Below are 58,958 nucleotides of genomic sequence, written 5' to 3'. Positions count from 1 at the left end.
ACGTAGTTCGGTTATTATATTTACTCAACAGCGAACAATAGAGCGATGATTTCCATTATGATCGAAATACAAGTTACAAAGATACCTGTAGGGTTTCAGTTAATATAGCTCACTGAAAATCCTAATCCCACCGCCTCACTACCTCTCATTCTAATTTCGAAATATACATGGACATCCCTTATATTGATAACCGCCCTAGCAGAAGTCCTGTCTCGTAAACCATCAACACAGATCAGCTCTGCTCCTAAGGCCAACCCCGATTCAAATGTCAGTTATGCTAAATGGGTTCAAAAAATTCTTTCCTGAAGCAGTTTCGTTAGTCGCAAATCGAATTAGTGGTAATTCATTAAGTGGGGGTTATTCGTTCGGAGCTTTCGTGAGATCTTAAGATCTTTGAAGTTTGGTGTTATTGATTTAGACCTTTTTTTAAGATCTTTGGAGATCGGTGTTATTGGTTCAAGTCTTTTTTTAAGAACTTTGAAGTTTAGCGTTATTGGTTTAGACCTTATTTTGGGAACTTCGAAGTTTAGTGTTATTGGTTTGGATTTTTTTTTAAGAACTTTAAAATTCCGCGTTATTCATTTTTTAGAAAAAAATTTAGAACTTTTAGCAAAAGATCCGACCCAAGCACTTTTGGAGACAAATTTATAGTAATTTTGTCAAATCCAAAGTTTCACCAGTTTAGGTGGATCTTTGAAATTCTTTCTATTTGGGTGTACATGAAAATATTGGGTTAAAATAGACAAAAATAAAAAACTTCTTTCTAATAATTTATATAAATAACGAATAGACCATATGAAACCCTACTTTTTCTTCTCCTACGGTTGTATTTCCACCACCTTTTTCCTTCTTGTCTCTCTCCTTGCTAATCTTAAGGTAAGAATTTATTGCTAGAAACTTTTACTATTATTTTTTTTTTGTTGAACTAGAAACTTTTACTATTAAGTAGTTGTACATTGATTTAAAAACAAAGCGCAATATTCAATGTGTATGTACGTGTCAAAGCAAAACAAAGAAGAATGATTAGGGTTTATAGGGTTTATAGGCAAAGACCAATGATTAGGGTTTATAGGCAAAGACCAATGATAGGGTTATAGGGTTATAGGGAATTGATTTGACTAGTAACAACATAATTTTCTAACCCCGTGGCTTAATCCCCATCATCTTATTACGAAAGAAATCAGCTGCTATTAGATCCACAAGTGCCATATATATCAATACCCCACCTGTTAATATCCCTTCCATTATCAATGAATTAGGGTTTCCATCATCATACCCAGTCACTGAGTATACTATCATCCCTATTTCTTTCATAATAGGGTTATAGGGAATTGATTTGAGCAAAGATGAATCATGTATCGATGATGTCATCAGCTACTAACTATGGTTTTATGGATTTTTTTATAAGACTACGAGGGTGTAACCCGTGCCCGTGGGGCACGGACAGTTCTTTCAAATGCATTAAACAACTAAACACAGTCTTCGGTGCCTTGCACTGCCCTGGAGTCCCAAGAGTCGGGAAACCCCACGCTGAAATGTATGTATAGCTTTCCCCTCATGAATGTCCTCTGGTACATCGACAATCCTCATCATACACCGCCTTGAATGAATCTACACATTCATATTGATATTAATTTTAACAATACCACCACAATATATCATGATCGCAGTTAATTTCACGGTCGTTCTATCAACGAAAAACTCCATCTTACCACGCTTCACAACTTTCCCAAGTTGGCCTTGATGGGTACATGCCTACTGCCCAAATAAGACAACACAAACTGAAACCCACGGAAGGCTTCGGTCCGAGTCAATGTGTGCTCGACAAATAGGTATTCACCTTGTATTTTGAACTTGGGGTGATCCTTGTGTGACAGCACAAATACTATTGTGTCAAGCTGCAAACAAACAAAAAAAAGTCCAGACTATTGCTATAACCGACATTCATAGAAGATAATAGTGTTTGTTTCTTATTCTAGATTCATATCTGAAATTCAAGTGTAAATCTAAATTGACTCGAAGAATCTGAATTAAGAGCCCCTTCTGTACGTACGGTAACCTGACTCATAGTCTCAAACTCTAACAACAAAGGACGAAGATCACCTATAGCTATACCAAAACATGGTGTTTACGTATCAGTGAAAGTGTGAGTCTGTAGACATAACTAATCAAAAAAGTTTAAAATTAATTGCAGTTCATGAAAAAAAAAGGGAGTATACAAAGTTTGGAGTATCAGTTCGGCGTTGTTGTCACATACACCTTCTTCAAACCCTGTCAAAAAAGAAGGAAAAGTGGAAAACAAAATAAATACCTTAAATAAATAAAAAGGAATGTGTTTTAAAATCAGATTCCGGAGCTAACAGACATATGAAACAACAATAAAGAGATTCATACACTTCTCGAAATTTTCTTATCAGAGAGATCAAAGCATTTACATCTTCATCTGAATGCCTAGATGTTCATCTGTTCTTAAAACCATATAAGAAGAAAATTAGATTTTCCGACCAAAGATTCAAAAATTTAGAATAGAGATCAATAGAGAAAAATAAGAAATTACTGTAAATGGAGAGGCCATTTATGTAGATGGAACTTGTTGCGGAACCAAATAACAAAGAAATCATAAAACTCAACCAAGATCTACATGCAAAGAAGAACAAAGAATAAGCATAATAACTCATTATTGAGTCGGTTGAGGAATAATCTAATTGACTCGATATCAAAGTCTCAATTTCGGAAACCGTATGGAAGCCACAAATCTAAACGACTAACACAAAGATCTCATAAACCCTAGGAAGAAGGAGAAAATGAATTACAACAATTAAAGAAAACTAAGATATCTAAGCTACCTTATCACTACTATTTCACGAAGGAAAAAAGAAGTTGATTATCCGGTCGTTCGTCCATTTTATTGCCGATAAAGATTTGGTCGAGATGGACAAACAATTTTAACAACGCCCATTTGGTCAATACTTTGTTATAGTAATGCCTTATTACTTAGAAGATTATGCTACAATCTTTCACTACTAAGCCTAAAACGAAACCATACTTGAACACAGTAAAAAAGAGAAGTAAATAAAGGAAGCATATAAGAGTAGGAGCGAACTATGCTAAATCACCTGAGTTTTGGAACAACTCAAGGAGATACTTGAAGTCTAAAGAGAAGAAAGTTGAGATATAACATTAACTTTTCAAGCTCGGTCAGACATTATGAGTTGAGTTTCCAATGGCGCTTCAAGCAGAAAATAGAGGCATGTATCTAAAAAAACAATTATGAATTTAAAACTGCTACTAACATAAGCACAACCAATGCGGACATAACCATATTAGGTTAGTTCCTGGAGTACTGAAGCCAAAGTTGAATGAATATTACCCTATTTTGCTGAAATAATGAAGCCAAAGTACTGGATTAGCTTCAGAGTTCATATTAACATGCGATTTAGATGCTTCAGTAAGCTTTGTTCCTGAAGTAATGATGCCATATCCTACCTGCATAAAGAGTTCTTTGGATATAAAAATTAGGCACCACTCAAAATCTCGATATAACATCAACTCAAAGATCAATTAAAAACACAATGATGTACAAAAACAAATTTAATAAAACTCAAAACTCTGAACCGATTTGATAACCCTAAGAAGAAGAATCTTTAGATATAAAAATTAGGCACCACTAAGAAGAATCTTTTCTATTCAATAACCTAAATAAAAATTTTGAACCGGTTTGATGTGAAAGTGAAGAGCGAGAGAGAGAAGCAGAGGTTCGTTCTATTTTGTAGCCCTAAACCTATTTTCTGTTTGAGAGAGGTTGAGATAGTGTAAGTGGGAGATGAAAAGTAATATACCTAGGTTAAGCACTTGATTTTTCTCATAAACCCTAAACACAAAATGAGTTGGTACAAAATAGAGAACCCTAAATCAGGGAACCCTAAATGAGTTAAAAATGACCCTGTTTACTTAGAAATCAAAACCCTAGATACAAATCGATGCAGTAAGATTGAAGGAGAGGTTTCTAACCTTGGGAGAGAAAGTTGTATGGAGTGAAGAGGATGAGGAGAGAGAATGGGAGGGAGAGAAATCTGCGTGCAGGAGAAATGAGAGAGAAAGGGTTTTGGGAAGATGGGTGTTTTAAAAAAAAAGAATCTTTTGCAAGATGCTTTGTTTCTTTCCTTTCTCATTTTAAACCGTTGGATGGTTTATACTCCACATCACAACCATCTAATCTCGGGAAAACGTATGTAGGCCGTCTGATATAAATGTCCAAGCATAAATCTTAGCCGTTGGGAGGAGGGGGAAAGATACCCTCCTCCCTTATTATATAGATTGTTGTTAGGCTTGTAGGGTTAGAAAATTATGATGGTTATCTTTAATGTAGTAAGTCTCTTCACTGCATGTATACTTAATCAATTAATATTTTTTTTTGTGCCAAAACAAAAAACTACTAGGCTTCCTCAACAGATTCAACAGTTTAGGTTGGTAACTATTAGGCTTCCTCAACAAAAAAACTATTAGGCTAGGTTTTTGTGCCAAAATAAAACTACTAGACTAGCATAGTTAAATAAATCAGAACCCAAGGAAAAAGTAAGATTTAATCATGGAAACTTCAAGTATAGATCATCCTGAGATTTGGTTGAAAAAATAAGTTAAAAAAAAAAAATATGTAAATCATTATTTGAATTGTAGTATTATCTAGTATTTCGTTGAGTAAGATAATTTAGTTTAAATTATTATTTATTTTTGTTAGATGAGTTCACAGACAACAAAAAAGTATATGAAATGGACTCCAACTGAAAATGAAGTGTTACTTCAACTTATTGTTGAAGCCATGAATAGCGGTAAATACGGAAAAGATGGTGCACTTTCAAAGACGTACTATGACCAAGTAATTATTCCAGCTCTAAATCAAAAGTGTAATGGTAATAAAACATCAGAACACTTCAACTTAGTAGTTATTATCACGTTTTACGGACAAAAAAACTCAAAATATTTCATTTTTTTCTATTACATTTCGTTTTGCGTAACAATAATGAGAAAGAAATAAGTATATCGAATAATATCTTTTGTTTTAATGTTAACCATTTGTTTGAAAGACTTAGATTTAAAATTGATCCTCCAAAATTCTAACAAAATAGGTCTTAGAACTTAAAGTTCTAATAAAAATGTTCCAGAACTTAATGATCCAGGAATTTCAATGTCCCAGATAAAAATGTTATAAAAATTTTTTCACAACTTAAAAGTTCCTGGACCTTCAAAATTTTAATAAATTTTTGTCCCGAAACTTTTGAGATCTTCGAAGATCCGGACTTTAAGTTTCTAGTAAAAAGATCTTAACGAATAACGGGCCCTAATATCCCAATAATGATCCTTGGCAAGGGCGACCCCGTCCCAACCGGCAAAGGGGTCATCCCCTGTCAAGATCCAACCGTACAAATAGAAGCACATCTGACGGTTGTAATGTAACTAGGTTTGGGGTTTATGTCTGTACTTACAAATACTTGTATTAATCCATACTGAAATACCTTTTGTTCAACTCATTTTTGTGCCTCTATAATTTTGTCGATCCATCAAGTTTTCACATGGTAGCAGAGTCAGATTCCTTCTCTCGTCACCTAAACTTGCGGTCTTAGCTGTCTCTGGAGTCTGGTCCTTCCAGTACCAAACTTCCTCGCCCTTATCTTGAGAATTCTAAGATGCATGGCCATTCACTGGATCGATTCAACAAGTTGGCCATCTGTGATCACTGTAAGAAGCCTGGTTACACCAGCGCTCCTTGTTTTCAATTGAACGGTGGACCCGCAAGAAAGAGACTCAGAGTCGCACTTTGGCCATTTCTTCTTCATCCGGTGCTTCGACAGCTCCCACTTTATCCTTTGACGAGTACAACAAGATCCTCTCTTTGATCAAGTCTTCTGATGCGGGTTCTACAGCTCAGACACTTCTCACAGGTAATTTTCTTTCCTCTCATCTGTGTTCTTGGATTGTTGACAATGGTGCATCTAACCACGTTTATTTTTCCCTTGATTCTTTTACATCTTATCACTCTACCCCGCCATCTTGTTATGTCATAATTCCGGATGGTAATACCAAGGAATGAAACTTCGGTTTCGGTGGAAACTTCGGTGAGTCCAAAAGTGAAAACATTTCGTGGAAACGTTTCGGTCTATGTAGAAACTTTACAAATTTATGGAAATGCTAGTAACCTTATTAACGTCTCTTTAATATGAAAGGTTAGTATCTTAGAAGCCTAATATGCATTAAAGTAGTTAATTTAGAGGCTAAATGTAATTATTCACCTCTGATAAACCTAAAACACTTATATTAGGGGATAATCTGCAATAAAATAGTTAATTTAGGGGGTAAATCTAATTGTTTTTAACCTATTCTGTTAGACTGGGGGGCTATATTCACTTAAGAAATTGTTTAGGGGTTAAATAAAAAAGATGATTTTAAGTATATATCAGGTTCTTTAAGGCGCCCTCAAAATAGTTTCTAGCACCCCTTCAAGACATTGGCACAGTGAAAGAACGGGTGCTAGATAACTTTTAAAGGGTGCTTTTAACTTTATAACTTTTTAAAACCCAAAACCCTAATTTTTTTTCCAACAGTTGCGCCTCTCTCTCCTTCTTCTTCTTCTACGAAACCCTAATCTCTTTCTTTTCTTCTTCTTCACTCTAAAACCACCCATAAAATCTGAAACATGAAGCTATGAAGAAGAAATGAAGAAGATTTGATGAAGAAATCAAGAAAAAATCGATGAAGAAAGCGAAATTTCGTGAGATTTCGGTCGAAATCTTACACGAAAAGTTTGTGAGTGTGTTTTTGTTTCCATGATCTGGAAAAATCGAAAAATTTCGGTCATTTCGACTGAAATTTTTCGACATTTGATTCCTTGCGTAGTACTTTTCTTGTACGACACATTGGCAAGTTTGTTTTTTCTGATAATTTTTTTGTCAAGAATGTTTTTAAATTCCCAGTTTTAAATGAATCTTTTATCGGTGAATAAGATTACTAAGTCTTCGCACTGTCTCACAATTTTCTCCTCTTCTGAATGTATTTTTCAGGACTCGTTGACGATCCAATCGATTAGCCAGGCTGATGAATCAGACGGTCTTTATGTTCTCTGTAGCTCTACTTTAGTACTTTCAGTTAATAAGCCCCCAATCTATGGCATCGACGTTTGGGGAACCCTAGCTTAGCTCGTCTATGACACTTATCTAGTGATTTTAACTTCACTAATTTTGATTCCACGAACGATGGTTTTATTTGTCCTCTGGCAAAACATTCGAACTTCGATTTAAAAACAATATCAGTTCTAGTTCTTATGTTTTTCAACTTGTGCATGCTGACATGTGGAGACCCTTTCCGGTCTCATCTTTTTTAATTGTCGTTTTTAACCATGTTATTAACAAAGTGCCCGCTCCCATTCTTCTCTCCTCATGAGATGCTTTTAAGACGACCTCATGACTATTCTCACTTGCGGGTCTTCGGTTATTTGTGTTTTACTCACAATACCGCTATTTCTCATAAGTTCGATCGTCGTGCCAAGCTGGGTATCTTCGTAGGATATCCGTTCCGTAAAAAAGATACAGTATTTTTTACGGTGAATCATGATAATCTACCAATCTCGTGATGTCACATTCTTTGAGGGTTATTTTCCATACGTTTCTGCTGACTTTTCTCCTTTCCCTTCAGACTCGACTCCGCTTTCTCCTTTTAATCACTCACCTTTGGATGACAATGACTTCCCTTTTCCTCATCCACCATCTTCTTCTTCTCCGGTAGGTGCTTCTCATGGGACGCCTCTTCATATGGATGTTTCCAGTCCAATTCCCTTGCCTCCCACGAGTCCCTCTTTTGGGATGACTATGCCTGTGGACTCTCTTACTCCTGCTTCAACCTCTGACCGAATACCTCCGGCTATGGACTTACCATCTTCTGCTTCATGCATTGAGGACCCTTATCCTTCCCCGCGAGCTCGTTGTCTGCCCTCTTACTAAAAGATCACATTTGCTCAAGCTCGACTCCTCCTTATCCCTATCCTCTAACATACTATAGCTTGCAATCCGCCGTTTGGTGTGATGACATGTCTAAGGAAAACTCCGCTCTTGAGTTGAACAAGACTTGGACTTTACAACCACTTTCCCTGGCAAGAAACCCATAGGTCTACTAAATTAAGTATTGGTCTGACGGTTCGTAGATATGTGTTTGTGAACATTGGTGGATATTTATTATTTTAATAATATTATTATTATTATTATTGTCTTATCATATGAACATTTTTTACAAAAATAATCCTTTGACATTTGTAGACATCCAAGGATATTATGTGCACATTGATGGACAATTTAGAAATATTTATTATTGGCCGCGGCTTTGGGGAATAAAGAAAATTTTCCGGGGAATAAAGACTTTTCGTAAAACTAGTCAAATAAGATTGACTTTTATGTTTCTTTTTTTATTGCTAAGGGGCTTCTAATTTTAGAATATGCTATAGAAAAAGGCTCCTTCATCTCATCACCTCTCTCTACCACCTCATCTTCTTCTCCGACGAAGGTCGTCGGCCGGCGACCTTCAAACATAAAAAAAAAAAAAAAAAATTCTCTCTTCCTCTCTCTTTCTCTAACACTCCAGCGAAGGGAAACCTTCGCCGGAGGTCTGGTCTGTTCATGGACAGACTAGATCCGGTCTGTCCGCGAACAGACCTTGGAGGTATGGATCAAATGTCTTGAAATGTCTATAAAGACATTTTTGTCTACAAACTCAATGTCTTGAAAATGTCTATGAAGACATGTTGTCTATAAAAAATCATCTGAAATGTCTTGAAATGTCTACGGAACATTTTGTCTATGAAAGTCTCAATCCATTATCCCTTAATTAGAGTTGGGGATGTCATTTAATCCATTTGTAAGTGATTAGAAAGATGGTTTGGCAGGGTAAATGAGGAAGATAGAACTTCTGAAAACATGTTGTAGATAATCAAAATCCATTGGTAATAATGATTGCTACATACCTTCCCTATTCTCTATTCTCTATTCCGCCGTCGTTGCAGTATATCAACTTGTAAAACTAAGTAGTACTACTATATTCTCATCAAAAAAAAAAAAAGTAGTACTACTATATTTTACTAGTATTTAATTATTTCCATCTTCTCTCTCTCTCTCTCTCTCTCTCTCTCTCTCTCTCTATGCACTCTTTCTCTCTCCCGTCCCATCTTTCATATTTATTATTCTTGCAGCTGCAAGTACACATATCCAAAAGGTCTTCCACTCTTTTGCTTCCAGTCAACAACAACAACAAGTACCTACTACCTCTTCACATTTTTCTTCTTCTCTCTTTGGACTACCCATTTCATCTTATGTCTTCATCATCATCATCATCTTCAGAAGATGAAGACGTAAGAGTAAGATCAGAAGTACTGTTGCATATAGGAGGACCTTCATCATCACGTCCAAGATCTACTACTCATAATGAAGTTTGGCCTCAACCATTCTTGGACTCACTTGCTTACCAAGTTGCTGTTAATGCTTCTCGTACTTCTTCTATTGGTAGACTTGCTGCTGCTCCTTCTCTCTCTAACCTCTTTCAGGTCATCACACTCACTTTTCCCTTTCTCTCTCTCTCTCTCTCTCTCTCTCTCTATACTATGAATTCATTTCATTTACTTTGTTGTTGCATGAGGCATCAAAGAATTCCATTTCTAGGGTTTTTGTGATAAGAACCGTTTTGTTCTTCCATCCAGAAGGTGTTGTTATTTTAGTAGTAAGTACGATTAGGGTTAAAAAGAGTTTCTTTAGGGGAGACATGTTGGTTCCCTCAAATGGTTTTTATTGGTAAAAATGGTACATCATCAACTAGGGTTTGTTTGTTCTTTCCTTCATCCTAGGTAAAATGGATCCAATGGTGAGGGAGTGTTGGACCACAAACCAGGAAAGTAAGAAGAAACGCCAATTTAGTAGTACAAATTTCAGTACAACTTTATATTGGGTAGAAATGTTTCTTGTTTTGTTGGTAATATAATGGGGTTAATTCGGGTTTGTCCCCTCATTGCATGAATCGATATGTATTCCAAAATCTTAGAGATCTCACGATGGATTTTCAGAATAAGTGCGCTTTAGACTCTATACTGTCGAGTTTTCTGTCTTTCAGAATAAGTGCGCTTTAGACTCTATACTGTCGAGTTTTTTGTCTTTTTAATTATTGATTTAATTTCGACGGTTATCGTGTTTATCACATTTTGATGATGTAATGTCTTGTAATGACTAACTTACATCATATTCTATTTCTCAAAAAAAAAAAAATCGTTTTGTCCCTGAATTGTGACCAATCAGCATTTAGCCATAAGTGTCCCGCTATTTGTTTTCAAATAGGTTATTTTCAAAAATTATTTTGTTTTTTGCTTAAGGAAGTAATACAGTATCTTATATCTATGTCCGGAATCAGAGAGATGGAACGCCGAAACTAAATTACTAACCACTCCGACCAAAAATTGTTTTGACACATTTTTTTTTCATGGTAAACTCCATTACTAAACTGTGAGAAAAATAAGAATTCCTACCGGTTCAAGTGGGAGTCGTAGAAGGCGGACTGAGTATACTTAAAAATATATATATATATATATATATATATATATATATATAATTTTTTTGTTTTTTGAGAATGTGAAAAGACTAAAACATTTCCGGGAGTCTACGGGTAGTCAGTCCCCTATGGGCGTTGTTTACCAAAAAAAAAAAAAGTAGAGAGAGATAGAGAGGAGGAGTTTAGTTAGCAGAGCTTTTAATCTTGTAGCTGTCTGACATGGAATTGTCTTTTCTACCTTGCCACTAGGAAAGGAAGGTGCCTTTTCAACCTGTTTATTGTCTGACTTCCTTCTTTTTCTTGGAAGTGTCTCTCTGACTTCTTACTCATATTTTTCACTTTTGCTTTCATTACCTCCTTATCTTATCGACTATCGTGTCTAACCCCTTAGGGCATGTTTGGCACGCGGGAATCACGTGGGAATGGAATGTGATTCTTGGGAATCACATTCCCGACTACTGTTTGGCTCGCGGGAATACAGGGAGAATTCTATTCTCGGAGGAATGGGATTCCCCCCAAATGGGGTAATAGCAAACCCAGGGAGGGGGGTGGGTTTGTGATTCCATTCCTGGGAATGATTTGATTTAATATTTCTGGACAAAATAATCTTTGATTAAATATTAGAATGACTAGTATTAAAATCGTCATACTCATAATATTATTACTAAAAAATTAAAAACCTAGGGTTTCAACCACCACCATAGCAACACACACACACTCTCTCCCTCTCTCTCCCACCCTCTCTCTCGTTGGAACGTAACTCTCCCTCTCTCTCTCCATATCTCTAATTTTTGTGCTTCTTTCTTGCTCTATGTTCATTAAAAATCGATTTCATAACGTTTAAAAAAATTTAGTCGAGACCTTATGTATTTAAATAAATCTTTAAATACAACTTAAATTATTGTATTACGTTACTATTTCATATCTATAAATTTGAATAGACAATACTAATTAAAATATATATAACAAAGTTGACCTATAATTTATGTAGTTTATGTAAAAAGATAAAACATGACTTTCGTAAAACTTACATTCCTATTCTTACACAAACCAAACAACAAGTTAGGAATTCATCGGATGAATTCCTATTCCTGGTCGAACCAAACATTAAACCAAAATAATCTGATTCCCGGGAATCGCATTACGGGAATGTGATTCCCGGGAATGACATTCCATTCTCGCACGCCAAACATGGCCTTAAGGTAATAGTTCTCCAAACGCCCCTTACTATTACTACAGGCGCCTTCACACGTAAAAGAAGTCTAGGACATTTATGTGGACTACATTTTTTTTTTTTTTTTTTTGAACTAATTTATGTGGACTACATGGCTCACCTTTACAACTTCCCTCCACTCCTCACAAATGAAATATACTAACGTATTGGGACTATGTAGAGTGGTGCTAGATTGCCTAGTACAAAGCTACATAATCAATACAAACCCCGATTGGATTACCCATATTAACGAATTTTAGTAAAAATATGTCTCAAGTATATATCTGTATTTTCTTTTTGTACGTCGAATGTCCTACGTTGCTAATATGATAAGAGAGTAAGGGTGTTTTTTTTCACTTTCTGAAAGAGTGAGAAGGTAATAGTGTCCCTTGTCTCATTTGAGGCTGTGCACGAAAGAGTACACGCAAGTATATTTCTACTTGTGTCGTTTTAGTACGGCGACAACAGGTAGTTTAAAGTTTTTTGGAGATTATCAGAAAAACCAAAAATATAAATAACTATTATTTTCTGCATGAAGAACGAGAAACATATAAAATACTGTAAGATTTTATATTAAAATTAAGTCTAAGAACTTAATTTAAAATATAAAATTATATAGTATCTTGATTTTAATTACTCATGATCTATTCCTAAAACTTTGGAAATCATTAATTAAAAGTTGAGACTTTCAGTTTGAATAATATAGTTAGATGGGTGTTAGGCTATAAGCATAGTTGGACACAGTGGTACCTTCCAAGTCCGAAAGGTATGTGACTGTCTGGAATAGATCCCTACTCGCCCGACCGAAAGAGCTTAAGCGGACGGATGCGGGCACAGGTCCATACCTCGGTGATCCAAACGAGTCCGCTCGCTTATATAGTCCGACCTATCGAACCCGTCCATACCCGTTATACACGCCCGCCTATACGATTAATTTTAAATCTTTACATCTGTAGGGTTAAACCGTTAGATTTCAAGAGTAAAAATATATAACCTTAAAAATCTTTTTTCTTAATCTTATTTCCGCCTCTATATTTCTCTAGTCTCCAAAATCTCAATATCTAATCAGTAACCCTAGAATCCACAATACACCGATCGTAATTCATGAGAAGAAAAATAAAAATGATCGTAACCCATGAGAAATCTCAATTATTATCTTTTAGTTTTTATTCATTTACTTTTTGGAATCATAAAGTGGGAGTTTAAGAAGTTGTATTTGGCTACTAAATAGTTTTAATTTCGAATACAAATTTCTTTATTTGTTCATTAGTGACCGGCGCCGACCGACCGATGCTCGGTTTGACCGACTATCAAATGGTCACGGACGAACACTTTTATTGAAAAAAAATCTCAAATGTCCGTCCGTTTTATCCGGATGTTCGAGTGGACAGTTAGGACTTGTATGTGTTCCGCCCGGACTGATTAAGTTAGCGTCTGTTGTACGTCCGTCCGCACCGATTTCCTTCCCTAGTTGGACAAGACTTTAAGCCAGTTGTTTAGTTGAGGGATTTGGACCCATTTATTTCAAAATTTAAATTCGATAGTTAGGGCATTTATCATGTACTATTGATGTATCATACCGTTTGTATAGCTATCATTGTCAATTTTCATGAAAATGAAATAAAAACACTTCTTTTCACATTTACTTTGGGATGTGCAGGTATGTTCTACGTGGCGAGCTATCTCTCGGTCAGATCAACTATGGCAGAATCTCACTCGACAGATCTGGGGTATAAGCAATTTACTACACCACACATGGTACGAGGAGTATGTACACCGTCATCGTACGGCGTACAACTTCCGTATATCGAGAAGCTTACACAGGACAGTCAACTTCAACGATTTCCATGCCCTAGCTTGTCGTTGTCTCGCTTTATCAGATCGCCACTTGGCATGTGGTTTCCACGATGGCTCTATCCGCCTCTTTGACCTATCCACAAATCTCCACGTAAGCACCTATAACCCTCATCATAGAGACCAACTCGGCCGATTCTCACGTGCTGTTTCAGGAATCGTTCTCACGGATTCCAAACTAGTTTTTGCTTCACTTGATGGGGATATCCACGTTGTGATAATCGATGGCCCTGGTCCACGTAGGGCCCATCTTGGAAACGTGATGGAAGATGGTGTGTTAGTAGATTTTGATGGATGTGGACGGTGGTGGGTCGGACTATACGCCGGTGTTCCGGGTCGGTCCTTTCACGTGTGGAGTGGTGAGTCGGAACAACTCGTTTTTGTGGGAGGTACATTGACCGATCCAGATTCGTTGATGGGTTGGCACATGTTAACTGATTTAACAGAGCCATTTGGACGAGTTAGGGTTTCAAGTCAACAAAATATAGTAATTGCTTGTACTAAAGATAGAATTATGTCCTTCGATCTCGAAAATCTAGGGTTAGTATTGATTGAAGAAGAAGCAGAGAGGGGGGTAATAGTCACCTCAGTCGACGTCTGTCAAGATTCGTATGTTGTCGTAGATAACGGCGTTAGAGTTGGTGCTAGTGTAAGGAGGGTCAATAATTTCGAAGAAATATGTAGATTTAGAGTGAGGGGTGTTAGTAGCCGTGGGGCAATAAGTATGTTTGGGAGTATGAATAGTGGATGTGTGTTTTTATGCGTTGGAGGCATAATAAGAGTGTGGGATACGAGGCTTGGAGAATACTTATACAGTGTAAGAGAAAGAATAGTAGGTGAGACGATCGCGTTAATGTCCAATGAGAGATATATTGTAGCATGTACAAGTGACGCGACTATAAATATTTGGGATTTTGGTTCTCTTTAATGGGTTGTAAGGATTCTTTACTCGACAAAGTATCCGTGAGTCGATCCCTCTTGTTAAGATTGTCGTTTCTTAAGTTAGCTGATCATTTATTTTCGTAATGTGATTGTTCATTCACTTCACTCTTGGCAACTTTTTGTTTTTCTTAATTTTGTACTATCTTTTTGTTGTCAATTTTTCTACTTTTGCTCTTTATATCACTCAATTCATTCTTTCTCTTATTTTCAATTGATCGCGGTTAATAAACAGAGCCAGTGCCAGTTTTTGGAATGCCTAAAGCGAAATAAACTTACACGCTTTGTACACCGACACAAAGCTTTCTGCATGCTTATCTATAGACAAGGGGGTTCAGTTTGGTGGCATTGGAATATCAGACCATGGAGTTCCCAATACACATAGTCGATAGAATCATATAGAATAAGCAGGAGTTGAATGGTTTAGCTGGATCAAATGGTAATCCAGAAAATACATAGTTGATCAACTCCAGGAAGTCGACATTGACTGATGGGGAAGATAAACGCGACGGAGGGGCTAAAAGCGCCCGCCCAAAGTGTTGTTGCCTCCCGGATTGCACATGGGACACCTCCCCAGTTTGTGCTTGGGTCGGGTGCCAACTACAGTTTGGGCGGGTGCTTTTAGCCGCACCCTAACCGAAACTAAAGTTAAGTCCAAGGTAGATATGAAGAAAGAGAATATGGATATGTGGGACTATTCTCACATGCCCTCACGTATGGGGTATTTCAGCCTAACACGAGCACGTGTGGTTTTTAAAGCAATCACGTGCGGACCTAGTTCTGGTACATTGTTAAGTTTATAGTCATATAACAAAAAACCAATTGACAATGAATGGAGAGAACCTATACTTTATTATATTTGGTTGCTAGTACCCATTTTTCCATGTGAGACTATTCTCACACATCAGACTATATTGCAATTAATGCCAGTCTCAGGGATAGCTGCTTCTGTCTTGGTAGCACCTAACCCGCCTCGCGGAGTAATCTATAATGCATTTTTACGGTACTATATTGAACCATATATATATTATGTATGTAATGTTTGAAATGAATCAACTCCTTGTATTATCTCAAACAAACTTGATTCAAGATTTGAGATTTATGGCTTCCCTTTTTCATCCAAAGATATGGTCATAACTAAGAAAACTAGGTCAGCTAAAGGGATTGCAAAAGGAGCCATTGATGATTGTATCTGTGAGGTAGGTATATTACCTTCCCTTCCCTTGCTTTCTCTTGTTTTAGTTCACTGTTTTTATTGACTTCTATACAGAGTTGCGTGTAGGATTCACTTGCAAGTAAAAAGATGATACCCTAACTACACTAATGCTATCACATTCAACCATTTATCATTATATACTTCATCCCCATTTTAGAAGCATTCTTACATCAAAGTGTCAATCCCTATTCTCTCTCTCAGGACGTCTACCGTACTGGTGCCGAAAGACTACACTTTGATGATCGATGACCGATTGCTACTGCTAACTGATTATCATATTTACTTTACAATGTCACTCGAAAAAAATGTACCGCCTTCCTATATGTACTTTTCTTTGCATGAGTAATTTTTGACATTTACTGTTCATATATAGGTTAAGTAATGTAATTGAATAAAAGAGAAGAAGAATCAAAGTCTTAACCATTCTTCTCCATTGATGAAATTCATATCGAGAAATGGTCTTGCTTCGTCATAGCTAAATGTCTTCGCCCACGAAACCCGTCTTTTAGAATGTGCTCCTCTACCATGACATTGGTATTCTCCGAAAAACGCAGTCCTGTATTAACCACAGTTTAAATATCCCAAACTATTTAAACTATAGCATGAAAGAGAGAGAGAGAGAGAGAGAGAGAGAGAGAGGGAGGGAGAGATATGTCCTTTTACCTTCTTCTCGACCGATCTCCCCAATCGTGCCATCCAGAAGGATTTATAATCCCATCAAAATTGCAGAAAGAATAAATTACTCGCGAAAATCTACCCCAAGCTCTTCCTAAGTAGATATTACCAGTTCCGTTCACAGTACAATTAACGAACGAAAAACCCGTATTTTCTGTCATAGTATCTCTATGAGAAGCCGCAATTGCTCCTGTGCTTCCAGCCGTCGAATGAAGAACACACTCCTGGTTCAAAACACCCAACATTTTCTATCAAAATCAGTAAATAAAACTTTCTATGACCCATTTTAGTTTTAGATAACTTCATATAGGATTTTTATGTTCTTCGAAAAATAAAATGTTCACCTTGTATAGTGATCTAGCGTTACCGAAAATGAAATCAACTGCTCCTTGAATATAACATTGGTAGAAGTAATGTGATCCACTTAAATCTAACAACGTATCCTGTGAACCTAAAATCCGTACATGGGAGAACACCGATTTGTCTCCTGTGATTTTAAGTGCAACTGCTTGCATCCCTAAACCTCCTTCTTCGGCAACAACCGTATTCTGAAACGACACAATTTCCTCGCTTATGAATCAGAATTAGTCCTTAATATGTTTGGGAAAAGTAAACTTTTTCTTTTATTACCTCAAAAGTGATTCCTGTTGCACAGAAGTAATCAGATTCTATATCAACAGTTGCTGTATTGAATGTTCCGGTTTCGTTTCCGCTCGAATCTTTATCAGAAGCTTTAGAATTCCAAGATATTACAGTTTCAGAATTTTGATTTGCTATGAAAGATATTTGAGGTTTTGATCTCGGAACAAATACCCTTTCCCTAACAATTTAAAAAACATTTGAACATCAAGACACAAAAAATGAAGATAATAATAATCAAGAAATGAGGAAGAACTCATGACTAACCTGTAAATCCCAGGAAGAATCAAAATCTTTGTCCTCTGAGAATTAAAATCCGGAACCAAATCGACTGCTCCTTGAACAGTAATGGAATCTCCTGTTCCGTCTTTAGACACGACGATAACTCGACTTGTATTCTGTTTATCAGTCAATTTCAATCTCCCCAAGTAATCATCAACTCTCAAATCCTGCCAAGTTATATAATTCCCATCCGGAAAAGTTTTTTCATCACAAAATCCCAATTGGGTAGTACTTAAAGAAACAAACAAAACCAACCATGAAATAATGCAAATTAAGGAAGAAGCCATGGGTGAGAAAAAATTCTCTCTGTTTTTTTTTTTGTTTAATGTGTAATTTTGGGTTTGTGGGTGTTTGAGAATTTGGAAGTTACTAAATGGGGAGGAGGTGAAAAGATGAGAAAGTGATGAAGATAATAAATGAAGGAGCTGATGTATAACGGTAGGGAGAAGAAGAGAGAGAGAGGGAGAGGGAATGAAGGTTGTTTTAGGAGTAATGGAGGGAAAGAGGTTTAGTCATGAGATCAATACAAATTGAAAGAAAATTGAGAGAGAGGGTTCATTTAGAATTTCTTTGGAACGTGGGAGGATTAGTTGTTGATAAGTAGTTAGCTATTAAAACACTCAAAAATAACGGTTATCTTTTTTGTTTTATCTAAAAACTGAAATGTCTCACCACCTAAACATTTAAATTCCCATGTAACTAGTGAATTTTTTTTTTCATCTTCATTGTAAGGTTGTGATATATCAGCCTGATTTTCTTAATTTTATTTGGGTATAGCCCTTGTCGGTAGGGCAGCGATTGTTTTATAAGCATGTTAAGCGAGGTTATAACCATAAATTTCGGTCATTTGAAGATCGTCAAGTAGTAAAAATACAGTAACAATGATAATTTCGATATTGTATTGCGTTGTTTGGAGAGAGAGGGAATCGTGTGAAAATTCTTAATTCTTTGTCTGAGTGTCCCACTGAAGACGTAGTTATTTTGATTTTTTTTTTTAAAAGTTAAGATTTACCTAAAATAATTCAACGACATTGTGATTTATGATAGGCAAGTTATGACATGACAAAAAGCCTATGTGATTTGTTATATTGGTCTCAATAAATATTGATAATGAACAATTAAATGATGCTACCAAGTGAAAAGGAGTAGGGTGCTAAGACAAAAACACTTAATTTTTGTCTCACATTTCTCCAGTTTCGAGATCTCCTTAAACATAATTGAACGGATAAAACAACGAGTTTTGGTTCAAATGGTTGTGGAGTCAAAATATCCAGAGACATTTAGAGTTATCTTCTTTAGTAGGGGTTCCTGCAAGGAACTGAGATCTTTTTCTGGCATTGAATATCCCGTTTATGAAGGCTTTTTGGAGGAACACCTACACTTCGACGGTTCGACCCCAGAGAAGGAGAACTCAACTGCAAATTACAAGGTGAAATACTGAAATTGATACAAACAATTTAGTTTCGGCCTCAAGAGCCTCACCGAGAAATGATCGTTTTCGACATCCAAGTAAAAGGGCAGCCAAACACATGGCACTAGAACCAGTATTAACAAGGTCATAACTACCTCAAAGCCGATGGAAGAATGAAATACATCTATCTGTTAACTACTCTGATGCCAACGTTATTCACTCTACTATATAAGACACCCACTCTATTTCACCGTGGGATCTGTTTTGTGTGTATGGACCCCCAAGGATTCAAGATCATGAATATTTCTGGAACAATTTACTAACTAAATTTTCCTCTATTACTAATCATTTTTGCGGCATAGGTGATATGATTGCAATAGGTTTGCAGCCAGAGAAATGGGGAGGTTCAAATTATATTCCCTTTATGACTTGAATTTAGAATTTTATCCAACATGGAGGACTAATAGATCTCGGATTCAATGGTCCCAATTTAAAATCTCTTTCAACATATATTTATCTCTGAATGATCACAATCTAAAATCTCTTTCAATTTTTTTTTAAATTTCACTATAGGTTGAATTCTCGTTTGGCCCCCCAAGCACTTGGGCAGGTCTTCAACAAAAAAAAAACACTTGGGCAGGCTCATTTGATTGTTACCTTAAAAACATTACACATCTACAAGTAATTTCGCTTTGAAGATAAAGTAGGAAATTAGTAAGTAATGAACTATAATTGATATTGACATAGTCGAGATTTACATTTGGAATTGGTCCCTTCACAACTAATAGGAAAAGAAATGTGAGATTTCGTGAGAGAGAGGTAAAGAAGTTTTAGAGGTGTTAGAGTTGATTTTGAATAGTTGATATTCAAAATTGCAGAGCTATATATTATCCAGCGACGTAATTGAGGAAACCTTCTCCAGTTCTATCACCGAACCCATCCGGTGGAATTCGGTTAAATAAGACATTGACGACCAGGAAGGCAGCTGTAGATATGAACAGAGGCCAGAAGTAGGCTAGGATGGTCAAAAACCTGGGTGCCATAAAAATGAGAGAAAGTAAGAAAAGTGAAACAATGGCTCCAATTACTATTTGAGATCTGAAATGTATTAGATTTTCTTGTATCATTTCCATCGTCATGATTTTGACTGTGGAGGTCGATCTCTATTAATAGTGGTCATACTATATATACAGAGAGAGTGAGAGAAAAAAGAGATGGGGGAGAAAGATAGAGAGAATTGAGGATTTGGGAAAGCATAAGTTCTTATTGTCCCTTGATGAATTGGGTTTTAGTTTTAATTAGTCTCTAACTTGGTTACTTGGTTTTGTTTTGTTCTTAACTTTCTTCTTTACACCTAATATATTCCTCAAATTCCTTTCTTGATCTTATGAATCGGGGTAAATGATAGACTATTGGAGAATTCAGCCTACCATTTGAGGATGTTTCTAGGATCTAAAATCGAAAAATCGTAAGTGGTTGATTATTATTAGGTATTTCTCAAATGGCCACCTAGTTTATGACCAGCTCCTTGTCTAGCTCTTTAGATTATCGAAAATATCTAGAAATGTCCTCTTTTAATTACCACATAATAGATTTTAACTACCTCATTAACACAACCTCATCAACACCGCCTATCAACAATTGGTCAAGGAAACCTATAAAAGGTAATCAAATTGTCTTGAAGCGGATACACAAGTAGTAGGCACAACTCCACAAACTCGAGTTTACTCACTACTCAATATTTTAACTACAAGGGCAATCTGACTGTCTTGAGTCTTGGAAAGGTTCCTGAGTTCCTTGCCGGTTTTGCCCCTCGATCGAGAGGAGCAAAGTTTGATTCAACGTAACAGTCCGACATCTTGACTAATTCTAGGAAGATAAATTTCGACATCAGCAAATTGACGCTAAAAGGAGGGCAGACACCAGCAAAATCACTGTAGTTCGGTAACCCGAATCTCAATCCTAGCGGGATCACACCCTTACTTTACTTACATACTCCGTATTTACTTTGAAATCGACAATAATTTCGGACGAAGAGTTAGCTGCTGAGGTCGAACATCTCAAAGCAGAGGAACTAGCTGCTAAGGTTGAACGCCTCAAAGCAGAGAAACTGAGGGTACGGACTGTAGACAAGCTTTATGAATAAGTCCCTCGAAAGCTCAAGAGGATGCGACTTCTTTGAAAGGGGCCAAAATACTAGAAAAATGAAAGGAAGAACTGACAACTCTATCGAGACATCTATTCTCGACCCCTGCTAGTGCACTCGCACCATGCCCTGACTGTAACAACAGTGGAGCTCAGGCGAAGCGAGGAAAGTGAAGGAGATGTCCTTCGATCAAGATGACAATGCACACAAACTTGTTGGATAGGACAAATGATGACGAATATCATCAAGTCCGGTTATTTTAGGGATCGTAATGTCTAGCTAGAAATCAACTGCAATCGGCAGATCACTTAGATGATTCACAGCTAATTACGACTGCATCCTACAACGGATTACACCAAAAATGTTGATTCGATCGAAAGATAAGACTTGAGGGATGAGCCATACGAAGGAATGGATTTGATTAATAAATATGACCAAAGAGGTTATACTAAATAGCCGGACAAAGATAGCATGGGCCGGACCAAGTGTCCGGACCAAAAGATGGTCGGGCAGAAGGCCCGACCCATGGAGAAGTCGGATATGCTAGTGGGGCAGGCCAGGCTCAACCCATTAAGGACCTGATCTAGCCGACCACACTTAAAGGGTATCCCAGATGGCCAAAACACAAAAGGTCCTAACTGAATCCTAGTCGGATATGCTAGTGGGGCAGGCCAGGCTCAAAATCGTAGTTTGTGGTCCTAACTGAATCCTGATCTGTATAGGATTTTGACTTCAGGAGTTCTATATAAGGACGTCATTAGAACACAAAAGGTGAAGATTTTTCTCAAGAGAATTTTTATCTCTTCCACGTCAATGAGAGAGAGGGGAAGAAAAAAAGATACCAAACTATCTAGGGAGATTTGTTGTGTGGACTCCCTTTCCTATAATCGACTTGCTGTTTGGACTCCGTTTTTCCAGAGTTGCATTTTGGACTCCCTTTTTTGAAATAAAAGGTTAAATATAACAGTTAACTTCCAAATAATAATAGGTGAAAATACTGTTTTACCCTCTCTTTTTTTGAACTATTTGATTGAATTAAGGGGGAGGAGGACAAAAAAGGTACAACCCCAAGGGGCTAAAAGGCGAGAGGTTCGCCAACAAAAGAACAAGAAAAACTAAAAAAGCAAAAAACAAAGACAGCCCAGAGGCCAAATAAAACATTTAGCTGAACACACTATATCTTCCACCGTTCCCGCCTTGTCGGAGAAGATAATTGAATTCCTGGTGATCCAAATCGGACATAAGATAGCCTTGGGAACCATATTCAGGACCGGATTTCTCCCTTCATACCCCCCCCCCCCCACGAGGCCAAAAAATCTTGAACTGAAGCGGGTGTAACCCACGAGAACCCCAAGGACAATATGAAGTATTTCCACACTTGATAGGATACATCACAATGGATAAAAAGGTGCGAGATGGTTTCCTCGTCTTTCTTGCACAACGGGCATCTATTAAGGGTGGAACAACCCCTCTTTCTCAAGAGATCGATAGTAGGCACCCGCTCTAAACAAGTCGCCAAAGGAAGAAACACACCCTCTGCGGGACGTTCCGTCTCCAAACATCGAGAAAGACCTTATCCTCACGGCCATTGAAGGCAGACAAAATGACCTTATATCTTCCACCGTTACCCTCTTCTTCAACTCCTCTTTCCTTCTTTCTTTCTCTCATTAGACTTCTCAAAATTGAATTAGATTGAAGATGTAGAGAAAGATGAAGTTATTGTTTCTAATTAGCCAAAACTAATACCACATTAGGAAGTCTGAGATCCCAAAAATGATTTTTTACATCTAAAATTCCACAATTATCCATGATAATTAATCATCCTCTTAATTTTTGGTGAGTGGGTGGTTTTGGGTATTAGGGTTATTGTGGTGTGTTCTTAAAATGGAGGAAGAAGATGAATTAATAAACTAGGGAGTCCAAACTGCAATATTGATAATGTAAGGGTAAAGTTGGAATTTTTTTAAGTATAACTTTAAAGATGACATATTCCCGATGACATATTCCCGGATGATTCCGTCAAAAGGGAGTCCAAAATGCAACTCTAGAAATACGGAGTCCAAACAACAAATCAATTGTACGAAAGGGGGTCCAAACAGCAAATCTCCCAACTATCTATCTGGTCTGAAAGAAGAATCAGTTCGTCATCTAACTACATACTATTAAAGTTTTAGGTGACTTAAAGGTGGGAAATCAAGTCGATTGCTCTGGTGTCTCAAGTAGAGGAGTTACAAATTGGAGTTCTTCATCTTTGGAAAAATGCGATCAATTTTAGTCTGAGGGGAGCGATATAAGGTATATCACTAACTTTCTAGTTCATTATTATATATAATTATATTTAACTGATGAAATTCAACTATTCTCAATGACATCCCGCCTGGTAGCTAGGCTCGGTCGACTAGTCCTCATTTTTGATTTTTCGATACCATCCCAAAGAAGAATCCTAATATCAACATTCGATCAAAGCATTGTATAAATTGTGGTCAAATCGTCTCATCTACACTGCCTATAAAAAAATCGGCCAAAACAACCTATATCAAATGACGGTCTTCCTATCTCAATGCTACAATGACAAAATCCTTGACAACATTCATGACTTAATCACCCATTTTCACTAAAAGACGAAGTTTTTTCTAAGTTTGACTTTGATCTAAGTTTTTCAAAGTTTGACTTTGATCTGGATCGTTCGTTTACCCGTGTGACTCATCGAGTCAAGGATTTTGTCAAAAATCTTTCGTAGACTTAGAGCATCTCCAATGCAACACTCAAATTGAAAAACTCAAAGTGCTACCTAAGATTTTTTCATTTTTTTGTAACTAACTCTCTCTCCAATGCAACACTCAATTCGGATCTCAAAATGATGTGACATCATTTAATGTTGAGATATCTCAAGAAGAAACTCAATATTTGAGATTTCTTTTGAAGATCTGAATTGGTCACTCAATATTAAAAGCAAATCTAATCATCTAGTCAATGACACCTAAGTTATTTTTAAATTTTTAAAGTGTTGCATTGGAGATGTCTTTTGAATTGAGGATCTCAGAGCATCTCCAATGCAAAACTCAAAAAAATCTCTATTCATCCTATGTGTCAAGTTCCAATTGAGATTCTCACTCCTAGATGGAGTCAATAGAGATCCTCAAATTTTTTGTGTCTCCAATGCAAAACTCTAAACTTATCTTATTTACTTATGTGTCATGGTTATTTTTGTAAATAAATAATTAGTTATTTTAGAGAATATAGAAGACTCGATTTCTATTGGTTGAAAATCAAATATTGATGAGGTGGACAATTAGAGATATCTCTATTCCACCCTCGACACGTCATCTTAGAGATCCAAATGGAGTATTGCATTGGAGATGGTTTTTAAAAAAAAACTCTAAAAATCCTAAGTGGCACTCGGAGTTTCTTAGAGCATCTCCAATGCAAAACTCAAAAAAATCTCTATTAGTCTTATTTGTCGAGTTTTAATTGACATTCTCACTCCTAGGTGGCGAAAATAGAGATCCTCAATTCTTGTATGTCTCCAATGCAAAACTCTAAACTTTTTTATTTTACTTATGTGGCATGGTTATTTTGTAAAAAAGTAATTAGTTATTTGGAAATATACGAATACTTGATTTCTATTGGTTGAAATTTCAATATTGATGAGTTGGACAATTAGAGATATCTCAAAGAGGACACTCTATTTCTGAAGTGTCCTCTTGAGATATCTCTATTCCACCCTTGACACATCATCCTTGAGTTCTTAGTTGAGTTTTGCATTGGAGATAGTTTATTAAGAAAAACTCCAAAAATCCTACGTCGCACTCCAAATTTCTAAGATTGAGTTTTGCATTGGAGATGCTCTTAGATTGAGTGTTGCATTGGAGATAGGGGTGGGAATCGGGCGGTCGCGGACGGGCTCGGGCAACAATGAGCCGGGCTCGGGCGGATCGGGCTCGAATAAACCGAGCCCGCGATAGGAAGTCGGGCGGATCGGGCCGGACCAAACACGAAATATAGGAGCCCGTAGCCCGTCCGAGCCCGTCTGCCCGAGCGGGTTCCAACGGACTCGGGCCGGACGGGCTCGGGTTATTTTATTAAAAAAATAGTTAACACTATTCCATCTCATTTATATTTGTTTGAAGTAGCTTTCTTTTTTTTACCTTTATGCCCTCGTTATACAAAGTGTTTTTTTTTCAAAACTAATTTTTTTTTTAATTCAACAATCATCTTAAATCTCTGTCAATTTTCAGTAGGGTAAGATTACAGTGAAGATCAACATCTCAATATCCATAGGCATCTAAATAGCTTTTTTTAGCTTATAATGGTCATTCATACCCCAATTTTGTTCAAAGTACTTATGAATCAACATCTCAATATCCATAGCTCCTAAAGTAAGGACATGTAGAAAGAAAGCTCACAAAATTCCTTCATCAGAAAGTCCAAATGAAACCCTATATATCATCATAATAACAAATCATACAAACAAAATAAAAAAGATTTTCTTCAGATGGTCCTGTTTCTTCGTGCACCAAAGGAGTGGCATCTGTCAAAATAAAGTTTAGTCAAATAGTAATGCTAACGACGATAACAAAAAAAATGCTCAACCTAGTTCTTTCATGTCATCGATTGTTGCAGAACTTCATTTTATTTCACATATAAAATTGTATGGACTACTTACGTACATTACATATAATGTAGAGAGGGAAAGAATTAAAGTTACCAGGTTCAGTAAAAACCAAGCATGTCCCAATTGTTTCTTCATAAGTTCCGATCTGTCATAGATTAACAACATTACAAGACGAAGATGAAACATTGAAAATATATTCTAACTTCCCAAGCTACAAGTTAACTGCTTTCCGAGTACATGCTCAAATATACTATATATTTTAACCGTAAAATTCACAAGAAATAGTAGCAGTTTGATTAAAATGATGTATTTACTATTTAGCATGTAGACTGATAGCAGGATCGAAGTATTCAAATTTTGGGACGTGCTTGAAAAAAAATTGTAACGACTCTAAGAGTGAACAGAAAGAGGTCTCGGAGGTGAAGAACTCACCAGCTTCTTGTCACCTATAACCAAGATTAGATTCATAGTGTCCAAACCCTACACAAAGTGAAGGTACAAATTACAAAACAAATTACTTGTTAGATCGATCATTCGAACTATTGTGAGTCAAACCCTTATGGACTTGGAACAATGGAACATTAGAATAATTCAATGTGTGATCCGTTCGAACAACTGCATGAAGGATAGCTTCTTTATGATACCCACTCGGAAAAGATTCAAATACATTACTCCGAGTTTGTTTGAGCTGCTTAAAAGTGCATACTTTTTGTTGAATGATTTAGGATCGACACGTAAATGTTCACCTATATGTCTAACGAGAAATTTGTAAAATTTATGCAAAACTTTGCGCATATACGTACAGATAGAACAAATGGAGCATTAGGCAAGATCTCTATTCCACCATCATCAAGATCAAGTAAGATTTCTAAATCCTCCGAATCCTCAATTTGCTCCGAAGTGGACTCCATAACCTACAATATGTAAAAGAGAAAATATAAATCAAAATCAATCAATCTAAACATGAATTAAACATCAACCGACATCAACTGAGGATCATCATTTTCCTTATGAATTGAAGTTTTTAATTTGCAATCTCTAACCTTCATGTGATCTGCAAACAAAAACCTAAAAGGGGAATTTCATCTAACAGTTGGGATACAACAACCTAAACCATCTCCACAATTCTAAAGATACCTAAAATTCACATCACAGAAAGTTATATGATCCAAAAAAGAGATAACAAAGTCTCTAAAACATATCATTCACAAAATTTTAAAAAAAACCCTAACACAAACAATCAAATCCACCCAAAATAACAAAATTAATAACCTAAATGGCTAAAAAGAATAAAAATTGATGTTTATAAGCTTTAGAAAGAACCAAAAACAAAAAGATTAGAAGAAATGTTGATCATCTAAATCGTTGGTGGTAGCTGCAAACCCTAGATTTTGTTTATAAGCCAAGTAACAACAGAAACTACATATTATCATCATCACATCAAAATAATTCAAAAAAAAAAAAAGTAACAACGAAGTATAACGAGGTATAACGGAACAATAATTTCCTTCGTTCAGAACCTACATATCACCATCATCACATCGAAAAAAAAATAACAACAGACTATCATAAAATAAAATCATTCAAAGTTGAGTTCGAAGGCTTAACCGCGTCATTTGATCCGTAGATCATCGGCGTATACCACTGAACCGAACATTTAAAGATGATGGAGAATCTCATAGATAAAATCATAAGAAAATCTCATAGATAAGATCATAAGAAAATCATTCGAAGTTAGGTTTCGGTTCGGCTAGTTAGAGAGAGATGCAGAGAGAGATGCAGAGAGAGGGAGGCGGAGAGAGAGAGGGAGGCAGAGAGAGAGGCAGGTTAGGTTAGGTTTAGGGTTTTAGTTTTTGGGAGAGGTTTTTATAAGGAGATGAAGGGCCAAGGTGTTTAGATCCAACGGCTGAGGCCTCTCAACCGTTGGATCTAAACAATTCACGCGGATCGGGGATGTAGGGTTGCCGGGTTTATTTAATAATCGGGCTCGGGTAGCGGGCTGACACTATCGGGCCGGGACTCGGACGGGCTTAACGGGCCGGGACTCGGAATTGAGAACCTGTCCGAGCCCGGCCCTATTAGCCCGTTATATCGGGCCGGGCTAGCCCGGCTCGGGGCTGCTTCGGTCATCGGTCTCTCACGGTTCGGGCCGAACGGGCCGGATCGCGGGTTTCCGGACCGTTTTCCCAGCCCTAATTGGAGATGCTCTTAGATTGAGTGTTGCATTGGAGATGCTCTCACTAATAGTAAAGAGATACTCAATTGAGCCTTAACACCTAAGACAATTTGATTTTTTTTTGGAATTTTGCATTGGAGATGCTCCTAGCCTTTCCCATCTCAAAAATCTAAATCTTAAAAGAATATATTCGGTACACAAAAGCAATATTTAATACCCCCGCATTAAATTCATTTTCCTTGCCTTGGTTGACATTGATATCTCACCCCTTAAAACCAGCCATTTCCGAACCAATAATAACCACAAAACCAAATAAACAATTTCTTCCCTGAAAGTTCTTGTTTCAAAATCCCCAAATCCTATCTATCTTCATCTCTCCCATGGGCCTTTACCCAGTCTTTCTTTCTCTAAATCTCTCTTCTTCACTAAAAAGAAAAGGTCTGATCTCAGCTCTTGTTACTACCCAAGATCTTCTTCAAAAGAACCCAGCAACTTCTTGTCGTGAGTCGAGAACCAGACATTCAATAAATCCCCTGATCTCCTCACTAAACTCCAATCAATCCCAAATCAACTATGTCAAATACCCTTACCCAACTTTCATTAATCTCTCATCTCATAATCACAAAAGACTCACCCATTCTCTTCCTGTCATCACAGAAAACACAGATTTCAAAGATAATCTCTGGTTAAAAATTAAGGAAGAAGCCAAATTCGACATCGAAACAGAACCCTTTCTTTCAGAGTACTATCTTGAATCAATTCTATCACATTCTTCTCTTGAAAGTTCATTAGCTAATCATCTAGCAATGAAGTTAAGCAACTCACATCTCCCAACTTCAATTCTCTCAGAGATCTTCAAAAATGTATTCAATGAAGATGAAGATATTAGAATTTCTGTTAAAGAAGATCTAAAAGCAGTAAAAGAAAGAGACCCAGCTTGTATTAGTTATGTTCATTGTCTTCTTAATTTCAAAGGGTTTTTAGCTTGTCAAGCTCATAGAGTAGCACACAAATTATGGTCACAAGATAGAAAAATATTAGCCCTTTTGATTCAAAATAGAGTATCAGAAGTATTTGCAGTAGATATTCATCCAGGAGCTAAAATCGGACGAGGGATATTGTTCGATCACGCGACCGGAATCGTTATCGGAGAGACGGCAGTGGTAGGAAATAATGTATCAATTTTACATAATGTGACATTAGGAGGAACAGGGAAAGAGAGTGGAGATAGACATCCTAAGATTGGTGATGGGGTTTTAATAGGAGCATGTACTTCAATATTGGGTAATGTTTTAATTGGAGAAGGAGCTAAAATTGGGGCAGGATCAGTGGTTGTAAAAGAAGTACCAGCAAGAACAACAGTAGTTGGAAATCCAGCAAGATTGATTGGAGGTAAAACAAATCCAGTTAAGTTAGATAAGATCCCTAGTTTAACTATGGATCATACTTCAAATGTTTCTGAATTTTATGATTATGTTATTTAACTAGATTTGATGAGATCATATTTCATTTTCTTTTGGTGTGTACTAAAATTTTAGAACTAGAGGAAGTCAAATTGCTTTTGGCTTTTCTTTTTATTATGAGGGTTTGTTGGTCCTGAGGGACAGAGGAAGTTTAGGTTAGATATTTGTTTTGGGATGGGACTTGTTGGGGTAATGTATTATTCGGGGTTATTAATGTAGGTCTGCTGTAGTCCTTGACTTGTATCGTCTTCTAGCATTGTTCTTGTTCTTGGTGTATTTTAGATGAAGAATCACTACTTAGGAATATATTAATAAACTAATTTGCAATATGTTTTTGATTTGTTATTGAGAGAACTTCGACGAAATTTCAATGGTGCAGTGATGTTAAATGTTTTGGCCTTGATCAAATTCTAGCTAACAAAAGTTGGACAAAAGTAGATAGTGAACTATGGTCAGGATAAAAAGTTTAGTAGTTAAAGATTGTCTGCCACTCAACAATGACAAATTGGACCACAAAGTGAAAGTGTTAACAATTATATCTATTTTTATAGATTAAGATTTGGTATTTGGCCATTGGATACAATATCTAAGTGATCTTGGTAGTCAAGGACTAGCAATTGACATCAAGTTATACCATTACAACATCTCCAATGCAACAAAAAAACAAACATAATGTGAAAAAAAAAAACATCTCCAATGCAACATAATGTGCAAAGCAGGATATTTAAAGTTTTTCCTACAAAAATCCCTTATATACAAAATCAATTTGGATCTCTAAACTAACAAGTGGCATTGGTAGTTAAGACTTAAGAGCATGTCCAATGAGAGACTCAATCTCCAAAACTTATACTGCCACAGTGCCACATATGTTATTTAAAGTTTTTGTTAAAAAAACATCTCCAGTGGGACACTTTATTTGGAACTCTTAGATGAGGTCTTGATAGTTATTTTAGAGACTTTTAAGAGGACGTTGAAGAATCTCTTAGTGTTAGAGCATCTCCAATGCAAAATTCAAAAAAACAAGACTCCATTTGAGCATTTCCAGTGGAATATTTAATCTTAGAAACCTTGAGTGGCATAGAATTTTTTGAGTTTCTCTTAAAAACTCCCTTTAGTGCAAAACTCAATTTGAATCTTTAAGATGATGTGCAGTTAAATAGAGATATCCTTGAGCATATCTAATGCAACACTCAAACTTCTAAAACCTAGAGTGTTACATAGGATTTTTTTTAGAGTTTATTTTTAAAAACCATCTCCAATGCAAAACTCAACATGAATCTTTAAAATGATGTGTCATGATTTTTTTTAGAGATTCTTAAGAGCATCTCTAATGGGACACTCAATCTCTAACACTTGGAGTGCCGCATATGACTTTTTGGAGTTTTTGTTAAAAAACCATCTCCAATGGAACACTTTGTTAGACTTTAATATGAGGTGGACACATTTATTATAGAGCGTCTAGAGCGAGAAACTCTAAAATGAGAGCGTTTACTTGAGACTCTCTAAGTGTTACTTTAAGATTCCAACCAATAGAAAACCTTACTTTCCAACTACTTTTTATCTATTGGATTGAAGAGGGACATGTGCCAATATAGAGACTTTAGAGATCTCCATTGGAGACCAACAAAAATTAAAGTGTCTCTGTATTGACACTTAGGAAAAAGAATCTCTATTGACACTTGACAATTAGGATTTATAGTGTTTGTTAGAGTGTCCCATTGGAGATGCTCTAAGAGGACACTCTAAATTGGGGATCTTTAAGTGCCACATTAGAAAATCAATTAATCTTACGACCAAAATATAAGCTTTAGAGTTTCTCTCGAGTGTTGGAGAAGATTTTCTAATAGAGTATCTCTAAATGGACATGTAGGAAAGAGATCATCTAGAGATCCACTTTTCACACTTGACAAATAGGATTTTTAGAGTTTTTCTTAAGTCTTGCACTGGAGATGTTCTTACAAGGACACTCTAGAAATAGAGTGTCTCTCTTGAGATGTCCAATTGTCTAACTTACAAAAAAACTCAATCACATTCAATCAAAATTTCACATCATAAATTGATAAGGTAGATAAAATTCATGTCAGATAGACTGCTAGAGTAATGTAAGAAACTATGCACTAAATGATAACATTTGTACTATTAACTAGTTCATCTGCAATTTCGTTTTGGAGTTGGATCATTATAGCTTGATCTTGAGGTCAAAATGTCAAAGAATGTCGCATTGGATCATGCTAATCAATGGTAGAATTTATTCAATCTAAAGACAATAATGATGAAACCAACTTATTGTTTAGACTAAAAATTTTAGGCTTTTAGGTGGTTTAATAAGGTATGTCTTTTATGTCTTGAAAATATTTTCCTTTCTCTACAACTTTATTTATCTCTCTAAAATTCTCTTCGCCAGCTTCTAGTACTTTTCCACGCACACTTTTATGTCTTGGATTCAAATACATACGATTTTGGAGTGTCAATAGGTATTAGTAATTTTGAAACTTGTTTAGGTCTTTTATGTCTTTTTAGCACTTAGAAAAGTAAGTGCAAAAAAGTAAGCTCCAAGTTGGAGCTTACTTTTTTGCACTTACTTTATCACCACTTAGAAGTGATTTTCACTTATTAAGTGAAAAAACAAACGACCTAAAATTGCCGACCCACACTTATTAAGTCAAAATCGCTTAATAAGTGCAAAAATCAAACACCCTCTAACTCATAAATTAAGTCAAGATTTTAAGTACATTTAGCTTTTTCCAAAAAGAAATTTGAGGGGTTTTGAGCCCTTTGTTTGATTTGTTGTGTGGGCCTTTCACTTTTAAACGACTCAGATTAAAAGATGGACGGAAGAAATTACAATCTTGTTATAGCTGGGCAGCGTTTACACTTACCAGTGTAGCTGGCGTCTCCATCCAAAAACCTTATTTTTTCTTCTTCTAAACAAAAACCCCTTCTTCTTCTCTCTTCCTCCTCTGCCTTTCCGAAGAACCCTACGAAGTCTACGATTGGTGTATAACAGGCAGGAAAGGATTCTTCTATCTATCACTCTCAGTTCTTCAATCTCCTTCAAGGTAGATATTTCATCCTCCCATACTGTGTTTATTCAGAACTCTACATTTGTAATGTGAACTCTTAAACCCTAATTCTAAACAAAATCTTCCCCTAATTGGTTTCTTCCTCAGTACTCGTGATTCTGGGATTCACATTATTCTTTAATCTTGTTTGGTGTGAAACGTCGTAATAATAATATTGAACATGAACTGTTTGTTGAAATCCTTCTAAGAGAGAGTGTCTGTTTTTGTAATTTATGCTTGTGGGTTTTTACAAATTTATAAGTTCAGTAATGGGTATTCCAAGTTTCCATCGTGTAGTAATTTTCACACAGACACATATATTTTATGTTCTTGTTTTTGTTTAGGGATGGTGGGACTATCTGCTGGAGAGAAACATTTTATACAGGGTGGTATTGCTCAAAATCTTCGCTCTGATGGTCGAAAAAGATTGACTTATCGTCCTATCTCTGTTGAAACTGGCGTGATACCTCAGGTATATTCTGTTGTTCCAAACTGTATGAAACAATTCTTCCATCTCTCCACTTCAATTATCAAGGAACTAAATTTCGATTTTCACGTCTGCTGAAATTTGCACCGAAACAGAAATTTAGTTTCTTGCTTTAATCTCTTGTAATTTCTATTCTTTGCCTGAGTGTGTATGTTGGGCACTTACCTTTGCGGGTTCCTCCCTTACGAATTGCAATATGATCTTCGTAATAGGCAAATGGTTCTGCACGAGTTAGAGTGGGCGGGACAGACGTTATTGCCAGTGTGAAGGTACTTCTTGAAATGGAATTTTTACTTCTTATCTTTCTATTGACAGTTACTCCATAATATAGAACATCCAGTGATCATTTCCCTTTCATCAATTTAGATAGCTTTAACCCTAGGTAAATCATGCTTCTGTCCTCTTGTTTGGTTGTTTATTAGTGTTCTCCCCCGTTCGTATAGAATACTATGCTCACTCTTCTTGACAACTGATATAATTACAGGCTGAACTAGGAAGGCCAAGTTCATTTCAACCTGGGAAAGGCAATGTTTCTATATATGTCGACTGCAGTCCTACAGCAGCCCCAATGTTTCAGGTTTATTGCTTACTTCATTTATTGCTTTCATATGTTTGAATCCTTCAACGAAAACTATTCAAGATGGAAACTCTTAAGTGATTCCTAATCTGGTAACTTATAATTACTTGATTAAGGGCCTAACCATCAAGAATTCGTATGCACCACTTACTTTATTTCCGAGTTTTAAGAACATTGTGAATGATGGATGTAGATGTACACGTGAGTCTATGATCAAATCAATGCTTGAAATGGTTAAAGAAAATGCTTCCATATATAAAATTAATAAATTTAGGCATTCCATGTCAAGAAATACCTGCTTGGAGACACTAGCCAATCATCAGGCTGGACATGATTTAGGAAATGCTTGGCTTATGCATCTAGTATTATTAACGTATAAAAAGGACTCCATAAGGACTTGCTTGGTCGCTGTTTATTGTTCAAGACTTGAAGTGATATCTTATAAAGCAGAAAAAGTGATGTTTTACATTTGCTCGATTTTATCATCTGCGTGAAAAAAGTCAGTTCACTTGATGGTTAGTTGGATAGTTTTATTATATTAATCATCACTTGTTCTTACATTAAGGAAGTTTAGCCCATGTTCGAAAAACTTCAGCAATAGACCTTTGCACCTTCAATCAGTTATAGCTCGTTTGCTTTCCACTTCAAACAGGGTAGAGGAGGGGAGGATTTGTCAGCAGAGCTCTCAGCTGCACTTCAAAGAAGTTTATTGGGTGGTAAAAGTGGAGCAGGTAAGGGTAGTAAAAAGATTATGAAGTTAACTTAAGTCATCAGATACAGGTTTCCTTCTCATAGGGTGACTTATCGAAGCCTTCGTATATCATCTTCTAATACAGGAGCTGGCATCGACCTTTCATCTCTGATAGTGGTGCAAGGGAAGATATGTTGGGATCTCTACGTAGATGGCCTTGTGATCAGTTCGGACGGCAATTTATTGGACGTATTGGGTGCTGCCATCAAGGTAATCCATATATATTTGTTTTGCTGTTCAAGCAGCATTAATGAAGGTAGAAAATAAATATTTGCATGTTCTTTTTATGACCAGGGCTCTTTATGAAGGAAAATTATGGATGATCAATTATTGGCCTACGAACTTGTAAAAATCAATGTTCTCTATAAATTTCATTTTCTCCGTAACGGGGGAAAGATGTTGTAGGTTTTTTCGTTTTGTAAAATGTTCCCTTTTATTATCTGCTACGTGACCTTATAACCGTTACAGCGCCAAACGTTTCTGTTATAACCGTTGTTCAGACTCTTATACCCCTTTTGGCTTTTTTTTTACTGCCCAATTTGATAAGAAACTATTATGGCATACGTATTTTCATTCTACAATAACATCCACACTCCACAGACCATCACACAACCGCTTTACTGTTAGTTTAACATTTATCTAGTTAGTGCTTGTCCATAAGTTAACTCCCTCTCTCTCTGTAGATGGATTATGACATTAATATAACTATTGTTCTTGTAGGCTGCCTTGAGCAATACAGGCATCCCAAAGGTCAACATTTCTGCTGCAACCTCCCCTGAAGAGCAACCAGAGGTTGACATAAGTGACGAAGAATTTTTCCAGTTTGACACTTCGGGAATTCCAGTGATAGTCACTTTAACAAAGGTAACTTGGTAACTAAATTATCATAGTTAGTAATAACATGAACTGGAAAATACTTTCTAACTATCATCCTGCTTTTGTGGGTAGGTTGGTAAGCATTATATTGCAGATGCAACCTCAGAAGAAGAATCACAGATGAGCTCTGCAGTTTCTATTTCGATTAATAAAGATGGTAACATATGTGGGTTGACAAAACGAGGAGGTGCAGGGTTAGATCCAAGTATCATTCTTGATATGATATCTGTAGCAAAACATGTTAGTGAACAACTAATGACTGAATTAGAATCGAAGATTTCTGCAGCAGAAGCTATTGAAGCTGAATCATGATCCATAAAGAAGAACCTTGTTGTGAAAAGGACGAGTCGAACTTTCGATGAAAACCAATGTAATTCTAACTTTCGTGGTTCACAATCTTCCCATTTTTTTGGGAATTAATACTTAGTTTTGAGCTAGTTTTCTTGAGAAGCTCCTGAACTCAATTGTGGAGAATTATATTAAACAAAAATAGAATTACAGATAGGTTGAAGAAATTTATGAAGTATTTGGAAAAAGAATTTTGTCTTATATTCCTGTTATTTTTTTTTGTTTAGATACTATTTATCAACTTTCTCTGTGATCTTAGGTTTCTTCTTCTTGTTCCTGGTGGTTAAGAAAGGAAACAGATTTAAAACTCAAATCCGAAACCCAAGATTTCGTCGGGGACGGTGGAAACTACCTCTTATAGGAAACTTCTTGCATAATATGTTAGGTCTACTGCATCATAAGCTCAGAGATTTAGTCAAGAAATATGGACATCTTATGCACCTACAGCTTCGTGAAGTTTCTACCGTGAACAAATTTTTGAGACCTATGATCTCATCCAATTCTTGGACAATTAGAGATCCTCGGTATCATCAAATACGTTAAAATAGAGTATCTCGTTGGATATGAAATTCATATAAAACCCCAAATCTTTAGATCCGCTTTAAGGTTTGGGAAGTTTTATAAGCAATGTCCAAAGTTGTTAAAGGCAACGTGTTTTCCACCCATGACTTGGTCAAAACAAGATCCAGACCTCTTTTTCTGGTCTCCCAGCCAAAGGTACTCTTCATCTGGATTTCCAGGCGAAGAGGTTTTTCTTTGCGGATCTGGTTTGAAACTCTAGATCCACTCCCAAGATTTCCGACCGAGGAGAGAAAATATGCGAGATGGACATTGCATCCGAAACTCACTCTACCTTTAACCAAACTAGGAATTGCCTTTAATAACTTTAAGCATTGTCTATAAAATCTCCTTTTTAAGTTTTAGATACGAAGAGCATATCAAATGGAACTCAATGTCAAAAACTTAGATCAACACGTAAGATCTTTTACAGAACATCTTCATTGGGACATTTGGAACTCTAAGATGATGCGGAGGTAATCTTTTGTGATCCTTGAAAGAACGATCTAAATTTTGAACGTCTTTAATAGTAAGCCATCAAATTTTAATATTTAAAACACTGCCATAAATATATTTTTTTTCAACAAAAAAAAAGGAATTTGTTTCAAATTAAATTGAAATGTCAAGTGAATTTTAATTGAGACTCAAAACAAAAAAAAGTAGAGTTTTTCTTGAGTGTTTTCAGTCTCTACAAGAGATGTTATTAATTGTCCAAACTTGACTCCTAGGAATCAAATTTACCCAAAATAAACCTAAATCAAACTCTCCCTGCAAACCCAATGATGTGAACAAACACCATTGATAGAATCTATTTATATCCTTCACCAATAATATTAACATGGCCCAATTTCTTAATACAAACGTAGAAAAAGAAAGAGAATAGACTAAAAAAACAAACCAGCTTCCACTTAAAACCTGAATTCGACATTAATGGAGATGTTTTGAGAAACTTGGTGTGCAGCAAGCTTTAGGATTCCGTTCGTTCAGAAGAGTTTCACAATTAAACAGCCTGCCCAATCTTAAGATAATTATCTAAGATTCGGTTGCTCACGGGAATCTTGAGAAGTTTCTTCCTCTTGACGACTAGGAAGCACAAAATCAGGTACCTCTTCGATATCCTCGGAGGGCTGATAGAATAACGGAAGATTATTAACGAAATAAGAAAACCCAGAAAGCGAAGACAAGATTTAGATGAATATATAGATAATGAACATTTAAAAGATGAAAAGAATAGTTATTACCTGTAATAGTTGTAAGAGATGCCATAACAAGAAATCAATAATCATTACCAAACAAAATAGTTTCCCTGCCCAAGCACCACATTTGAGGTACCTACACATTCCAATTTTTCGACTATAGTAGTTTACAAAATTGAGTTACCTCAGGTTTGAACTATCAGTAGTACAAATTTTAGCTTGAGATGTCAAAATCAGCACATCGTTAAGTGGTCGAGCATAATCAATATAAAAAAGAACGGGTACAAGCTAGTTAACAGAACATGGACTCGAGAATAGATAGTTGGATGAGGTGTCCCTCCTCTCATGACAGACATTGAAGTTATGGATTCACAGGGTATGTCTTACATTATGTAGACGCAGTAGAGATTGCAACAAATTCATCAAGAAAGGGTGGTTATCGTGACACATCAAATGGTTACTTGCGCAGTCTAGTTGTGGTTGTACTTTTAGACTCCACTTGGTTTTCTTTGAATTTGTAAATACCCACATCCCTGTTTATACATGGGTAGTGTATTCATTTAAGTGCTACCATATGAACCAATTCATAGTCAGCCCACATGAGTTAGATAAAATACGGCTACGTTTAGTTCTAATCAGCAAATATGTCCACAAATTACAATTGGGCTATATGCTTGCACTTAAAAAGATAATGTCAAAGTAGCATGTGAAAGTTGCATCAATTACATCTGAAGTAAGAAAAAAAGATGTGATTCGAGTGAGCTCTAGGCCCTACCCAAGCTCAGCTAGGAGAAGACGAAACAACAGTTTGGTTTTTATGTATTTTCACCTAATTACTTGTAATTATTTGTAATTGTTACTATTATTGCTATTTTTACTTTTTCCTTGTCGCTTTATTAGATTAGGATTAATTTCTTTTCTTTTTTTCATGATCTAAGTTGTAATTGAGAGTTCCGTAAGAGTTTGAACCTTGTTAGTTTTGGTTATCTTAATTCTTATGTATAAAATCCTAAGGTTAATAGATATCTTGAGTAATAAGTTTTACTAGTCTTAGTATGTCTTAAAAGTCCTTTTGATGGAGTTATATATAAGGTGCTCCTAGTACGAATTTTAACTTAATTTATTATTATGATTATTATTCTTTTTTGCTGAGTTGAAGATTAACTGAAAAAATATGACTTTTTGAGATAGTTCTACTTGAAGTTTTGTAGTCCATGAAAGCTTTCCACCTTGTATCAATAAGTGTTGTTGGAAACCCTCGAAATAGTTCATCCTGAAGTATAGTTCTAAATTATAAATACGTGCAGAGTTTTGGCGAACAGAAAATAGATAACTGCATGGCATTAACATAAACCACAAATTAACGTGAGAATACCGTGAGAGGCGTTTTAGAAGATTCTCATCCGAACATGTTAATGCACGATCATAGACAACCTCTGTCCTTCTCGCCACATCATGCCAACTATACAGTTGTTTCATCTGATAGCACACAGACAAACATGAGTTTGGCATGGATCATAAATAAGTCATAATAGCTTCTGAACTCACTCACACGAAGGTGCATCACTTGGGGGTCAATCCTTGGAAGTATGTGTATAGCCTTCTTTATTGCTCGCACCATATCATCAGGAACTGGTTCAGCAAGCACAACCATATCGTCAGGTAGAACCTGATAAATAGTTTGTAACCACGTTTTAATAAAGAACAATATAGACAAAGGTAAAAGAGAGAAATGTAGAGAGAGATATGCATACCTCTGGGACTCCTCCTACTCGTGTGCTCACAGTTAACAATCCACAACTAGCAGCCTCTAATATAGCTATACAGAATGCTTCTGTCAGAGAACTGCAAAAACAGTAGAGGGCAATCAGCTGCATCAATTAGAGACACTAATATTAACTACAGAAGGAAACTGACTACCAAGTCGATGGATTGTAGCCTGAAACGGGAGTGTGAAATACCTGTTCAAGAATATATGACCAGAAATTAGGACAGATCGGACTTGAGCATGTGGAACTGCCCCCAACATTTCTACCCGGTCCTGGAGATAATGTTTTTCCCTCATCTCTTCCAAACGCACTCGTTTCGGTCCATCTCCTCCAACAATGAAACGGACCTTCAGGTAGACGCTATTAAGTTAGATAGATTATTGACCCTATGAGATACATATTGTATTCATTTATCAAGATTTTTATTCAACTTCAATTCATTCGCAAGTAATTTTGAGAGCAAAAAAGGCATTCAAAAGGAGACAAACTTACATTTGGGTACAAACGACAAACTTCAGGAATGACTTCCACAAGTAAATCGGCACCCTTACGGTAAACCAATCTACTTATCACAACAATAACAATTTCATCACGACTCACTATCTCCGGCGCAGGTTTGAACATGGCTGTATCGACGGCATTCGGTATTACAAAGACCTTTTCCGGGGGCAAGCCTGATCTCAAGACCGTATTTTCCTTGCTTGTATGAGAAACACATATTGCTTGATTAACATCAGCCAAAGTAAATTGAAGTACCTTATTCATGTGAATACTTCCCACATCAGCAAAACCATATAGTGAGTGATCGGTAAATATGACTTTGTATCCCATAGTTCGTGCGTGCATCAATGCTTCGTGACAAAGTGTTGAGAAAGCTTGGTGCCCATGCACTAAGGATATATTTTCTCGAACAAGAATAGTTCTTATTATGGGAAGTGTTCCATAAAAAGTTGGCAACGTATTTTGCATGAGAAATGGCTTCCATGGTATGTAATACACTTTCAGACCTCCCGTCATATATCGCACCCCAGAACGATTTCCATAGGCATGAGTCATAACAACCACCTAAGTTAATCATAAAATTAAACCAAATAGTAACCAAGAAAAAAAAGAAAAGAAAAAAGGTTCCACTTGATGACTTTGGAGCACGATCTGATTACTTTTCGAGATAGAGGCACTGAAGCACAATTAACCGTGTTGACCGTCCTAAAGTAACAAGAGACTAAAGGCCATTAGTCTTTGTACCGTTAGTTCCAACTATCATGCATCTAAACTCTTGAAAAATGAATGTTAAGAGCATTAGTACCTACAAAATAAAAATAATAAAACTAAAATAAAATAAAATGAAAAGCAAAAAAAATTAATAAAGTAAAGACAAAATAAAAATATAATGGAATAAGTAAATAATACAAAAAGAAAATCAAATCTAAATTATATTCAATAAATACATAATTAAATACAATCAAATAAAAATCAAGCTTAAAATTAGAAATATGAATAAAGTGAAAAAAGAAAACTTTAAAATAAAAGTAAAACATTTAAAAAAAAATAAAAGCACAACTATTAGATAAAAATAAAAGTAACAACTAATTACGCTAACGGTAGCGACCATTAGTCTGTGTTACTTCCTTCATAGACGGTCAAAACGATTAAACGTCACTCAATGCCCCTAACTCAAAAGATTATCAAATCGTGCTCCAACGTGATGACCTAAAACCTTCCTTTGCTCCTAGAAAATTTCCCAAAAAAAACGTGGAAATACTTGATCAACTATTCAAATTTTGAATACTTTCAGAAAGAAACACTTGAGGTTTCATATTCACACACACGAGAAGAATAACATAGATATGAAACTATAGGCTGAGAATAGAACACCTGTACAGAATAAGAGAATGAATAAACATAAATCATAGAAGAAGAACATGATTAGCTCATAGGAGACCTGGATTTCTAACCTTGTGACCAAGCTTAAGCAGGCATTGTGAGAGCAAATAAATGTGATTCTCAACACCACCAAAATTGGGGTAGAAAAAATCGGACACCATTAAAATTCTTTGCCTTTTCTTTTCAGCCATTTCCATTGTGGATAGCAAATGCCTAAATTAAACAAAAACTCATTAAAACAATTATTAATCTACTACGAAAGAATATACTTTGCTATATATACTACAGAAGACGACAAGAAAATGAAGCTCGTAGAGTCAGTTCCGGCAAGAACTTCAAGAAACAATCTTTCATACAGAAAAAACAATATACGCAGATATCCGCATAGAACATAGACTACTACTGTAAAGTAGGAGAAGAAATTCGAGACGGAAACTGTTCATTGAGACATTTCTTCAAACATACAATGGGTAGTAAGCAGATAGTGAATAACATCCCAAGAAACAATTACTAAGAGCCAGATTTAACCTAATAAATCTGAAGTTTTCAACATAAATTTACTATAAATATAACCTAATAAATTAACACAAATTTTGTTTATGTATAACTAAAATCAGATATATCAAAGTAGATTGGGTTATCATATTAGGAGCAGAATTTAGAGAAAGAAGTAGCAATTATACAATCATAATTAAAACCCAAATTAATGGGTAAACAGAGTATATATATTTCAAAAATTAATGCATACAAAAATTATAAACAAATTACCGGAAGACAAATTGATGGAAGAAAACAGAACTTCTCTGTGGGTAGAACAAATCTTACAAGAACCCCCTCTAATAACCAAAAAGAAACCCCTGAACCAACTATTCTTGTAACCAATTCTGTAAGAAGTTACTTTGACACCTTCATTCAAGCTAACCTAGATTAGTGAAAGCCATTGATTTACACAGTGATTTTGCAAAACTAATTTGATACTTCATTTCTTCACATTAGGCCTTTAATTTTCACTTTCTCTATATTCCGTCCTTATATATTTTGGAATAGGTCCTTATAAAATTCTTAATGCAAAATACACCCAAATTAACTTCTAATTGAACCAACCTAGTCTTCTCGGGTAACCAAATCACGCATCACCTTCCCATGACTATTGTCTTCTCACATCTATGGGTTTTTCCTCAAAAACCATTTAACTCAATTGATTTTAGCAAAATCAATGACTAAAAAGTTTACTATTGTGTTATACTCCTAGTATTCATAGTTTCTAAGTTTTGCACGACTTCTGACCTCTTCTACGAGGTTGGTGTTATTTGATTATCTCTTAATTATTCTCATTACTCTCTCAGAGCCTTTACCTTCTTTAGGTATTTCACGAGGTCAACTCCTCTGGTCTCATACTCTCCCAAAACGTGATCCATATAAAAGTTGGGGGATTGATGAGGACTCGTATCTTCGTCATGACATTTAAGGGCATGTACTCCTTGTACTAAGGCCTTAATTTCTTGAATCGATCTCTATCGTCCATCATAGGACGTATGTCTTCCTCCCGCCCTCTTCTCCGAGAGGGAATCCTATCGTGTCTTGTAGAGATTTATGCTCCTTATTTAATTTTTGAAGTCCTTCCTCTACCCTTATCACGGTATGTACCTTGGGATCAACCCTGCCAAGGTACGAGGCTTTTCCGTAGTCATTCCCAGGATAAGGTGGGGGTTTCAGACTCCCTTCTGCAATATTGTTCTAGCTATGTCACTGTTCAAGTGAGAGATTTGTACCATCTCACTCCTAAATCTCTGCATGTAGCTTTTTACTGGCGTTCCTTTACTTTATGTCAGATTTTACAGATCTTCAGAGCTTTTCTCTAACATCTTACTATTGTAAAAGGATGTGTAGAAGGTTGTTGACATTTCTTTCAAAGATCTGATGGATCCTGGCTCTAAGTAAGCCTACTAGGACATGCGGCCGCTTTTAGAATAGGAAAGACCCGACATACAGTTGACTCATATGTGGCCGCCAGACTCATGATGGTAATACAGTCGTTGATGAATGCTTCCATCATAGGTCTATAAGACAGAGCATTTGAAATCCTAAGGTTTCTGAGCATTTAAAGTTTCTAAGTTGAATGGAGATGGAGTTAACTAACCCAACAGTGGAGTCACCTTCTTTGATATTTTTTTCCTTTTTGCAAATTGTTGCACCACTAATGATATAAAAGAAGGTCTTTTTTAGTTCCCCGTGTTTCCAATTCCAGAACAGGGATCGATAGAGCTATGCTTCTTCCTTTTTTGCAGTTAAGGCTGATTCCTTACGTTCCTTTTGGAACTTTTCTATCTCTCTTACGCATATAACTTCAAAAAATTTGGCTCAAGACTTTTTCTAGGTCTAGGAAAAACCGGGGACATGTCCTTGGTGAAGGAGATGTCGTTCAATTAAGATTGCAATGAACTCATTTTGTTGGATAGGACAAATGATGAAGAAAATCATCAAGTCCCGTCGTTTTAGGATCATAATGTTTAGTTAGAAATCAACTACGATCGACGAGTCACTCAGATGGTTCGAGACTAACTACGACCGAATCCTATAACGGGTTACACCAAAGAGTGTCGACTCGATCGGAAGATATAACTAGAGCGAATAGGTATAAAAAGGATAAGGAATTAGATCCACTTAAGAGTATTCTAAATGATCAGGAAAAAGGCCCGAACAAAGAGAACAAAAGATTCATGGAGTTCAAACCTACTTACGGCAGGATGCGATTGGTCATAAACTGTAATAGTCCCACATTGCCCGCAAGAGTGTCCAGAGACTGGGCTATATGTGTAAGCCCAATCTTAGTAAGTACCGAGGACTTTTGGGTAGGCTTGTGGTGCCTTCGCCAAGGACAAAACCCCGTACCTGTGTAAGGTGGTCAAAGCGGGGACAATATCGGCAACTGCTAAGGCTTGGGGCGTTACAAAGTGGTATCAGAGCCGAGGGCGGCTCTTCGCTGAGGGTGGGGGATTGTAATAGTCCCACATTGTCCGCAAGAGTGTCCAGAGACTGGGCTATATGTGTAAGCCCAATCTTAATAAGTACCGAGGCCTTTTGGGTAGGCTTGTGGTGCCTTCGCCAAGGACAAAACCCCGTACTTGTGTAAGGTGGTCAAAGTGGAGACAATATCGGCAACTGCTAAGGCTTGGGACGTTACATAAACACCGTAAGGTGTTCCTCTTTGCGAATCCTAGCATACCCTGGTTGGGATGGGTAGGCCCACCACTTCACTTTCACGTGGGAATTTTTCTTCGTACAACTCCAACCATTCTCAAATGCCCCGATAGGCATCATTTCCTTGTTTGTTGGGTTGGTTCACTCGCGCACAAAACGAGGACCGACCACAACAGCAAGGAACTATGAACTGAACCTCATTGAATCATGTCCACGTCGTAGCTTTCGAGCGGTTTCGATCTCCGTTCGTCGATAACGGATAGGTAGTGGATGAATCTTTTCTTCCCAGACAACCTCAACAACCATTGAAGCATTGAATCTTTGTTTGTATAGTGATAGTAAAAGGTCAAAAATTCATATCATTGGGTATAGGAGCATCGAATCCTATGGAAGTCGATTACAGGCATAGACAGACGGGATGTAGGTGGACGGAGAGGCTGAACCAAGATAAATTGGGGCTTCCTTCATCCCTCCGAGAAGGAACTGTCTTGTCCAATCACTCATCGAGTTCCGAATTCGGGTAGAATAAGTATGTTCTCATTTCTTCGGATGTTTTGAATAGTGGTCCACGGTGGGAGCTATCATCGCCTGTATAACATGCTGGCACTATAGGCAATCCAGTCAGGGCCGGCCCAAGTATATCGGAGGCCCCAAGCGAAATAAAGAATTGGGGCCCCATATATTGGATATTAGAAAAAAATTTAAACAATGCTAAGGGAAGGAATCGAACTCTTGACCTTTTGTCCAAGATCTAAACTCTTTACCACTAAGCAACACCTTAAATTATACTTCAAATTGGTTTAAAGTATAATTAGTTTTTGGAAAATTACAAACGAAATAGGAAACATGAGGCCCTTCATTATTTGGGGCCCAAAGCGACCGCTTTGGTGGCTTTGATCACGGGCCACCCGTGAATCCAGTAAAACATCAACCTCTCGTCTTAGAAGGTGACAAATGAAGCTCTAATTCATCATCTGAAATGACAAATATAGACACAATCGAGTAAAAAACTCTTATGAATTAACAACAGAACCAAATCAACAAAAAAAAAAAAAAAAAAAAACAGAACCAAATCAAAAGACAAAGGAGACTCAAAAAGGCTATGGTTGAGTGAAACCGACCTATGGCCACCCAAATTCAGCCCATGCCCCCCATATCGCTCTCAGGGCTCTTCTTTCTCTCTCTAATCGCCATTCGCATTTACAAACCCACCCAACTCTCTCTCTCTCTCTCTCAAGGCGTGGTATCCCGATGAACACGTTTATCACTGCCGCCAAACCTCCCAAATCCGCAAACTTTGATCTGTATATCATTGGAAACCTATAAGTATATATTTCTACAATGGCATCAATAATCAGCAACTCCAACTCATGAAGGAACGTTTTATCCGCCCGAAATGGTAAATCCCCTTAAACCTCCATTTCTCATTCATCTCTCCAAACCCTATTATTTCTTGGGAGATCTTCATCATAATTTCCTCAAGTTCTTCTCTTCTTCTTATTCTCCTTCTCACCCTCCACAATTTTACCGAAAAGATTTCCCAAATTTGGTTTCTAAAGTCTGTGATATTTTACATACTTCTCAGTGGAAAAACAACACTGAACTTCAGCAATTAAGTTCAAGATTAAAAAGTCATCACGTAGCTAAGATTCTTGAAACCCATAAGAATTCAGAATCAGCTGTTCAATTTTTCTTCTGGGTTTCTAAGAGACCTTTTTACAAACACAACTTGGATTGCTTTTTTGTGTTATTAAATAGGTTAGTTCATGATAAGATTTTTCCCCCTGCTGATCATATTCGTATTTTGATGATTAAATCTTGTAGAAATGAGGAAGAGATGAAAAGGGTTATTGTTTTTTTAAATGAAATCAGTGTAAAAGGGTTTGAGTTTAGTTTGTATAGCTATAACACACTATTAATTCAAATGGGTAAGTTTGAGATGGTTGAAGAAGCTCAAAATCTTTATAAAGAGATGATAACTAATGGGATCAAACCAAGTCTTTTGACATTAAATACTCTTATCAATATACTCTGTAAGAAGGGGATGATTCAAGAAGCTGAACTAGTTCGAACCACGATTTTTCAGTGTGATATGAATCCTGATGCGTTTACATACACCTCTTTTATTCTCGGGCATTGTAGAAATAATGATTTAGATTCAGCTTTTAGGGTTTTTGATCGTATGGTTAAGGAGGGATGTGATCCAAACTCTGTTACCTATAGCACATTGATTAATGGTCTGTGCAATGAGGGGAGAATAGATGAGGCATTAGACTTACTTGAAGAAATGATTAACAAAGGAGTTGATCCTACAGTTTATACTTATACAGTTCCTGTTTCTACCCTTTGTCGGATTAACCGTGTTAACGAAGCCCTTGACTTGATTGTGGACATGAAGAAGAGGAGATGTCACCCGAATGTACAGACATATACTGCTCTTATTAGTGGGTTATTTCAATCAGGTAGACAGGAGGTCGCAATAGGATTTTACCATAAGATGTTGAGAGAAGGATTGGTTCCGAATACAGTTACATACAATGCGTTAATAAATGAGTTGTGTGCAGGAAGGAACTTTGAGTCAGCTCTAAAGATTTTTTATTGGATGGAAAAACATCCTAGATTGCTTAACGTTAAAACCTATAACGAGATTATAAAGGGATTCTGCCTCGAGTCTAATGTAGGGAAGGCTATGGTTCTTTTCAACAAAATGCTAAAGGTAGGTCCTCGTCCCACACTGGTAACATATAATACGCTTGTCAACGGAAACTGTAAACAGGGTAATCTGAGCAATGCGTTGAGACTGGTGGAGTTGATGAAAGAGAATGGATGTGAACCAGATGAATGGACTTATACTGAACTCATATCTGGCTTTTGCAAAGGAGGCAGGTTGGATTCAGCTGATAGGTTTTTTAGTGAAATGTCAGGAAGGGGTATAAGTCCTAATGAAGTTACCTACACTGCTTTAATTGATGGTTACTGTAAAGTGGGAAAGGTTGATGCTGCCTTGTCATTATTTGAAAATATGGAGGAGAATGGTTGCTTCCCAGCTGTGGAGACCTATAATGCGTTGATACATGGTTTGTCAAGAGAGAAAAGGTTAGCTGAAGCAGATGCACTACTTAATGAGATGGTACAGAAAAGCTTGTCATCTAACGTAGTGACATACTCAACTTTGGTTGATAGTCTATGTCGAAATGGAGGGACCAATCTTGCGTTTAAGATACTTGATGAAATGGAAAAGAATGACTGTCCAGCAAACCTCCATACTTACAGTTCACTCATTTATGGGTTATGTCAAGAAGGCAACATTGAGCGTGCAGAGACATTGATTGTAGATATGGAGCGTAAGGGAATACATCCTGACCATATTACATATACCTCATTAATTGATGGTTTTGTTATGGTGGGTAAGCTGGATCATGCATTCTCGCTCTTGAAGCGGATGATTAGTGTGGGTTGCAAACCCAACTACCGAACTTTCGGTGTCTTGGTGAAAGGGTTGCAGAAGGAATGCCTGCCGCCTGAGGAAATGTGTGTGGATGCCACCAATAGTTGCAGGGTAGATGAAGTTGATATCAATATGGACATGGTATCTCGTCTCCTTCTCAGAATGGCAGAGAATGGATGTGACGCTACAATTGACACCTATACTACTCTAGTGCGTGGTTTGTGTGGAGAAGGTAAATCGTACGAAGCAAATCAATTGATTGAAAGTATGGTACACAAAGGCTTCTCTCCTAATGTTGAAATATACAATTCTTTGTTGATTACTTTTTCGAAGAATTTAAATTTGGATTCTGCGTTTGGAATCCTAAACACGATGGTTTCTAAAGGATTAGAACCGAACTTAATTACTTATAAAGCATTAATTTGTGCTCTCTGCAAAGCAAACAGGGTAGAAGAGGCTCAAGCTTTGTTTGAGAATGTGCTTTCAGGACCATGGAACCCTGACGAGATTGTTTGGACTATCTTGATTGATGGGCTATTGAAGGCGGGCGAGTCAGACACATGCATGAAGCTTCTTCACGTAGCGAAATCAAGGGACATTAGTCTCAATATTCAGACTTACTCATTTTTGGCCAGAGAATTGGCCACAGAGGATAAGTCTATTAGCATTGCTGATACACTGAGAGTTTAGTTTCTTCAATGCTGGAATGTCCGATATGTGGCATAGCTTGGAAAAGACAGATCGCCATCTGCTAACAGGCCTCCGTGGCATATAAGATGGCTGTGGATGCATTCATTCTGCACGGGGAGATGTAATTGATGTTTGAGCTGTAATTACTTGAGGGTTGTTTATCTAATAAAAGGTGAGCTATCATTCCTTACACTGTTGTAAAAACTTGAGATTTATAAGATTCATATTATTTCCTTGCATCCTTTGGTTTATATCACAATGTTTGTAGTTATTTTTACTTTTTATAGAGTGATGATAAATTCATTTTGTGAATGTGAAAACCTAAAAAACTTATGTTCTTTTTCTTTAAGGTCTATCGAACTTCTCTGATATCTAATAATGGACTGTTAGCAAATGGAAAGAGGAAGGATCTTTCAATTCATTTTGTGGAGCTATAACACTTTCAGGTAACTTGGCTTCTTTAGAGATTGCTTAACCTGGCTGCTTTAACCAACCAGTTTTGTGTTCAAAGTCAAAAGGTATAGTTGTAATACATGTGACATTTAGGAATGGTGATTCAACTTAGGGAATTAGAAGTTCACTAAATGAAATGAAAGCTGGTTCTGCGAATAATAAAAGGATTCAAAGGTTTTGCGAGATACATATAGAATGATAATGTTCTGAAGAAACTCTCAAATTTGTTAGTGAAGCTTTTGCGATCACTTGCGACTATGATTCTGCAGGAGTTTCGTGCGGTATCTCCAATGGCATTTTGTGCTCATTATGACGCAACTTCTTGTGGCACTTTTTTCAATGGTTTTGCTGTCATCTCGAGAACACATCGGAAGGCACTTTAGGCTACTCCTTTGCGGATATTTTTGCCAATGCCTTATTAGCACTATTGTGACGCTTTGGCTGGCATATTGGTACACTTAGTACGAAGCTTTATTGTTTTCGACAACCTTTCGTCGTCACCTAGCAAAACTTCCATACACGTTTTTGATGACTGTAGTATTTTCGGTGGCGAACTAGTAACCATCTTGTCCACAAGAGCAGTTGTTGTGATGCTTTGTGTTGCATCTCCGAGGAGACTATGCAGGTTCATTGGCAACATTTTTGGACAATTTTGTTTGCCTTTTGTGGGTAGTTTTTGTAAGAGTACGGGGGTCCACAACAGCGTTTTTAAAGACAATTTAAGCGGGACAGACACTTACGTTGGCACTTGTGGTGATGCTTTGGGCTGCACTCACGATAACGTTTCAAGAAGCACCTCAGGCGACTCTTGTTCTTGTGATCCTTTTGGAGGCACTCTTAGAGTTGGTTAGCACTGCAGTAAGATTTTTCCCTGCACTAAGATCGGCTCCCTGCATTTTTTTGGAATGGTGCACGAATGATATTATGAGAAAATTAATAGAAACAAGTAGAATGGAACTAATATAAAGGGTGAAATCCAAAAGTGAAATATCCTTACCACAATATGTTCTCTTACTCCATTGGAATAGAGGACCCTGAGTTAGAAAACAATAGACTCTTCGACTACCTTCTTGTCTTTGAATTTTATCCTCCCTGTGTAAACTTATCAAGCTAACAAATGAAACAAATAGAGGATTACTTGCAGAGATGTTTTTTGAATAGTGACACTTGCATAGATATATTGAGCCTTAGATTCTAAGAACAATGCCATAATGAATCAAATAACATTTTAATGTCTCATATAGCATCTTAAAAATCTGAGATAAAAACTTTGGACCTTGTCTATATAAGATGTTTTATAATTGCTTTTGAACATAACTGATCAGTTTGTGTATTAAAAAATGTTACTGTGATTACAGGATATATCATGGAATGAAGTTTTTCACTAGCCCTGGCTCATTATACTCTACAACCACGGAAGCGTTCAGTCTTCCTACTAATAACAAAAAAGAAAAAGAATGTGAAGGTATATATCTGTCTCAAGGCATCATAGAATCAATCAATTTACCTTATGATATTTTTTCCTTTCTTCTCAAATTCAAGTTGTATTCATTCTTTTTGGTGTTTATCGTATGTTCCAAATGTAACTTTTGAGTTTAATACACAACAGAAGATTCACACAGTTAATAGAAACTCGTGATATTCCTTGATTTTTGTTATGAACTGGTGTTTTACTTCTGCCACCTTTGGAGTTCATGCTTCGGAAGTCATTGGTATGATAGGATAGCTTGTCTGTAATAGGAAAGTGATAGTATTTTCTTTTTGTTATATACCCTTTATGTGACAATGCAGAGCTGCCCGCTGGGATGAAAGAAAATCACTCTGTTGTGATTCTTGAAGCCTGACGACTACAACACAATTGGATATAACCGGGTTCCTAACATCTCCTAGTTCTAATATGCGTGCTGTTAGGGTTTTTCGTTTCCTGTAGGTTGCAATTCAGCTGTTACTAAAGTCATTTTGTTGAGGTCTTGAATATCTTCATTGTTTCCAATATCGATTGGTTAACATTTATCAGCAGGATCAAATATTTTCTGTATTTGCTAGGTCTTTTTGGAAGAAAAGAGTCCATAACTTGGAGGCTCGAAGAACATCTGTTCAAAATTCAGGCAACTATGATCGGACTTGAAAATGGAACAGAGGGGATGGGCATCTCTTCCATATATGGGTGTGGGTTTGAAAGAACTCCGACAAAATGGTTACCAAAATTTTGGCACAACGCCTTCGGCCTTATTTAGATTGATGTATATCAGAATGTTAGAGGGTTGTTGTACCTTCGAGACAAATCACTATTCAGTCAGTGCAAAATCTTCTTCACAACTAGGTAGTTTTTCTCTAAAATAAGAAATAACATAGGCCTGTGACAGTGGATTGAAAAATTCTATGAATTACAGTTGGGATATTCGGTATCACGGATCAAGGTGAAGGAAAAATTATGACTTGTGTTTCTACAGTACTTTTTCGATTCCTCCATAATGGCACATATCGAGTTAAGGCAAGTTGTCCTTTGTCTCCATATCTCTTCCTCCACTTCGCAATCAGGATTTTGTTCAAGAACATTTTTGTTCCATAAACACATATCTGAGGCATCTGATGATTCAATTTAGTGCTTGGATAGATCACTTTAGTGCTTCGATTGATCAATTTAGGGTTCGAAAGAAATGACTCTTTGATTAATTCTTCATCTTTTTCAATTAATTAATGGGTTGGGTGATATTGTTGATGACTTGTGTTTTTTTTGTTGCAAGTTTGATGACTTGTGTTAATTGTTCATGAAGTTTATTTGACTAAATATAATCTCCAAATTCGTAAAATCTCCGTGATGGATTCTTGGACCCTTAACCCATCTTTTTAGGGGCGTGGGTAAAAGGGTGCATCCGGACGGTCTCACAGGACCTCCAGGTTCCATTTGTTTTTTTGGTTATAGCAGGTCTAGAAAAAATTTAATCTGCAAGAATAGGAATGGATGTGATCGTTGTACTCTTCTTTCTCTATCTAACTTTTTTCTGTCTTCGAAGGGCAATATCGTTGTACTCCCTCTCTCTCTCTCATTTTTTTTATTTGTCTCTAATTTTTTTTATTTGTTTCTCTCTCTAACTCACTTTCTACAATTCCACCGTTTATATAAAGTACAACATTATGTTGTGACGAAGAACAAGTGAAAAAGAAATAGAGAAGTAATTAATGTCACATGACACAATGAGATTTACGTGGTTCAGTTTGTGAAACCTACACCAAAACGAACAACGGCGCGATGATTTTCCCAATGATAAGAATAACAAATTACAAAGAGATTCGTTAGAGTAGTAAGATATCTCTAGGGGTTTCAGTTTATATAGCGCAAAAAAAACTAATACCACCGCCTCACTGCCCTTCCCTTTCTAATTCAAAAATACATGGATACCTCCTTACAAAAGTAAATCGGCTCGTCCACCACCCTTTGGTGTAACAGTTGGACACCCCTCTTAAGACCATGAGGTCGTGGGATCGAGTCTAGGGGTTTCAGTTTATATTACTTTCTTTTATAATAATTATTTTAATTTCAATGTTTTATTGCTTCGCCGCTTCGGGAGCCAAAACAAACCGTCTGCCAATTGTAGGGGTCAAAACGGAAAGTTGGTCACAAATGGAGGGCTAAATCGAAATCTCTCCTTATATAAATAAGATTTTGAAACCCAAGGAGAGGCGCTCTGGCATCTTTTTTTAACCTTTGATAGTTATCCTTGTTCGTGTTTCACGAGGACTTCGGGAGGCTTTTTATTTTCTAGAGAGAGAAACAAGATACAACCCCATGGAGGAGTAAGGATTTTTATTGGTTCATCTGACTCACTCACTCACGCCGTTCCGTTCATCAAAACTAGCCTGTAAGATTTGGTGGGTAATCTTCAGATCTACGCCTTATTATCAGTAACTATTCAAAATCCTAATCTTTTTCTTTCTTCTTTTATGGTCTACTCGAATAGAACAGAGAGTACTAAATATTGGTTTTTTTTTTTGTAAATTCAATCAAAACTGCAACTTTCTATGTTTAATAGATACTTTTTCTTAGGGTTTTAGGTCGGAAAAAGATTTCAGTTTGTTTTCTGTCTCTGGGTTGTTTTGTTTTAGTGAGTTTTGTTCTTTTCAACCTTCTTAAAGATTGTTTTTTTTTTTTTTTAATTTCTCTGTTTCTTTTGTTAAATATCAATTAATGATTAATGGGTTGTTTGATTGATATAGTTAATGATTTCATCAAAGATTCCTACTTTTTAGGTTTTATTGCAAGTAATTACACATTATTGTTTCATCTCTGATTGTCCTTGTTTTCTTTTGCATTTTCAGGGAAGATTACTAGATTAGGTTTGAAATGGATTTTTCAGAGTCTTTAAAGGTTGTTTTTAGTAGAATCAAAAAGTTAGAACCTGAAAATGCTACTAGGGTTTTTGGGTATATTCTGTTACAAGATATTAATGAGGGAGAAATGATTAGGTTATCGTTCGGTCCGGATAACTTGATTCAAGCTTTGATTAACAAAGCCAAATTGGATATTTCATTGTCGTCGAAACCTATAGGTTCGTTACCGATTCAATCAACTTCATTGGATTTGACATCAAATTCTGATATCCCTCTTCGATTTAGTCCATATTTACCAGCTTCATCGCGTCCACTCTCTTCTCCTGCAACTCCTTACTGTGACCAACAACCTATTCCGAACTTGGATTTCATTCCCCCTTTTTATGAATCCATTAACGACCTTCGTAACCAATCTCAATTCTTGAATTTAGATGGTCAAGTGGAGTCCGGTAATGCTGTGGGATTAGGCAATTTTTGTTACTCAGATGCAGCATTGGGTGGTCTGGCTGGAAGAACTAGCCGAAGATCACCGAGCTTGCCGGAGTTTCCTCTGAAGGTTTGCCATTATTATAACAAGGGATATTGTAAGAATGGAACTAGCTGTAGATACTTGCATGAACAAACTTTCTCAGATAGTTTGTTTCAGTTTTTTGGGCCAAATGGATCTGAATTGGCAAATGAAGATCATATGTTCTTGCCTGGATCTCTTGAGAAGCTTGAATTGGAGTTGGCTGAACTCTTGAAATCAAGAAGAGGGTATCCTGTCTCAATTGCTGCCTTGCCAATGTTGTATTATGAGAAGTACGGGAGGATACTCCAAGCTGAAGGGTATCTAACTGAGAGCCAGAGACATGGGAAGGCTGGATATAGTCTCACCAAGCTTCTTGCTCGACTGAAGAACAGTATTCGCGTCATCGACAGGTATGATCATAACCAACTACTCAATGTCTTTCGATAAGTTTCAAATATATGTAAATGTGATTAATTAACTATGTGATATGAAAAATTGAGTTACAGGCCTCATGGGCAGCACGCAGTAATCTTGGCGGAAGATGCTCCAAGATATGTTGATTACCGAAGTGAGAGGAACGACTCTGTGTCTAGACAGATTTATTTGACTTTTCCGGCTGAGAGCACTTTTACTGAGGAAGATGTTGCCAACTACTTTATGTAAGAAATTGAAAAGTTTGTATTACATCAATTCTTAATTGGTTTATAAGCATCTAACTTTAAGCCTGATTTTGTAGGAGCTTTGGACCTGTTCAGGATGTGAGGATTCCATGCCAACAGAAAAGAATGTTTGGGTTTGTGACTTTTCTCTATCCGGAGACTGTCAAGAAGATTTTAAGTAAAGGCAATCCACACTTTGTCAGCGGTTCTCGGGTTCTCGTGAAGCCTTACCGGGAAAAATCTAGGCTTCCTGACAGGTAAATGTTGTTGATTTACTTCAAACAATTTGTCTATGTGATGAGAACTTATGTTATTCAACATATAATGTAACATTATTCAAACTTGTGTTTTCGTGTTTGACTCTCTTTTCTACATAGATCAATTTCTGATTTGTTAGTTTGATTTTTATCTTTGCAGGAAAATTGAATCACCAATGGACTACCCTTCTAGCTATCTTGAAATGGAAAATGAGCTTCAACCAAGTGAGTATGATCATCAAATACATTCATTATGTTACTATTTTCCCATCATATTTCAATAGGGCAATTCATAGCAATGCACTAGTGAGGTCTTACTTTGTATGCAAACTAAAATTTCAATTATTTCGTCCACGTTTTTGCTATTGCTTTCCATGGAAGAATCATCTCCAAAATGGCCGATACTTCAATAGAGAAGTTTCATAGTTTGTCTTCATGTCTTTGACAGTGCCAAGAGGCTTAAGAGGCTTGGGGAATTCCATGTTACTCAGGAAGCAGTTAATGAATGAACATGCTCTTGAACTTGAAAGGAGGCGTTTAGCTGATTTTCAGTTAGCAGCTAACCCACTTAATCACTCACCTTACTTTGGTTATTCCATGGACGAGTTAAAATTTTTAGAAGGTTTGTTTCGCTTTCGCTTCGTTTGGTTCATTCATACTTCCTTTTCTCTCTTGATTATATCTTTTCTATGCCATGTTTGTGCAGAGCAAAATGATTTTCAGTCCGCTGGTCGTTTCAATTATTTGCTTGATGTTCTGAACAATGGTTCGACAAGTGATGACATTCCTCACCACTCTCATACCAATTACAATGACCCTGAGAGGTGAACTTTCTTTAACTATACAACATTAAAATAGGCTACCTGTATTAAACCTTCCTCTTTGATTGATTGTGAAAATGATATGTGAACTGTCATGATATTCGATTCTACTTGTGAGTCCTTGATTGTTGGATGTTAATGGGTCAAACATCCGTTGATCTAAATGTGTAAACAGTAGACATCAGATCAAATATGATTATATCAGTATCCGAAATATGGAATTTGAACTGATATACGATGTTACTGTCCAGCCGAAGTAGGCTTCATTTTGTTTAACTGGGCTTTACACTGGGCCAAGCTCTGCAATCCATGACAACCTACGGCTAGATGACGGATATTTTTTCTCATTCATCTTACGAGTAGTTGATCACAAACCGACCTCTGTATAGGAGTACATACATGTATTTTGGATTTGGTTGTGGTCTTAGTTTCTCTACTTTTATCGCGTTCTTTTTTTATATCATCTGATGTCATGGTTGTTTACTGGGTTTTTTTTTATTTTGCAGCAACCAAGGACTTAATAATCTCCCAGAGAGCCCCCCGTCTTCATCTCCTCAAATAGCAACAAGCAGCGTCAACAGTCACATAGAGAAATTTTAGAAACAAGAAGAAATATAGTTTAGATTACTAGTTTAGATTATTAGAGAATATAAACAAAAGAACAGTTTTCCCCCTTTTTTACAGCTTATTCTTGACTTCATCAGCATCGAACAAAACTCGATCATACTCCGAAGAATCATTAGAAAGCTTTTTACTCTTCTTCTCCTCCTCCTCCTCTCCCTAGTAGATAGGTGCTCTTTGAGGCGTGAAAGAAGTAGAAGAAAAGATTTGAAGAGATAGAATGAATCAAGAAATCAATGCAGGTAGTAGCAGCAGAGAGTTCAATATAGAATAGAAAAGAAGTAAATATAGAAATCTCTGTAATACTGGGAAATAGGTGATGAAAATAGTTTTACTTTTTTTTTTTGTTGAAGAAAATAGTTTTACTTGACAAAGAAAGTATTGGGCTTTCATTATTTATTTATTTTTTTGAATTTCCAAGTGCAGGCATGAAGCTCACTTTCATCTCCCCCTACTTTAGAGTATACCCTTTCCTGTGTGTCATAGTTTGACAAATTTCCTGTCTAGTCCCACAATATTTTTGAAAGGGAAATGGAAATGCTAAGGGCACAAAAGATTTAGTCTTCCACTATAAAGTCAAGAGTTTGAGGCACGCAGAAAATAAAAAAAAATACAAACTAAGTTGCACAAAATTAAATAATAAAAAGCGAATGTTTATTTACTTTTGTTTAATGTAGTAAGATTACATTGTCATGTAAAAGTAATTAAAAAAGCGAATGTTTATTTACTTTTTGTTTAATGCAGTAAGATTACATTGTCATGCAAAAGTAATTTGTTTATTTTTTTTTGTTGATTTTTGGCAATATTGGGCTTATTTCTTGGGTTTTACACCAATTATTTCTTAGGTTTTACACCAAAAACTTCTAGATAAATTTCTACTTCCACTGTTGATCTTGTTCTCTAGATTTTTTTTCAATCAGTTTTACCTTATACTTGGATCGCTCCGGTACGATGGACATGGTAGAAATACCAGAACACGATACTCAATAAAGTTATGAATATCAAATACTCTAGATGTATTCTTCTTTGGTCCGGTGTTAAAATTGTTGTACGTTTTAGACTATTTTCTTAGACAATATATACCATTCATGATACCTTTATCATCATCGCACTCTAGACATTGGAACTCCGTAAAACTTAAAACCTAACCAGTTAGTTAATAATTCGTCGTCGTACTCTAGACTGGGGGTGGGAATCGGGCGGGCGCGGACGGGCTCGGGCAGCTATGAGCCGGACTCGGACGGATCGGGCTCGGATAAGTCGAGCCCGCGATAGGGAGTCGGGCGGATCGGGCCGGACCAAACTCTCACTATAGGAGCCCGTAGCCCGTCCGAGCCCGGCTGCCCGAGCGGATTCCAACGGGCTCGGGCAAAACGGGCTCGGGTTTTTGAGACTTAAAAAATATAAAAAAAAAAACAATTTTTTAATAAAAAAACAAATAATTAATTAAAATACCATTTTATATATGAGTATATCTTAAACAAAATTACATAATTATGTGAAGTTTGTCGTCATCCACTCATTTTATGTTAATTTATGGTAATTGATGTGGATCATCCTTAACAAAATAATTTATATGATCCGCATCATTTTTTTTTGTTAAGGACGATCCACATCAATTAACATAAAAAAGAAAATTACACAACAAAATTTACAAAAACATATAAAAGGAAATCTTTTAACAAAAAGAAACATAAAAGGAAATTACATCACCCTAAAATAATTCTTTTTTGTTACTTTTGGATTATACCTCACACTCACAGTCACAAGATCCAAATCAATTAAAATTAAAAAGAATGCTTGTAAAATTTACAAAAAGAGACACACCAAATAGGCAACTACTTCAAAACAGTAAATAAAAATTAAACAACAAAAAATGGTTGCATTTTTCAAATCTTGTCACAACTTTATCTGCAAAAAAGAAAAACAATCATATCAATGAACATATAAATCATACAAGTTCATCACCACCACGAAAAAAATTACAGATTCACATCATAATATAAATTTCATTGGTTTCACATAAAATTACATCACCACCATCAACTAAATTACATGGAACAGAACTCTCTCTGATCTATTTGATCAGACAGATCAAAGGTTTAGATCTGTGATCTGTCTGATCAAACAGATCTGACTCGTCAGAGTCGAGATCTTTACACAATACACATTTATACATTATACAACCTTTAACATGAAAAACAAACAACAAATAATAACAAATAACAACAAATAATAACAAATAACAACAAATAAAAACAGATCTGACTCTAAGATGAGTTCGAAGGCTTAACCGCGTCATTTGATCCGTAGATCATCGGCGTATACCCATTATGAACATAACATCTTATCCTCAAGACTTCAGCCCACATGTAGAGATCAGAGAGATGTAGATAGTAAAAGATCAGAGAGATGTAGACAGTATAGTAGATGTAGACGGTAGATGAGTTCTCGAACTACTAACCATTATGAAGCACCAAGGGAGCAGAGAAGCAGCGTCGCAGCAAGAGAGAAGGAGAGACTATAATGGAGTAACCGAGTAACCAACTATAAGTCTATAATGGAGTAATAGTATAGAAGATAAGAAGAGTAACAAAGGAATATGATTTAGGGTTCTTTGTTTAGAGGGAGGTGGAGGCGGAAAGAGAGAGAGGTGGAGGCGGAAAGAGAGAGAGAAAGGGGTGGTAGATTAGGATTCGTTTCTGAAACGAGAGGGTTTTTATAGCCGTGGTTGATTAAATAATGACACGCGGATCTTGTCAAGCTGCCTATGGGGCTCTTCTATCGGGCGATATCTCGGGCTTTTTAATCGGGCTCGGACGGGCTTTTCGGGCAAGGACTCGGATTTGAGAGCCTGTTCGAATCCCGACCCTATAAGCCCGAGCCATCGGGCCGGGTAAGCCCGACTCAGGTTGGCTCCGGTCAACGGTCTCTAACGGTTTGGGCCGAACGGATCGGACCCCGAGATTTCAGACCATTTTCCCAGCCCTACTCTAGACATTGTAACTCCGTAAAACTTAAAACCTAACAAGTTAGTTAATAATTCTTGTAGCTAACCATCCAACTAGTCAAACTTTTGGATTTTTGCAAAAAAAAAAAAAAAGACTAAATGTATAAAAGATTTTGACTTAATTCATAACATGCTAACGGACTCAAGTAAAAGGTTAGTCCATCCATATCGTAGACAAACTAAAGAAGTTGAGTCAATATATCACAAATTAGTCAAAATCTTTTGTGCACATAACACTCCCTTCTT

At 36.6% G+C, this 58,958-nt stretch overlaps 7 protein-coding genes, 1 long non-coding RNA gene and 1 pseudogene across 12 annotated transcripts; 5 read left to right on the top strand and 4 right to left on the bottom strand.

Annotated features, from left to right (window-relative positions):
* Nucleotides 1-1,416: 1,416 nt before the first annotated feature.
* LOC147542338 (uncharacterized) lies at nucleotides 1,417-4,102 on the bottom strand. The gene is made up of 6 exons (XR_015223658.1): nucleotides 4,012-4,102; nucleotides 3,371-3,486; nucleotides 2,558-2,637; nucleotides 2,395-2,463; nucleotides 2,220-2,271; nucleotides 1,417-1,611 (listed from the first exon to the last, which is right to left on the bottom strand). It is a non-coding gene; the product is annotated as an uncharacterized LOC147542338 (long non-coding RNA).
* A 5,145-nt stretch (nucleotides 4,103-9,247) lies between these two features.
* Nucleotides 9,248-14,755, top strand: SAP (Transducin/WD40 repeat-like superfamily protein). Its single transcript, XM_086635977.1, has 2 exons — nucleotides 9,248-9,580; nucleotides 13,446-14,755. Exons 1-2 carry the CDS (start codon nucleotides 9,350-9,352, stop codon nucleotides 14,565-14,567), a joined length of 1,353 nt encoding a protein of 450 aa, XP_086492103.1. The 5' UTR covers nucleotides 9,248-9,349; the 3' UTR covers nucleotides 14,568-14,755.
* A 1,272-nt stretch (nucleotides 14,756-16,027) lies between these two features.
* On the bottom strand, nucleotides 16,028-18,000 carry LOC147542336 (pectinesterase QRT1-like). The gene is made up of 5 exons (XM_086636394.1): nucleotides 17,376-18,000; nucleotides 17,100-17,289; nucleotides 16,814-17,017; nucleotides 16,458-16,693; nucleotides 16,028-16,350 (listed from the first exon to the last, which is right to left on the bottom strand). The coding sequence occupies exons 1-5, from the start codon at nucleotides 17,675-17,677 to the stop codon at nucleotides 16,203-16,205; spliced, it is 1,080 nt and encodes a 359-aa protein (XP_086492520.1). The 5' UTR covers nucleotides 17,678-18,000; the 3' UTR covers nucleotides 16,028-16,202.
* Nucleotides 18,001-25,339: 7,339 nt separating this feature from the next.
* LOC147542335 (uncharacterized) lies at nucleotides 25,340-26,696 on the bottom strand. Its single transcript, XM_086637993.1, has 5 exons — nucleotides 26,606-26,696; nucleotides 26,366-26,476; nucleotides 25,995-26,042; nucleotides 25,656-25,707; nucleotides 25,340-25,478 (listed from the first exon to the last, which is right to left on the bottom strand). The coding sequence occupies exons 1-5, from the start codon at nucleotides 26,609-26,611 to the stop codon at nucleotides 25,387-25,389; spliced, it is 309 nt and encodes a 102-aa protein (XP_086494119.1). The 5' UTR covers nucleotides 26,612-26,696; the 3' UTR covers nucleotides 25,340-25,386.
* Nucleotides 26,697-27,981: 1,285 nt separating this feature from the next.
* On the top strand, nucleotides 27,982-29,531 carry LOC147542334 (serine acetyltransferase 1, chloroplastic pseudogene; annotated as a pseudogene).
* A 2,406-nt stretch (nucleotides 29,532-31,937) lies between these two features.
* LOC147542333 (3'-5'-exoribonuclease family protein) lies at nucleotides 31,938-35,490 on the top strand. The gene is made up of 8 exons (XM_086634453.1): nucleotides 31,938-32,260; nucleotides 32,608-32,735; nucleotides 32,963-33,019; nucleotides 33,235-33,327; nucleotides 33,980-34,058; nucleotides 34,164-34,288; nucleotides 34,799-34,942; nucleotides 35,027-35,490. Exons 2-8 carry the CDS (start codon nucleotides 32,610-32,612, stop codon nucleotides 35,264-35,266), a joined length of 864 nt encoding a protein of 287 aa, XP_086490579.1. The 5' UTR covers nucleotides 31,938-32,260; nucleotides 32,608-32,609; the 3' UTR covers nucleotides 35,267-35,490.
* Nucleotides 35,491-36,511: 1,021 nt separating this feature from the next.
* Nucleotides 36,512-41,988, bottom strand: SETH2 (UDP-Glycosyltransferase superfamily protein). Of its 4 annotated transcripts, none has more exons than XR_015223367.1 (9): nucleotides 41,478-41,700; nucleotides 40,781-40,922; nucleotides 39,318-39,890; nucleotides 39,018-39,172; nucleotides 38,811-38,901; nucleotides 38,609-38,725; nucleotides 37,886-38,535; nucleotides 37,102-37,836; nucleotides 36,512-36,987 (listed from the first exon to the last, which is right to left on the bottom strand). XR_015223367.1 is itself a non-coding variant. In XM_086634450.1 (9 exons), exons 2-9 carry the CDS (start codon nucleotides 40,904-40,906, stop codon nucleotides 36,889-36,891), a joined length of 1,356 nt encoding a protein of 451 aa, XP_086490576.1. In that variant the 5' UTR covers nucleotides 40,907-40,922; nucleotides 41,478-41,988; the 3' UTR covers nucleotides 36,512-36,888. The 4 variants fall into 4 exon arrangements, 3 of the variants coding, with proteins under 3 accessions (XP_086490576.1, XP_086490577.1, XP_086490578.1); XM_086634450.1 differs by having other exon boundaries at nucleotides 37,102-37,192; nucleotides 38,432-38,535; nucleotides 41,478-41,988; XM_086634451.1 differs by having other exon boundaries at nucleotides 37,102-37,192; nucleotides 38,432-38,535; nucleotides 39,318-40,131.
* Nucleotides 41,989-44,965: 2,977 nt separating this feature from the next.
* On the top strand, nucleotides 44,966-50,159 carry LOC147542331 (uncharacterized). Its single transcript, XM_086636078.1, has 3 exons — nucleotides 44,966-48,220; nucleotides 48,399-48,494; nucleotides 49,860-50,159. Exon 1 carries the CDS (start codon nucleotides 45,307-45,309, stop codon nucleotides 48,046-48,048), a length of 2,742 nt encoding a protein of 913 aa, XP_086492204.1. The 5' UTR covers nucleotides 44,966-45,306; the 3' UTR covers nucleotides 48,049-48,220; nucleotides 48,399-48,494; nucleotides 49,860-50,159.
* Nucleotides 50,160-52,182: 2,023 nt separating this feature from the next.
* On the top strand, nucleotides 52,183-56,097 carry LOC147542330 (zinc finger CCCH domain-containing protein 18-like). Of its 2 annotated transcripts, none has more exons than XM_086636013.1 (8): nucleotides 52,183-52,374; nucleotides 52,822-53,754; nucleotides 53,851-54,003; nucleotides 54,081-54,260; nucleotides 54,421-54,485; nucleotides 54,709-54,882; nucleotides 54,967-55,084; nucleotides 55,588-56,097. In XM_086636013.1, exons 2-8 carry the CDS (start codon nucleotides 52,847-52,849, stop codon nucleotides 55,679-55,681), a joined length of 1,692 nt encoding a protein of 563 aa, XP_086492139.1. In that variant the 5' UTR covers nucleotides 52,183-52,374; nucleotides 52,822-52,846; the 3' UTR covers nucleotides 55,682-56,097. The 2 variants fall into 2 exon arrangements, with proteins under 2 accessions (XP_086492139.1, XP_086492140.1); XM_086636014.1 differs by having other exon boundaries at nucleotides 52,183-52,407.
* Nucleotides 56,098-58,958: the final 2,861 nt, after the last annotated feature.

Source organism: Eschscholzia californica, unplaced genomic scaffold, assembly GCF_041429995.1.
Source record: "Eschscholzia californica isolate CP2 unplaced genomic scaffold, dmEscCali1.0.p SCAF_4, whole genome shotgun sequence".
NCBI lineage: Eukaryota > Viridiplantae > Streptophyta > Magnoliopsida > Ranunculales > Papaveraceae > Eschscholzia > Eschscholzia californica.
This window is presented reverse-complemented; position numbering and strand designations above follow the sequence as displayed.

What these genes read in the sequence shown, in the direction of transcription:
- LOC147542330 (XM_086636013.1), top strand. Translation starts at nt 52,847, where the DNA reads ATGGATTTTTCAGAGTCTTTAAAGGTTGTTTTTAGTAGAATCAAAAAG. An exon ending in CGAGTTAAAATTTTTAGAAG is followed by an intron (nt 54,883 to 54,966) that starts GTTTGTTTCGCT and finishes ATGTTTGTGCAG; the next exon opens with AGCAAAATGATTTTCAGTCC. An exon ending in AATTACAATGACCCTGAGAG is followed by an intron (nt 55,085 to 55,587) that starts GTGAACTTTCTT and finishes TTTATTTTGCAG; the next exon opens with CAACCAAGGACTTAATAATC.
- LOC147542335 (XM_086637993.1), bottom strand. An exon ending in ATGCTCCATTTGTTCTATCT is followed by an intron (nt 26,043 to 26,365) that starts GTACGTATATGC and finishes CACTTTGTGTAG; the next exon opens with GGTTTGGACACTATGAATCT. An exon ending in TTATAGGTGACAAGAAGCTG is followed by an intron (nt 25,708 to 25,994) that starts GTGAGTTCTTCA and finishes AATCTATGACAG; the next exon opens with ATCGGAACTTATGAAGAAAC.
- LOC147542333 (XM_086634453.1), top strand. Translation starts at nt 32,610, where the DNA reads ATGGTGGGACTATCTGCTGGAGAGAAACATTTTATACAGGGTGGTATT. An exon ending in TATTGGGTGCTGCCATCAAG is followed by an intron (nt 34,289 to 34,798) that starts GTAATCCATATA and finishes TTGTTCTTGTAG; the next exon opens with GCTGCCTTGAGCAATACAGG. An exon ending in TGATAGTCACTTTAACAAAG is followed by an intron (nt 34,943 to 35,026) that starts GTAACTTGGTAA and finishes TTTTGTGGGTAG; the next exon opens with GTTGGTAAGCATTATATTGC.
- SAP (XM_086635977.1), top strand. Translation starts at nt 9,350, where the DNA reads ATGTCTTCATCATCATCATCATCTTCAGAAGATGAAGACGTAAGAGTA. An exon ending in CTCTCTCTAACCTCTTTCAG is followed by an intron (nt 9,581 to 13,445) that starts GTCATCACACTC and finishes TGGGATGTGCAG; the next exon opens with GTATGTTCTACGTGGCGAGC.
- LOC147542336 (XM_086636394.1), bottom strand. Translation starts at nt 17,677, where the DNA reads ATGGCTTCTTCCTTAATTTGCATTATTTCATGGTTGGTTTTGTTTGTT. An exon ending in CAACAGGAATCACTTTTGAG is followed by an intron (nt 17,018 to 17,099) that starts GTAATAAAAGAA and finishes GTGTCGTTTCAG; the next exon opens with AATACGGTTGTTGCCGAAGA. An exon ending in GGAGATCGGTCGAGAAGAAG is followed by an intron (nt 16,351 to 16,457) that starts GTAAAAGGACAT and finishes TGGTTAATACAG; the next exon opens with GACTGCGTTTTTCGGAGAAT.
- LOC147542331 (XM_086636078.1), top strand. Translation starts at nt 45,307, where the DNA reads ATGGTAAATCCCCTTAAACCTCCATTTCTCATTCATCTCTCCAAACCC.
- SETH2 (XM_086634450.1), bottom strand. Translation starts at nt 40,906, where the DNA reads ATGGAAATGGCTGAAAAGAAAAGGCAAAGAATTTTAATGGTGTCCGAT. An exon ending in TTTGTCGTTTGTACCCAAAT is followed by an intron (nt 39,173 to 39,317) that starts GTAAGTTTGTCT and finishes GTCTACCTGAAG; the next exon opens with GTCCGTTTCATTGTTGGAGG. An exon ending in ATCTCTTACAACTATTACAG is followed by an intron (nt 36,988 to 37,101) that starts GTAATAACTATT and finishes TTATTCTATCAG; the next exon opens with CCCTCCGAGGATATCGAAGA.